This window comes from Photinus pyralis, unplaced genomic scaffold (genome assembly GCF_008802855.1).
Source record: "Photinus pyralis isolate 1611_PpyrPB1 unplaced genomic scaffold, Ppyr1.3 Ppyr1.4_LG3a, whole genome shotgun sequence".
Classification (NCBI taxonomy): Eukaryota; Metazoa; Arthropoda; class Insecta; order Coleoptera; family Lampyridae; genus Photinus; species Photinus pyralis.
Window position 1 is genome coordinate 8826017 of NW_022170509.1, and position 69560 is coordinate 8895576.

The following is a 69560-nucleotide window of genomic DNA, read 5'->3' on the forward strand; positions in this document are numbered from 1 at the left end:
TACCGGCGGCGGTGATTAAGTTAGTTAATAACGCTTGGTTGAACTCCTGATGGTATATGAAAATGCGCTCGTGTATATACCGCATGTCTCTACAACCATTATTACATAAACCTTATTGCAAACTGAAATTGTATTAAAATTACTTCCAGGTAAATCTTTGCTGCTTTTCAATAACGAGTTCAGTGGATCGTAAGTTGATGTTAAATCACATTATGCACGTGCACGCAAACAAAATAGATTAGAGCATATATTGAAATCGGTATACGTATAGTCATGTTTGCGGTAAACCGCATTTAGATCTAAGTGCCCTTTTTTTAGGTATATGCCAGGAGAAGTGCTTTACAATTGACTTTTCAATAATAATTTTAAGACTTGCAAGCGCTGTGTTCGTCAGAGCTAGCGCCAGCTAGCGCCACAAATTTTAGAGCTAGCGCCACCCCCCAATAGTGCGGGGGGCATTTTTTCCTAGCACCACCATTTTGTTTTTTCGGGTAAAATTTTGACGTTTTGTGTTCTGCTGACCTAGCGCCAGCTAGCGCCACAAATTGTAGAGCTGCCATCACCCTCCAATAGTGTGAGGGGAGGGGGCACCACCATTTTGTCTTTTCGGGTAAAAATTTGATGTTTTCTGTTCTGTAGACCTAGCGTTCAAGTTAACTTAGCGCAATTATAAATCCTAGCGAGTTTATAATTTTGTGGTGTCTGTCCGTCTGTCCGTTAGCACGATATCTTGATAACGATAACGAATTGACCGTTTACGATGAAATTCTGTAGATGGATTCTTTATCAAATTTGTAGATCGGAGTTCGTGAATTGTAGTGTGTCGTGAATGTAGACCAAAATATAAAGTAGGCACTTTTGACATCTCTGTGAGTTATGAACCGAATTGTATGAAATTCAATATGTGTATAGCTTTAGCCATATAAAACGCAATTCCAAAAGTTGAGCCTAATCGATCAACATTCACAGTGCTCTTTTCGCATCTCGACCATTTACAAACCGGATTGAAAACTTTCTTATTTATGGAAGCATTTAAAAGAAATTTGATACATAGCCACTTGGAATAAAAGCAAATTTAACGCCAGTTTCAAAATTTGGTTTTGTGCATGATGTGTGGTGCCAATTTTCTTATTTATGGAAGCAATTAAATGAAATTTCATATATATACACTTTAAATAAAAGCAAAATTAACACCAAGTTCAAAATTTGGTTTTGCACATGCTGTAGCCATACCCAGGAGCTCGTTTTCTATATTTATTTACACGTCGATGCGAAAAGGGCAATGTGAATGTTGATAGATTAGGCTCAATTTTTGGAATTGCGTGTTATATAGCTTAAGCTATACGAATATTGAATTTTATGCAATTCGGTTCAAAACTCACGCAGATGTCAAAAGGGCCTTACTTATTTTTTGGGATACATTACCAATTCACGAACTTCGATCTACAAATTTGATAAAGAATCCAACTACAACATTTCATCGTAATCGGTCCATTCGTTATCGAACTATTGTGCTAACGGACAGACACCGCATCTGGGATGGTCAAACTCTTTACCTTTTTTAAACCCGAATGTGCAAATCTGTCAATCTCAGGGTCGGAAATATTAATCAAATTATTTCAATTTGAAATCCTTTACTTTTTGGATTGATCGTTCTGTTTAAAGTAAAAAGTTCCAATAAAAATACTAAAATTTGTATATAAAGTAGCAAGATTGTAACCCTTCATTTCGAAGTAAACTGACGGTGAGGTATGCAGGTACAAACTTACTTAAATCCTTTATGAATGCGCAAAAGTTGTAAATTATTTGTCACATCAAGGGTTTACAGGCGCGTCAATTGTGTGAATGTTGGTAAATCTGTATTGTTAAAAAAACACCTTTAGATAGTAGTCAACGTGACGTATGTACATAGGTATATAATTTATCGAGAGTAAATACACAAGAGCTTGATTTTTAATCGCATAATTTTATTTTTACACGAAAGTTTTGTTGCAACGGAAAAAACTCGAAACCAAAAGTGTGATAAAATCGCGACAGTTTTAGCTGGAGCGATTTTATTAATATTATGCTTTTGATCGAGAGTTTTTTCCAGGAGGCAACAAAATTTGAGTGAATTAAAAATAAAATTATCCTGACCAAGGTCGAGTGTATTTTAGGGAGATTAATAAAAGACAGTAAATTTTACAGCCACTACATATTTTACGTATTCCTACACGCATTTTTATCGCTGTAAAGAGCTACCTAGCATTTAATCAGATAAAAAATCATCTGATTGGTTAGAATTTGAAACAATCACCTAGCTGATTGGTCGTATATTAATGGAGTGTATTAATCATATAAAATACATATGCCTTATTTGCACCATAAAAATTAGTTAGCTACGGAAATTACACATAAGTATATAAGAACTGCTTCTTTGTTTTTTAGCAGAATTAACAAATATGCTGATCGATTTAACGACTTTAGGTTATGAGTAGGTAGGTACGTTCGTTGAAATTTTCAAATTTTGCACTGCGCTGTGTTCTAAACGATTTAGCTCGCAATACTGTGGTAGTGAAATTAATACTGTGACTTACAAAAAGAATTGTTTAGTGAGTAGAGCACAAAACAAAAAAATTTCACAAGAAACAGTACCTAATATGGAAATTTTCAAATTAAAAATTCATAATATAGTACGGTGCAATTAGTCGACAAAACGGCTTAACCTAAACATCAAAGTAAAAGTTTCCCATTAACTGCAAATTGTTCTATACAGTCCACATATTGTTTGGTAAAAAGTTACACCAGTTGGTAAATTAGTAGTTTTTGGTATTTTTCTTAAATATTTAGAAAACTATGGGGTTTGGCGAGAAAAGTACCATATCCAAAATAATCTACATTAAATTGTGAATAAAAATGGTCTTGTGTATAATCTTGCTCAAGTCAACGATTCCAGAGTTACGGAGGGTGTAAAAGTAGGCATTTTTTGTATTTTTTCGATTTTCTGGAAAAATGAAATCATGTTTGAAGTAAAGAACACTGAAGATCTGGCTTGTTTTCGTTACCAGTGTTACTTGCAAGCTATTTCAAAGCATCCTATACATTCACTGTTCAAGTTGGCTGCGCTTCTCCCCACTTCAGCAGCTACCAGGTAGAACATTCATTTAGAACTTACCATCAGGTGCAGCAGAGGCTGCATGAGAAGAAGAACCCGATGAAGTGGGAATGCAAGATTGTCGAACACCTGAGAGCAATAACGACACATCCTGCAACTCCCCAGGAATTACTGTCCCTCATAGTGGAAGTCTCTTGAAAAAATGGCCCCCCTTGAGAAGGTGGTAAGGTTATCGTTCCTTCAAGGACTTATCAGTAACATACCACCGGTCACTAAAGCGCAATTTGTTTTAACCGGTTTTAACAAAAAAAATAGTTTCCTTAGTGATAATCTCATATTTTTTCCAAAAGAATCTAAAAAAATAAAGATGAAAAATTTCTACTGTTACACCCTCCGTAACTCTGGAATGGTTCAATTTAGCAAGATTATATATGAGGCCATTTTTGTTCGCAATTTACTGTAGATTATTTATTTTATTTCGCGCTAAATAGTATAGTTTTTTAAATATTTAAGAAAAACTTATCACAACTACTAATTTTCCAACATTTACTTTTATTCAAAGTGGCTATGTGTCAAATTTCATTTAAATCCCTCCATAAATAAGAAAGTTGGCACTGCGCATGCGCAAAATCAAATTTTGAAACTAGCGTTATATTTGCTTTTATTCCAAGTGGTTATGTATCAAATTTCATTTAAATCCTTCATAAATAAAAAAGTTTGCAATTCGGTTTATAAATGGTCGAAATGCGAAAAGAGCATTGTGAATGTTGATCGATTAGGCTCAATTTTTGGAATTGCGTTTTATATGGCTAAAGCTATACGCATATTGAATTTCATGCAATTCGGTTCATAACTCACGGAGATGTCAAAAGGGCCTTCCTTATTTTTTGGGTTACATTGCCAGTTCACGAACTCCGATCTACAAATTTGATAAAGAATCTCGTAAAGAATCCACCTACAAAATTTTATCGTAATCGCTCCATTCGTTATCGAGATATCGTGCTAACAGACAGACGGACAAACACCGCAAAATTATAAACTCGCTAGGAGCTCGTTAATAAATGATAATTTTCTTCCATGGGGATCGTGGTCCCCATTACACTGACTGGCCGCGTTACCTGCACGTTGTATGGCAATAATTAAATTTGTCGTAAGTAAGTGGTAGCTCGAGGTTCCCCAGTAATATTGGTAATGCGTTTTCCCAGGTATTCCACAAAATTTTCGAGCTTCTCTACACCAAGGTCCCAATGTCTCTACTGCGAAAGGTATAAAAATATGGTTCTGTTCTATAATAATTGAACTGTATTTCCTTATTTTAATACTTGCCGCAGATTCAGCTACCACACCACTCGTTTTACTAGAAAATTAATCCAAAATATTTCAGTGGTGCCAAGTCATAAAGCTAGGAAAAACTGTCCCAGACTACTTGGGTGTGGCGCCTACTCTTAAGATTTTGACTCTATCTGAGAGATGTCAGCAAAACACAAAATAGCAAAATTGTACACGAAAAAACAAACCGGTGGTATTATAAAAAAAGGACCCCCACAATGTTGGGGATTGGGCGCCAGCTCTGCGCTACGTTTAAAGAACACAGCGCAGCGCTTGCTTTTGGTAGTCATCGAACACAATGGTGGTGTTAGAGGCTAATAAACCACCCCCAAAAGTTAAAGGCTTTTTGCAAAATTTATAATTGCGCTAGGTTAACTTGAGCGCTAGGTCTACAGAACAGAAAACATCAAATTTTTACCCAAAAAGACAAAATGGTTGTGCCCCCTCCCCCCACACTATTGGAGGGTGATGACAGCTCTAAAATTTGTGGCGCTAGCTGGCGCTAGGTCAGCAAAACACAAAACGTCAAAATTTTACTCGAAAAAACAAAATGGTGGTGCTAGGAAAAATTGCCCCCTGCACTATTGGGGGGTGGCGCTAGCTCTAAAATTTGTGGCGCTAGCTGGCGCTAGGTCTGACGAACGCAGCGCTTGCTTTTGGAAGAGATCGGACGCAATGGTGGTGCTAGCGTTAACATAGCACCCCCCGAAAGTCAAGGGCTTTTTTGCAAAATCTATAATGACGCTAGCTGAACTCAAAGTGGCGCTAGGTCAGCAGAACACAAAGCGTCAAAATTTTACATGAAAAGACAAAATGGTGGTGCTAGGAAAAATTGCTCCCCTCACTATTGGGGGGTGGCGCTAGCTCTAAAATTTGTGGCGCTAGCTGGCGCTAGCTCTGACAAACACAGCGCTTGCTTTTGGAAATGATCGGACGCAATGGTGGTGCTGGCGTTAACATAGCACCCCCCGAAAGTCAAGGGCTTTTCTGCAAAATCTATAATGGGGCTAGCTGAACTCAAAGTGGCGCTAGCTGGCGCTAGCCATAGAGATTCTAGCGCAATCTGTCTTTAGTCAAAAATTTGAAATGGTGGTGCTAAGTTAACGGAGCCTTCTTGAAAACGGTTTTATGGCGTAATCTTTCGTTTCCACAGAATAACTCTGATGATCTAAGACCTCAAAAACGACAAACTTTTGACCCGCATTACGGCCCCAAAAAATAACTTGAACGAAATGGCAAACCGGCATTATATAGAATACCGACACTATCTCCCACCACTTTTTGAGACATCACAAGGTCATGATCGGTGAGGGGATTCCCCAGGTTTTGGTCGTGGCCTTGGTTAAGGGGATTTCTCAGTTACGTAACTAAGAAGTGACCTTGTTTTATGGTGCAAGCTCGTGCGCTGGAATTTCCCTGGCGAAAAAAGTCGTAGCCTTGGTTAAGGCATTTCCCGTCAGGTTAAATACTATAGAATATTGAATTTTCGAGTTTAATTTTATTCTAGTACTGCCTGTCCCTAAAATACAGATGGCCACAACAAAAGAATTCAAGATTGCGCTTTGGCATAGAGTTACACAGAAAAGTTAATAAAACAATCCACATCTAAGAAATTTTTACTATCAAAATAACAAATTCAAAACAGAAGGAGCACATGCACATCACATTTGCTTGTAGTAAAACGTAAAACGACGCAATTCAAGTTTTACAACTATTACGACCGTGGACGCTACAACTATGTCCACCATATCTCCGTTCTTTCTAAAAACGATAGAAATTAATCTAAAATCTCATAAAAATATGATTGAGCATGTTACCATCGGCCATCCATATTGGGATTGCAATAATTCCATCCACGTTTGTTGTGTAAATGTGGAAAGTAGACTGCAGCTACTGAAATAGGGGGCTAGTAGGAATTTTAAAAAGTGGGGGGTGGGGTACTTGGTATTTTTCAAGTACCTCATCACCGACGGCGCTAACTCCTCGTGCAGCTCGGGGCAAACTACTTCCAGGTATCCTTTAATAATACCCTCCACCTGCTCAAATACTACCAAATCCGAATCCACCTGGAACAAATATTTGCCTATACAAAGAGTCGAACACCAGACGTCAATGGGAATCGTATCGGAATTAAATAGAGTAATACTTACACGGTGGAGGGTACAGGTGCAGCACTCTAACGTGGACAGAGGACTCAAAACGTCTTTCTCAAAGTTCTGTAACAATACAATTTTATAAATTAATCTAAAAAAATCCACTGAGTATAAGCAAAGAGGATACAATGTATACCCTTTGGTATAAGTGACAAATATAATTACACTGTAAATTAATGCAAAGAAAGAAGAAAACGATACTACTCATTAATGTTTTACGTTTTGGATCACGAGATTTCAAAAATTGCAAAACTTTGCCATGTGTATTGGTGAAATTGTACAGACACGTCAGCAAAAATGCTATTATTTTATTATCGTGAAAAAATTTTTCCTTAACTTCCTGGAACATCTTCCGATAGAATAAAATCCAATCGATAATCTAACATAAAGTCCCCTTCGTTATTACGGTGTCGAAGTAGGAAATAAATATAAAGTGTGCTAAATTGTGTCTTATTGTAAGCCCAAACAAAAACCAGGTTATCGTTAAATACTTGGTCTCGAAAAATTTGTTGGGAAAGAAAATGAACGAATGTCCCTCTAAGTACCAAAATTTGTTTCTATTATACCTTCGTGGTTTTCAGGGAATCGGGTCCCCGAGAAAAAGGCCAACTTCACAAAATCACTACAGTACTTCTTTCAGAAGTTCATGCTGCAAGACCAGTCTCTTTCAAAAATCTGGTTCGGAAAGTGCTTCACGAGATCACGGCAAGGATTTCCAATAAATTTTGCAATGTACCTTCTGCAGAGTTCAATGTATCAAAATCAGTTTCTATTGTACCCTAACCGTTTCTAGAAAAACCGATTCTGCAAGACCGCGGCAACGTCACAAGAGAAATTTCATAAAATCTTATACGATTTGTGTTTCTTCGCCATTAAATGTACCTCAATTTAATTTAAATCGCGACGTAATTAACTAGAACTGTTTGTTTTCTGCTAAGTTTATGTGAAATCAGGCAATTTTGGGTTTGGGGATTAGCCGGAGAAATGAATTCTATTGGTGGAACAGATTCGAATGGTTTCAAACAATTAAGGTGGCAAGAATTGGAACGTGGGGCATTAGGCGCGAAGTCACGACAGCGTCTCGTTGAGCGGTCAAAAAAGTCGACCGGCTGCAAATTACAGCAGAGTGGTACAATTTTCTGCCAGAAATAGGTACGTTAAGCAGTCGACCACGACAGTACTCGCGTCTAACGGTTAAAAAAGTTTAAGTCAATCAACCGTAAGTTTGTGCGAAGTGGTTAAATAGTTACAAAAAAGGAATTCACTGGGAGTGTATTTCGCGTCAGAGCGGTTGCGCCGTACCGTGAAAACTAAATCGGCCTATATATTACGGGGGGTATTTTCTTCTTCTGTGAATATTCGTACCAGGGAATCTCCAAGTTAAGAAGCGCGCGATCAATGTTTTCTTTGGTAAATTCCACGCCAGGCAGAAATTAAGTGAACTAAGAATTCCGAACCGCACAAGTGAATTTAAAACCAATGATTCTCAAATTCAGAAAATGAATTACAAAAGTGTAAATAGGAACAACGACGTTGAACACTTTGACCCTGAAAAACTAGGAGAGTAGACTAAAAATAAACTGCCTAACATAACCATTTACATACCTGTCACTATTTGTGTGTGGATAACACTTCTAAATGAAATTCTTGTTTCCCCACAGATTGCGTAATTTGGTGTAATCGTGTGAAATTTCCAAAATGAGACCTGCAAATTGTCGTCGACTTTTCCTGTCAACAACCTGGAAACAACAAAAGAAGACCCACCCTTGAGTTGCACGCTTCAGGGATTTCGCTGCCGTTAATAATAAGGTAATCATTTTTTTGTATTTTCTTTTCAAATCAGTACCGTTTAAACACTTTGAAGTCATTGAATTTAATTTAGTAATTGTTGTTTTGTTTGGATTGTTTGAACTGGATTTGTGTGTGAAAATGGTGAGAAATTGTATTTAATATTTATTTATTGTCCAAACAAGTAGATTCTCTATAACAGGACAATATCTAAAAAAGAAATGTTACAGTAATTGCGAGCCGCTAACTATTCAAGAAAGAGAAAAAAAAATAAACAAAAAAAAGAAAAAAAAATCTAAAAATTCAACTCATATACAACTAAACTCATTCAACGAATTTTAACAGTTCGTTTAAAGTAATATTAAATATATCCGTGGTGGAAGGTAATTCGTTCACTAGAGAGCACATTAAATGAGCTGGTGATCTCTGTAACGCAGCAGTTCTGCATCTGAACGGAGTTGAATGTTGCTGTGCATCTTGATGACAATCTTGGAACGCGGAACCTGATTTTGTTTAGTAAAGAAGGGCAATCGATAGTATTGGACAAAAGTTTGTAGAGAAAGGTAACACATAGCCGCTTTCTTCTGGTACTAAGAGGTAAAAGTTCAAACCGCGCACACATAGTCGACTGAGAGAAACCTCTTGGGGGATAACATCCATCTTCTCGGTAGCATAGGTATTTTAAAAGCCTACGTTGGACGCGCTCAATTTCGTGGACGTAGTTTTGGTATAGTGGGAACCAAATTAATGCACCGTACTCCAGCTTACTTCTCACCAGCGAAGTATACAGAGCTCTTATAGTAAAAGTATTCCTAAAGGCGATACTTGTTCGTATAATAAATCCCAGAGTCTGGAGTGCACGTTTTATCATGTTCCTTATGTGGTAGGAGAAATTTAAAGCGGGATCAAAGTGAATGCCCAGATCCTTAATTACACTGACTCTTTCCAGAACGGTCTTGTCTATGGTATAATTATATAGAAGTGGATTATGTGAACGAGTAAAAGACATAACTTTGCATTTTGAAACATTTAAGTGCAGGTTGTTGCGTCGGCACCATTCGTGTAGGGAATCTAGATCGTCTTGCAGTCTACGACACTCCGCAGGGCATGTAATTTTTCTAAAAATTTTGAGATCGTCGGCAAACATCAGCTTGTTGGATGAGATGTATCGGGGAAGGTCGTTGATAAATACTAAAAAAAGTAGGGGGCCCAAATTAGACCCTTGAGGTACGCCTGAGGTTATTTCAATTTGATACTATAGTCCCTATTCAGATTGTATTATATCTACATAAATAGGAAAAATCACACTCTATAAAATAGCAAATCAGAAAACTTAATTCCGGTGAATTGTTTCAATATGATAAACATGAATTTGCTTCATATGTTTACCGCGTCTTAAATGTTTTCCATCCCTCCGATCGCAGATTTCAAATTGCCGGTACGACCGAAGCCGAGATTCCCCATCGCCGGGTTTAGAGCGCCGGTATAACCGAAGCCGGGAAGTAAATGGTCGCCGGGAAATCGGTGTCGGGATGGTCATCGCCGGGATGACCGTGACCGAGATATCCGCGTTTGAAATTTGGGGTGCTCTGCCGCTTTTTTAAATCCGCGTTAGGGGTGCGCCGTCGTGTTCTGTTGACTGCTTTTTCAGAAGTTCACCAGGGTGCTTTTGATTATAAAATAGTCTATGCTCAAAGCATTAAACTCGCAATACGCACTATTTGCTGGCCGACATGTAAAATTTCCCAAAAACGATGATTCGAATCATAGTGGGGCCAGGATGGAAGGATCGGAAGGTCGGAAAATTAAAATTTTAATGTCACAAATTTAGTAATGAAGTCTGAATATAAGGTTTTATTGAGACGTAATTTTAGTTGAACGCAAAGTCGCACAGAAAAGTTTTTATTGGTATTCGCATGGTTAACGACTCTTAGCGAGACCCAATGGTGTACCCAGCCCAGATGTTACATTCCTGCATTTTATTTACATTGACTCGATAAAATGTTTTATTTCCAGACCTAACCTAAGATAATCTCATTGCGACCTGCTCCCCTATATTCTTAACACATAACATTTCTCGTTTTCTAAAGTAGCATTTTACTTTCTCAGCGTCGTGTTCCCAATTTCATATTTTAGAGCAAATGTGAACAATAAAATGGGCAATTCCCTTGATTTCTTTTAAATATACTGCTTAAATGGGGAACACTTATTATAGGCTTTTCTGATATAAAACTCTTTGAGGTCGTTTCCGTACATAAAACTTTAATGACGTTGCGCATCGTTGCACCGTATTCCCTTCGCGCTCCTGGAGGCTTGTTGTTGTTCTTAGAGTGCAACTTTGAAATTACATTTAAAGCACTCGGGAAAAATTAATCATATTGATAGAGATACATTATGTTTTTCATTTCTGTCGATGGTAGCCCTAAAATTTCAATCCAATCTCTTCGGTAATGCACAGAATAAGATAGAAAGTGAGCTGAAATGTTTTGAAAAACTTCATGTCGAATTCCTCCTGGAAAAATAAAAAAAAAAGCTATTTCTAGCCCTTGAGGGGAAACTGTCGGGCGTACAAGCGAAATTCGGCTCAGTTGAATAGAAGTTTATTTGCTCATATTGAAGCAGAAAACGAGCAGATCGAAACAAGGATTCTACCATTGATACTTAATGATAAATATGAACGTAAGCGGCACAAAACCAGCTTAGTTCATGTTTAACTTTGGTTGAGACTAGAACGTTTCGCTCTATTTTGATCCTAAACTAAAAAACCCTTAATACTGGCGAACAATATGTTGACAAGTCGAAAAACAGGCATGGACTGAAAGTCTCAACAGGATCCCCAGAAAACACACTTTACGTTTAAAAACGGTTTTAAAGCGTTTTGAAAGGATTGAATTTTTGAAGTTAAAGTGCCCCTCTTCCAACCAAAATCGACGTGTTTTTGCGTTTGTTTCCAACACTGTTTCTTACGAGTTATTCAGTCTGTTTCGTTTTCGATGGGCCACCCTGTATTCATGATGTTAACATATAGTTGTGTACCGGCTATCGTCCTGCACGGCTTAATAAATCCCAAAGAAGTAATGAACCACATAAAAAAAACTCGCCAAGGCCGAATTTTCAACATCCCTGAACATGTGCCCCTGGAACCCCCGTTAGGGGGGAGGTGGGGTACCTACACAAATGTTGATTGCTAATGACTGGACCATTTTTGTCGACTCTCCTAAGCTCCATGGTCGCGAAAACACGTTCAGAATGTTTGGGGTCGACCACTGCGGTGGAACAGGTAAGCCCATGTGAGTAAGGGTTGCCATTCAGGCGCTAACTAGCCGATTGCTATATTTGAATAATTAGCCACAAAGGTAGTCAAATAGTTTTTATGGCACTCGGGGGTATAATTTGAGCCTTTTCTGTGCGGGTTGCCTACCCCTTCGGGTGTTCCTAAGCAGCTACGCCATTTACTGTTTATATGACTAGTCTCTCGACATGTGCAACACGAGTAAATTATGGTTAACTGCTAATTATGGATAAATTTAAAATGGAGGGTGATTAACACCTGACAATCGATCAAGCTGGGAACCAGTGTCCCGACGAAATATATTCATCCCTCACTAACATAAGCGGCGACTTTTGAAAATGCCGGGGGGGGGGGGCACTGCCGGATCTACTAAAAACTTGACACTGAACATGGACAAAGATAATGTTTTGCATTGCAATTGTATTTTGGCGTACAGGGTGGTTCAAATTCGAGGCTCACCATTAGGATTTCCGTAATAGTGAGAAATACAGTGTAGGTTAAATGGGGACAAAGTTGCCCATTTTTGTGACAAAAAAATTACATTCAAAATTTTTGAAATTTTTTTGAAATAACAGATATCACCGAAAAACTGAAAATGTGAAACGGTTAAACGGTCGGAAATGGATGGTTTTCGTTGGTACCTTCTATGGGCACTTTTTTTCGGAGAATCTTTTTGTTATCAGATGTTCCATGACACGCTAGATGTACAGGGTGTACCATTAATAATGATCACAGGCCATATCTATGGAACCGTTAATTGCACAGCTTCGGGAAAAAAAATTGTTAACAAAAGGGGCCAAGAGAAATCGCTGGAAATTATTTTCAAGTTTCTAGCTTCGCCGCTAGAGGCCATACGATCCATGGTTAAGTAGAAAAATGAATTTTTTTTCTAAAATATACCCAACAAACATGCATAAAAAATACATGCATAGCAATCTTGTATCTATTTTGCATGATGTAGCACATATTGCTCTAGAGTCTAGCTCACATAAAATATAAGACGTTGGGGAAGGGGAACATCTACTTAAGGAATTGAATGTAACTTCGGTTTATGTTAACAAAGATTCACATAATAGGTCTTGTTGGAAAGAGCTCTCTTCGTGGAATCAGGTTTTACATGAATAGTATAGTATAATAGTAATAATATAAATGTACGTCTTTTTTATTATATGGTTAATATCCGAAAAGCTAGTAATTTTAAAGATAATTCAATTTTTAAGAAAAATTGGGCATTTGCAAGCGTCAGTATACACAGGGTGGCCATTTGAAAACGAAACAGAGCCTATTTTGGAGACCCTAAAACATTTACGAAAAAATCCTAGGACCCGTAAATTTTTTATTCAAGGGGGAACCATTTTTTTGCTAGCTTCACTCCCCTGATGGCAAAGCCTTAGCGGAGGTGACAAGCGACCCCAAAATTTTAAATCGAATGGTGGGTCGAGGGATGCCTTATTTTGAAGGTATTTTTATGTGGCTTATAACCCTTAAATTTTAAATCGCTACTAATTTGCTACAGGGGCTAATAAAAGTTACAAAAACGTGTCAACATTTTGTTATGAAAAAAAATGCTTGCAATAACAAAATAAATACATCAATAAATACAAAAAATGTCGTTCTCCTACATTCTGACCCGTACTCTTTGTTGTTGTTTTTTTCTTTTTAATACTACTCTAATACTTTATTTTGAAGTTTAATAGTGATTATCAATGACTGTTTCCAGATCATAGTAGTGACAAATAGCGCTTTTAAGTTATTTAATTGCAAAATTGGTACATTAAACAGTGATAATGGTTTATACACTTGCTGAAAGAGTTGAAATAATTTCTCTTTTTTTTGCGAACAATGAAACTGCTAGAACTGCCAAGCTCTTTAATTAATTTTAAATAAACACCAGAATCGACACGTCCATCGTAAGTACATTTCGGAATTTGTTCAAAAATTTAGGGAAACTGGGTCTGTGGCTAATAAAAAACGTGGAAATGGATAATTCAGTAGTAAATGAAGTTTCAGAAGTGGCTACTGTAGGCCATATTGTGCAAGATCCCACACTGAGCACAAGTAAATTGTCAACCTAGTCTGGTATTAATAGAAGCAGCATTCAGAAGATATTAAAAAACACAAATTTCATCCGTACAAAATACATCTCGTACAAGGACTAAACGAAGACGATTTTAATAACTTAAGGGTTATTATCCACATAAAAATACCTGCAAAATAAGGTATCACTCGGCCCCCCATTCGATTTAAAATTTCTGGGGTGCTTGTCATCCCCGCTATGGCTTTGCCCTCAGTGGGGCGAAACTAGCAAAAAAATGGTTCCACCATGAATCAAATATTGACGGGTCCGAGGATTTTTTCGTAATGTTATGAGGTCCTCAAAATAGGCTCTGTTTCGTTTTCAAATGGCCACCCTGTATTGTCAAAATTATCACTTCAATTTTGATTCCAGGTTTTATATCTTTTATCCTGGGTTAAGTTAAAGTCAAATAAATACATCTACTATAAACATTAAACAAATAGCTTACAGGGTTTTTTTTTCTAGATCCAAAGTTACAAAACTTCATATTAAAAAATCTCACTTTTTTTAAGTGGAACACCCTGTATATTTTTCTGTCACCTTTTAGCTCCTACAAAAACCTTCAACTTTTGATAATAATGTCCTATACCTATCTCTGATAGTTTTTGAAACATCTTGGTTTTCCTGGTTTTTATATTCTAATCTTAAATAAGTTATATGTAATTTACATAATAGTGAGGTGGCCATGCAAAAAAAAGGCAATTTTTATCTGCCTGGTTCAAAGCTAAAATCATATTTATTAATTCATTTTTCTAATAATTCATTTAAGTCTATAAAAACTGGAGAATAAATTTGATAGTAAAAACATAAACAAATATCTTGGTTTTTCTACTTTTTATATTTTAATCTGAAATAAGTTCTAATTTACATAATAACGAGGTGAATATGAAAAAAAATTAAACTAATATCACTGACTGGATGACATTAGGAGTTAAATTAAATTTGCTTTGTAGTCAAATGTTTTTACTTATTCTCCAGTTTTTGGACTTAAAATAAAATGTTTGAAAAATAAATTAATCGATATGATTTTCGTTTTGGACGAGATAGATAAAAATTGCCTTTTTTGCATGTCCACCTCACTATTATGTAAATTACATATAACTTATTTAAGATTAGAATATAAAACCCAGGAAAACCAAGATATTTCGAAAACTATTAGACATAGGTATAGGACATTATTATCAAAAGTTGAAGGTTTTTGGAGGAACTAAATGATGACAGAAAAATATACAGGGTGTTCCATTTACATTTTTTAATATGAAGTTTTGCAACTTTGGCCTACCAAAAAAAAACACCCTGTAAGCTATATTTTTAATGTTTCATAGTAGATGTATTTATTTGACTCTTACTTAACCCAGGATAAGATATAAAACCTGGAATCAAAATTTAAGTAACAATTTTGACAATATATACTGACGCTTGCCACTATACCACGCGTTAAATTTAATCTCTACGAGCCGCATCTGATTGCGTCTAAAATAGTACCAAAGAATGCGCAATGTTTACTGTAATCTCTTTAGTCATCCTTAGCGGGCTTACGAAGACAACCAAACGTTTCAAAATTCTCATTTAGCCACGAAAATGTTATTACCTTTTCCCTTTCGTTGGAGTCATCTGAAATCGTGATTGGCTTTTCCGGTTTGTCGGTCATCATGTCACTCTTGTCTGCCTGTAACATTTCAATTAGTTTTATTAATCTGATAGATGAAAATTAACAACAAAAAGCAAAACAGAAATTGTTTAGAGAAATGAACTTTGTTGAAATCGCTTTGTCATCCTGAGTGTCCATCCTCAGAGCAAGCCCGATTATGAATGTTGACAGCAAACTTCTCAGCGGCCCGTCAACCGTCATTACTGCACTTAGCTGGAATGTAATTTATTGCATGGAAAATACACCGCAAAGGACGCACAACACACTAGATCAAAATTTCAGGTAACTTTCCGTCACGGGGGACCGCTAGTACGGAACGACTAGCGAAAGTGGGTGGACTTTAGCAGAATCTGGTGTTCTAGTCTTTTGGGGGCTACGTGGGGAATGGGAAGTTTGTAACTCCTTCCCCTGTTCGGTAAGATAGGAAAGTTACCCAAATGTAGAAATAAATCAAACAACTCCTTAGAAACTACCCATCATTATTGTAAACTGTTTAAATCTAATACAATAAACAAATCTTGCAGGTTTAATTTACCAACAATACTGACTATTTGTTATGGCACTCATAGTGAGGTCGCTTTCTGAAAAGACATTTACCAGCCGGATACAAGCACCAACTTTTGCATGAAGCTTCCCGAGACCCTAAAAAAACAATTTCTGGAGGGTTACCATTTCGAGGGGTGTCAGTGGGAACCCTTTCTATACGGTTTCGAATCCCTGAAAATTTTAGATTAAGCGACCTCATTATCACAATTTATTACAAAGTTTAATAATATATTTCTGGTTTCTTGAGAAAGCCTTTAGACACTGCATATCCAATACAGTGATCGGTTTTTCTTAGGCGACGCTCTGGATTGGCTGCTAGTCGATTTAATCAAAATCTTCGTTTAGCCGGCACCTGTAACAGCGTCGACTATTAGAACATTTAAAAACATAAGTTTGCAGGAAAGGGACATTGGTGTCATATGAATATGTGTTAATTGATTATTAACAGTGTTGTAGTGCTAAGGTTCTTAACGGTGGTCTAGTGGAAGGGTAGCGGGAGGAAGTAAGTGCCTCCACACAACTTTCGGAGGAGAAGGTGCCACTGGTCTTATCAGATAATTGGTAATAGTAGTTGAAAAATATCCCTAGGTAATCGAAAGAGAAATTTTACGCTTTGCATATGCTAAAACCCCTAACCCTTGTTTTTCCTGGCATCTTTTTTACCTTTGGGCACAGACGGCCATTTTTATTTGCCTGAATATTAGAAACTTGCATAAAAGGATTAAGTCTGGACATAGGGGGATCAAGCGGGAGACATTTATGAGTGATTGTTATGGCTGATAGTTAAGAAAAATCTCTGGACGCGATTCCACAAATGTACATTGTAGGTAATATAAAGGAAAGATTAAAATCTTGAATAAGTCTTCACTCGAAAGGTATTCAAATATGTGGAATGTGGAATTGGTGGAACAGAACTAAAAAATAAGGGAGCACGACCAGGCAGCATTTAGGCACACCGAAGGCCTATTGTACCTATCCCCTTTCTTTCGCAACTACGTTCAGAGCCCGCTCCTCTTAGTAAAAAACAGGACCGTGTTATAGATTGTCGCCAAGGAGCTGATGTCTGTCTGATAAAAGCGTCACATCGGCAGACCACATGCTCGGTAGTTTCATCTGTCTCGCTACGTGGACTCTTCTACAAGCCCAAAGTTATACAGGTGATAGTGGCCCGTGAGGACACCTGTTCCTAATCTGGGTTCTATTCAGTTTTCGAAGCTTAGAAGGTCCAGATTTGCCCAGGGGCTCTGGACCGTCTGATTAGTCACCTAGTCTTGAATCCTGGACGTGGCAACGGAGGTAGCAATTCCTAGAGTAGGTTCGGGTTCGGAAGTGACTAGTATAATGCTAGTCGAAATGATCGGTGATCAGTGAGGTGGACAAGTGAGTAATTTGTGGTTTGTGTATTTTGTCTTTAGGATGACGCATGCTGTGAGTTCTACAATTTCTACTTCTAAAAAACTACAAAATAAAAATAAGTAAAAACTTATCTTTGCCGTTCGGATTTAGGATTAATACCATGGTAGGATGGAAGGATTTCTAACCACGAAGAAGATTTTGAACTATTGTCAAAAACGCTCTTCATTCTCACACGCACTTTATGAAGCGCGCTACAACAGTAGGTACCTAGTCAAAAATTTTTTCCACGCACTTACGGTCCTTCAGGAACGCATTACAACAAATCAAATGTATATCAAAGCAAGAATTTTTTTACCAAAAATGATCAAATTTCGAGGTTTCTAAAATAGAATTTTACTACTATTTTACAGAGAAGGAGCATACAATCAGTTTTCGATGAGTTTAAACTTTTTGTTGGCGCATTAATGGGAATTTGTCTCAATTTTTGGAAAAAATGTATAGGAGGGAAAATTATACTTTGACCTCGCAAAGCGCTCCTAAACGTTTTACCCTTTGACTCCACCTCGCCCTATAAAACCTTTTAGGTTATAACTTATGGTGTTGAATTTTCATCCGTATGTCCGTCTGTCGATACGCGCTGTAGTTTTTGAAAACTAACCATTTTTGTTTATTTTCAAAAATCTATCATTTTTAGCTGTATTTGTACTTTGTAAGTGTTATTTCTCACTCAACTAGGGAATGCAATACCGGGATTGCGGGCTCCCGAAATACCGGGATCCCGCAGCATTTTTGCGAGATTAATCCCGCACATAAATGGAGCGGGATCCCGCGGGATTTGCGGGACTGAGGAATTTGTCGACCAAGGGGACGACTCTGTTTACTTTGTTAATGAAACTGATAACAGCGAATTATTTTTTAAATAATTGTTAAGCTCTAAATTAGGCCGAAGGTACTTTTTTGTTAAATATTGTGATAATTAGCGATTTATTTTAATACAGAAGTTAACCGCACAGAATTGCTTATTTGCCAATTTATTTAAAGTTTTGCGAGATCCCGCAAATACCGGGATCCCGCGGGATTAACATCTAACAATCCCGCAAATACCGGGATTGAGATTTTGCTGCGGGATTGCATTCCCTACTAGAAACCAATTTTGAAAGAAAATGCAAAGGGCTGTAACTTTTGAACTAGTAGCCCAATCTTGGAACTGTTTGAAATTATGGATTCTACAGGCCACATTCTATAAGAAACATTTTTTTTTGGGTCGATCTGAGACAATTTTTTTGAGAGCCTCAAAAAAAGGCAGTGTACAACCTTCCTTTTTTACCAAAAATCGACTGCACCAAAATTTCTCGGGAAAACACTTTTTCTTATTAATTTTGGAACGTAGAATCCAAAACAATTCGTACTTTTTCGATCAGACTTCTCAATCAAAAGTTATAGACTAGAAACCAATTTCGAAAGAAAATTCAAAGGGCTGTATCTTTTGAACTACTTGCCCAATCTTGGAACTGTTTGTTATCATGGATTCTACAGGCCACATTCTATAAGAAAAATTTTTTCCCGTGTGGATTTGAGACAATTTTTTTGAGGGACTCAAAAAAAGGCAGTGTATAACCTTCCTTTTTTACCAAAAATCGACTGCACCCAAATTTCTCAGGAAAACACTTTTTCTTATTAATTTTGTTGCGCAGAATCCAAAACAATTCGTACTTTTTCGATCAGACTTCTCAATCAAAAGTTATAGACTAGAAACCAATTTCGTAAAGAAAATTCAAAAGGGCTATAACTTTTGAACTAGTAGCCCAATCTTGGAACTGTTTGAAATTATGGATTCTACAGGCCACATTCTATAAGAAAATTTTTTTCCTGGTCGATCTGAGACAATTTTTTTTTGGGGCTCAAAAAAAGGCAGTGTATAACCTTCCTTTTTTACCAAAAATCGACTGCACCAAAATTTCTCGGGAAAACACTTTTTCTTATTAATTTTGGTGCATAGAATCCAAAACAATTCGTATTTTTTCGATCAGACTTCTCAATCAAAAGTTATAGACTAGAAACCAATTTCGAAAGAAAATTCAAAGGGCTGTAACTTTTGAACTAGTAGCCCAATCTTGAAACTGTTTGAAATTATGGATTCTACAGGCCACATTCTATAAGAAATTTTTTTTCCGGGTCGATCTGAGACAATTTTCTTTTCGGGGCTCAAAAAAAGGCAGTGTTAACCTTCCTTTTTTACCAAAAATCGACTGCACCAAAATTTCTCGGGAAAACACTTTTTCTTATTAATTTTGTTGCGTAGAATCCAAAACAATTCGTACTTTTTCGATCAGACTTCTCAATCAAAAGTTATAGACTAGAAACCAATTTCGAAAGAAAATTCAAAGGGCTGTCACTTTTGAACTACTTGCCCAATCTTAGAACTGTTTGTTATCATGGATTCTACAAGCCACATTCTATAAGAAAAATTTTTTTCCTGGTCGATCTGAGACCATTTTTTTTTAGGGCCTCAAATAAAGGCAGTGTATAACCTTCCTTTTTTACCAAAAATCGACTGCACCAAAATTTCTCGGGAAAACACTTTTTTCTTATTAATTTTGGTGCGTAGAATCCAAAACAATTCGTACTTTTTCGATCAGACTTCTCAATCAAAAGTTATAGACTAGAAACCAATTTCGAAAGAAAATTCAAAGGGCTGTAACTTTTGAACTAGTAGCCCAATCTTGGAACTGTTTGAAATTATGGATTCTACAGGTCACATTCTATAAGAAAAATGTTTTCCGGGTCGATCTGAGACAATTTTTTTTTCGAGCTTCAAAAAAAAGGCAGATACATATAACCTTCCTTTTTTACCAAAAATCGACTGCACCAAAATTTCTCGGGAAAACACTTTTTCTTATTAATTTTGGTGCGTAGAATCCAAAACAATCCGTACTTTTTCGATCGGACTTCTCAATCAAAAGTTATCGACTAGAAACCAATTTCGAAAGAAAATTCAAAGGGCTGTAACTTTTGAACATGGATTCTACAGGCCACATTCTATAAGAAAAATTTTTTTCCGGGTCGATCTGAGACAATTTTTTCTTCGGGCCTCAAAAAAAAGCAGTGTATAACCTTCCTTTTTTACCAAAAATCGACTGCACCAAAATTTCTCGGGAAAACACTTTTTCTTATTAATTTTGGTGCGTAGAATCCAAAACAATTCGAACTTTTTCGATCAGACTTCTCAATCAAAAGTTATAGACTAGAAACCAATTTCGAAAGAAAATTCAAAGGGCTGTAACTTTTGAACTAGTAGCCCAATCTTGGAACTGTTTGTAATCATGGATTCTACAGGCCACATTCTATAAGACAATTTTTTTTCCTGGTCGATCTGAGACAATTTTTTTAGGGCCTCAAAAAAAGGCAGTGTTCCTTTTTTACCAAAAATCGACTGCACCAAAATATCTCCGGAAAAACACTTTTTCTTATTAATTTTGGTGCATAGAATCCAAAACAATTCGTACTTTTTCGATCAGACTTCTCAATAAAAAGTTATAGACTAGAAACTAGGGAATGCAATACCGGGATTGCGGGATCCCGAAATACCAGCATTTTTGCGATATTAATCCCGCACATAAATGGAGCGGGATCCCGCGGGATTTGCGGGACTGAGGAATTTGTCGACCAAGGGGACGACTCTGTTTACTTTGTTAATGAAACTGATAACGGCGAATTATTTTTTAAATAATTGTTAAACTTTTTTCGTTAAAAATGTACTATGATTTTTGAGGCACTTTAGAAGACTTTTTGTGCTTTACAGGTAAGGTTTTTTTGAGTTCTAAGTTAGGCCGAAGGTACTTTTTTGTTAAATATTGTGATAATTAGCGATTTATTTTAATACAGAAGTTAACCGCACAGAATTGCTTATTTGCCAATTTATTTAAAGTTTTGCGAGATCCCGCAAATTCCGGGATCCCGCGGGATTAACGTCTAACAATCCCGCAAATACCGGGATTGAGATTTTGCTGCGGGATTGCATTCCCTACACTCAACCAACTCTACTGGTTAATAAATTGGTTGAGCATTGAGTATTTACGTATAAACTAAAAGTTGCTTTTTAGGCTTTTTCAACTTGCGGAGAAAAGACCCAAATCTGGATACACGTGATTTACTCAGCTGAAGACATTTTTATTTTGGGATTGCGTGGTGTTCGTCTATAAGTAGAGAAAAAGCCTACGCAAAATTATAAGAAACCAAAAACGCACCAAAAATAATTCAAATGCCGTAAGTACCTAACTTATTTGTAATAATTGTACAGTTTATTATTTCATATATTTACAGTTGTTCCAGTAGTAGACACATGAAGATCAAATTCTAATGATCCGATTTAATACGAAAATTGTGACAGGTAACATGGAAATGTGGAAAATGGATATAATCATCAAACTCAAAATGTAATGAGAGGAAGGGGTATATTAAATGGGGATAAAAAAACGTAAAGACGAAAGGAGATACAGTTATGAAGAAGAGACACGGTGGAACTGTATAGAGGGGTACTAGAGGAACAAGGAGAATAAATTGGAGGGAATACAGAAAAGCAATAATATAAAGAAGAGTATTACAGCAGCCATAACGTGAAACAAATAACTGATGGAGAGGGGAGAGAAAACGAAAGGAGTGGGGGGACAAAGAGTCTCCAAAGACGATGGAGAAAAAAGGAATAGGCAAATAGAGAAGAAAGAGATAAGAAAAGAGAAAAAAAGCACAAGGGAAAAGTGAAGAAATAAAGTTTGAGAAACCAAAAGAATACGAAGAGCAAATCGGGAAAGTAAAAATAGAAAAGAATTTTTGGAAGGTGATAAACAGAGGAAAAATGAAAAACAGAACAAATGGGAGGCAAATACAACTAGAGGAATGGAAGCAACATTTTGTGAAGTTACTACAAGAAAAGCAGGAGGAAGAGATAGAAAGATAGGAGGTTGAAGGAGAGAAGATAACAATTAGCAGAAATTAAAAAGACTGAAGAAATGGAAAGCGGCAGAGAGAAAGGAGATAGGTAATGAGGCATGGATTTTCGCCACAGGTGGGGTCAAGGAAAGGATGAGAAATGTAGTACACAAGTATGGAAAGGAGGGGGTTTACACGAAAAATGGAAGGAAGGGATAATTGTGCCGATCTTCAAAAGAGAGAACAAATATTGAGCAGAAAATTATAGAGGAATCTATGTAATTATAATGAACGAAAGACTAGAAAAAGAAATGGAGTAGAAGGGAATGTTGGAGGAAACACAAATCCGCTTTTTTTTCATTTTTTTTAGAGCATTAGGCATTTTAAAGTGCATAGAAATTCGGTCTCTTTTCTTGACTCGTGGCATAACCCTTTCTTGTCAGACAAGAAAGGGGTTGCAAATGGAGTGCATGAATAAATTCAAATAACGTGATAATGTAGGCCAAAAATAAGGCCCTTTTGACATCTCATACTCAGGAGCTCGTATGTTATATTTGTGTAATTTATTACTGTTAAGTTTCTAATCTAGTCCTAAGGAAATATTTCTTTTTCGAGCATGGGCATCTTATTGTGCAATAAGTAATATCTCTGATCCAAAATTCTTTAGTCTCTCAAATTTTGTTCAAGCACAAAGTGCCTAGGTACTCGATAACCTATTTACCAACGAATGTCACCACAAAGTGATAAGTGACCTAGTACCTACTTTTGCATTTGTAAAAATTTTCATTTGTATAGGAAAACTTTAAATCTAAATTTGCGCTTGATAACACAGATAGTTGTGTAGTAACCACGGTTCTCGCTCAGTTTGACTTTGAGATCTGCGCCTCCTGCTACCTGTTTCTGATAAACAGAATCAAATGACCTTGAACCGCATTAGCAGATCTCAAGGTCAAAGTGAGCCAGAACCGGTGTTACCAAGATGGCAGAAGGATGACTTCACCCTCCATTTTCATTTTCAATTCCGCAAAAAATATGTGTTCCACGTCTATTTCCGATTAGTACAACGATAAAGCTGTCACTTCAAAGAAAATTAATGCCCATGGCTATCCGCCACCATGTTGATTAAAATTACACTAATGGCGGCGTACCTACTGATAGGTTTACGTGTGCAAAATTCGCGCTTTCCAGCTACCTCTAAACCGCTGTAAAAATTCAACTATAATACCCGCGTAGCACTGGTTGTGCACGATCTTTTTAAATATCGTAAGCGAAGTACACTTTTTGAAAAATACTAAATAATTGGGAAAGCTTACCTAAAAATGCAAAAGTTGTTAACGGTAATTGGCGTTCGAACCAAATGAGAATGCTAAGAAAGCTGCGTCTCATTTGAAGCTATTTCATTGGCTGTTGAATAACTACGTGATCCAAATGAATTTTTACCAAAACGAGAAAGGAATTTGTTTTTAGTAATTAATAAAAAAAGCCAGTTACTAATTAATTTCAAATTTATTATCGACTGCATTACATTACAAATTAATAATTTGGAACGTTCAAGTATAATGTCAGGAAAGGTGACGATGACTATAGTAGTAGAATTAGTAAACTTTCCCCCTTCTCCTTTTTTTTAATTATCCGATTAATTTGTTTTTCGGAGTTAATTGCGGTGCATTTTCATTGAAGGACTTAATAATTTATTTTAATTCATACTGTGACCAGTTTACTATTTATTCGATATCAAAAAACGGTGATGCATTGTGTGACGTCACAAATCACGCCATCTTTGTGTTACTCATAACGAGTGTTGTAGCTATCTCTCTTCCAATTGTCAATTTTATTACTTTTCGGGACTTAAAACAATGCGATAATATTAGTGGTTCTCTACTCACTTTTGGATCGGTATGTATCTATCTATAAGATTGGCAACAGAAATTGAAGCTTACGTTAAATTAAATCAATATACCTACCTAAAAAATGGAAAACAATCTCTCAACGCTGATCTAATGTAATATAGAGCTTTCTGAAAAGTAATTAAACTTTAGATTACAAACGCTTATAAAAGTTACATTGGTTACTGCCAATCCGAAATATTTTTGGAACTCTATTAATTCCAAATGAGGTTTTTCAATGATACCGAGTAAAATCTAGTATTTTAAATAAAGTACGTTTGTATGTCAAGTACTTCTTTGAATGTAATATTATTCAACGTTTTTCCCCCGAAGGGTAAAAAACGAATTATTTTAGGTCTTGCCTTAGATTACCCCAATCATCCCCGCCCTTTCATAAGTGTCTTTTACGTAACTAAGCTCCCTTTTTTACTCCCCCCGTCGTCAGGCAGCCGCGCCGCTGCAACGACCTCGCCACCCGAAGCGGCTGTATTCCGACTCAGTACTTTCTCAGAAATTAAGTCGTCAAGAACTTAATGGGGGTCAAGCCTACGCAAGACCTAAAATAATTCGTTTTTTACCCTTCGGGGGAAAAACGTTGAATATTTTAGGGTCTGTGCCGTCGGCTTGACCCTTGTGAGAAGTGTTTGGTTTCTGACGACTAGATAGCGTACTGTGAAATCACTTCGTAGATAATAAGAACCATGAGTTCCAGCAAAAATATAGTATTTATTAACGGAAACGTAAAAAGAAAGAACATTCTCCTAAAAGTAGGTAACAAAAGCGGTCGCTCTAATCAAAACATAATGCTAGCAAAGAGCAAAGGATTTAAAATCCATTTAACGAAAACAAAATCTTAATAAAACTAATCTCTATGAGTCTTCTAAATCAGACTAACATCACATAGGAACAAAAGTATTAGATATGAGATCAGTATTACAGGTCAGGTCATTTCTTTGAACTTCTTTGAAATAAAACTTGAAAAAGTTATCTTTTGTCTTCCAATTGCCACAACCAAGAATGGTGTCCAGCGGCATATTTTTTTCCCATCTTGCAGATGCTACTGCTGATCGTATACTTCCGGGTGAGTGCTGGATTCCAGCTGCCTCAAAAGCTGTTCTGACCCAACCAGCTATTATAGCCCTGGAAGCAGGTCTAACTTGTCCTCTCGTTGTAATAAAGAGGTTGTGAAGATCATCTCGTGCATTTCGACGATCTCTACTCAATTCTATCAGCTTCAAAGTCCAAAAAATTGGGTCCAAAGTTTTTTCATCATTCCTTAGCAGTTTCCAACCAGACTGTCTAGAGGAAACCTTATCGGTTTTCGAACCCCACTGTGGCCAAAAGCAGATAGAACCATCCTCTTTAGAAAAGTGTTTCTCATCTATCCTCAACAAAGTAAGATCATGGATACGACGACCTGATGCAAGAAGCAAGAGAGCTAGACTTCTGGAGACTTGGAACAAACTCGATTGTTCGACCTTCTCCTTCCTTAGCCAGGAAATTATGGTGCTAACATTCCAAATAACTGGCCTGCCCTGGTCTACCCTTTCCATTGATTGCTCTAATCATATGTTTTACCACCGGACTACTTGACAAGTGGTAGACGTCCAAGGGATCACTCAGGGTAGACACTACTGACTTATGGAGTTTAATCGTGGCCGAGGATAACTTTTTCACCCGTGAAAGAAATGATATGTACTGTGCCAAAATAGCAGGTGAAGGTTTATTTGGTATCAAATTTCCTCTCTTGCACCAAGCAAGCCACTGGTTCCATGGAGCAGAATAAGTTTTTAAAGTAGACTTCCTCCAAGAATTCTCTAGAAGGGCTATGTCTGCAAGCTCCCAACCTTTAACGACGCTGGACCACCCTGTACCTTCCAGGCCTCCAAACTTATCTTCTGAGCATTTGGTAACGGTTTCCCCGTGAGTGCATCCAACAGGTGGTGTTGCAGGTTCCGAATCCGAAAAGGAGGGGCCATTGATCTCGCCTTTATGTCCGGCCTCCAGAAGACCTTCTCCCATCTTGGTACTATTAGGATATAAGTTCCCTTGGCTGTGTTGAGATGGTTGAGTACTCTTGGGACTAACGCCGGTGGAGGAAAAACCCATGCTAACCGAAAGTTCCAGGTTCTGCTGAACGCGTCTATGAACTCCGCCTGCTGGTCTTTCATGTCCCTCGAGACGTACCTGCTCGTCACCTTTGATATGTTTGAGGCAAATAGGTCTATTTGGGGTTCTCCCCACTTCGAGAATATTAACTGAACGATATTCTCTGAAAGCGTCCAATCCGCCAATCTTTTCCTTCTGGACAAACTGTCCGCCATGTCGTTCAGCACTCCTGGGATGAAGTGCGCTACTAAGGTCATTCTGTTTCTCCTCGCAAAACGTAACAGGCGACCCACGATCTTCGTCATCAGAAGAGACTTCGTTCCCCCCTGATTCCTTATGTAAGACACCACTGACCGATTGTCTGATTGGATAAGTATTGATCGACCCGTCAAGACTCTGGCACAACGGAGGATTGCAGAGTAAACGGCAAAGAGCTCTTTTACATTTATATGCCAGCTTAATTGGGACTGGCTCCAGCAACCCTTTATCATCTGGTCTCCCACCTGGGCACCCCAACCCAGATCTGACGCGTCCGTAGTTATGAAAATGCTTGGGCCTTTCTGAAACAAAGGAGAAGCCCTTCGCAGATTCGTCAACCACCATTTCATTTCTTTTACTGCAGAAGGATGAATGCAGAGGAACTTCGTAGGTCTTCTTTCTGGATGGCGATGACTGTATCTCTGCATGTACCTCATGTGTAATCTTCCGAGCGGAATCGCAAATGATGCGAAATTCAGCTTTCCTAGAATTCGTTTGGCAGCTTCCCAGCTCCAAACATTCCTTCTTATTAGATCCGAGAGATCTTTCTTTATCGACGACCTCTTGCGTCTCGGTAATGATACCTGATCCATTTTCGTGTCCCAGATTAAACCTAGGTACTCGCACCTCTTTCTTGGACGCAGGGAGGATTTCTCCCAGTTGATTAACCAGCCCAAACTTTCTAAAAAGGAAATCGCTATTCTGGTGTGATGTTCCAACTCTTCGGAGTTCTGATGGGCTAGCAGGAAGTCGTCCAGGTAAACAATCAATCTTATGCCTCTCTCCCGAAGACGACCCGCTATCCAATTCGATAGGCGAGCAAACGCGAGAGGAGCTGTTGCTAATCCAAATGGGAGGCATGTCATCTGTAGAACTTCCTGGTCGTGAACTATTGACAGAAACCTTCGATGCGATTGTTTTATTGGGATGTGAAAGTATGCCTGCGTTAGGTCCACCTTTACCAAAAAGTCGTCTCCTTGTAAAAAGGTTGGGACCTTCAGATGGTTTAAGAGGCGAAATTTTCTTGGTAGCAGGTGTGCGTTGAGACGTTTCAGGTTCAGAACTGGTCTCAGAGTTCCGTCGCTTTTTGGAACGGCAAACATCCGTGATAGGAAGCCCGTTGTATGTGCTGATGGCTGTAGTATTCCCTGCTGCCTCATGATTTCTATCTCTTGGGACAAGCCGTGGGAAGCAAAATGATGTAAATGCTTGCCTGAGAATCTTATTAGGGGAGGTCGCTTCACGAAAGGAATTGAATATCCCAATACTGTTTTTAAAATAGCGTCGGGTGCTCTTGCCGAAATCCAGGAATTTACGAACTTTTGCAAGCGACCTCCTTTGAACCCCGAACTGATGGCGTCATTTCTTCCTTTGTCTTTTTTGTCAACACCGCCCTCTCTGGGTTTATAAGAGCCAGATGAAGGTTGATTTCTTGATGAACGGGACTCTGACGGACGCTTCCAGGTATTCCTCGAAGGCCATGGTTTACTCGGTGCCCTGCCTCCTGTATTTGAATTGCTGCTGAAATGAGGCTTTGCACCTTTGTAGGCATGCGGTGCCGCATACCCGGACCGAGCTGGCGCCCGAAAAAAATGACCATGCTGCTTTGCCAGCTCCGTAAAAGCGACTTCCTCGAATAAATGCGTAGACGACGGAGGAATCGCGTTAAACATAGGAGTTATAGATTCGGCTTTTGGCCTGAAAGCTTTTTTTCTCAAATCAATAATCTCCGCTCTCCTGCCACAAGTGTACTGGAGAAGGTCATCATTAATGGATCTAAATTCTGAATGACCGTCTACAAATATACTTCGAGCTTCTGATGCAATGGAAGGATATTTGGATATTAAGTTCTTCAGCGCCTCTGCAAAGGCCTTCCTTTGTAGTAGCAGGCCATGCATAATCGAACCTAAAGTGGAGTCCGACCTTGCCAAGTGATTATCGTTTGTAGATGAAATCCCTAGAAGCTGAGGATTAACTTTCAAGGCGCTAAACACTGGGTAGGCCTGAAACTTCTTTTGCACCTCTGCGTATCTTATCTTGTTGAAGGAGGTACTCTCTAACCGCTGGCACTGAATACCCTGTTTTTCAATAGTCGGCTTTGGTGCCGGAACTAAAGGCTCCTGCTCCTTAGTTTGTGGCGTAAAATCCCATTCCATAGGAGGCGCATCCGCGATGGATGGAGCCTTCCACGAAACCTCATCCTCCTCCTCCTCTGAGAAGGGTTGTAGATTCTCCTTCCCATCATCAGAGAGACTATAGGAGCTAGAGGGTCTGGTATCATTGAGCCTGTCAAGAACCGATGCCAGCATATTTTTCAGATCTTCATTACTCTTTTCTAAGGCATCTAGCCTGGATTTCTTACTCGCCTTCGAACTTACTGAAGGGCGGGTATTGATACTTTCTGCGTCAGAGTCTGCTTCAAGCTGACGAGAAGCCTCCAGCCTGGAAATCAATAACGGCTTAAGATCGGTTAAAGCAGCTAATACTAGTTCGTTCTGAGCTAATGAACCACGAATTTTAGCAGCCAAAGAAGAAGGGCCTATAATGAGGCCGATGCAGAAGGGCCAGTCCAACATCTTCACCTTAATTTCCCTGTATTTCTTTTCAGAGATAGATATAGCCTCAGGGTTGAACGCCTGGATAAGACCCACGATGGGTAGGGCGTACCGGATTTTATTTAGAATCTGAGAATCCATTTCACCATTAAGGAGCTCTTTCTTTAGAAGATTATTAACTTTCCATTTCTTCCAGCCCTCTGTTAGATGAGCTACTGCTAGCTCTTTAATTCTGGAGAGAATGATATTCTCGTCCTCATCATCTAACTCCAGCCGAGCTAAATCTTCTAAAGTGTGCAAATTAGACTGTGTAACCATCTGAAACGAAAAGAACCTGCGTTAGCAAATTCAAAAGGTTCGTCCTTGGTATTGAGCCGCCAACTGCAAAATCTCAGTCGACGGTTCATCCCTCGAGCCAGAGGCTCCTGGGCTGAGGAAAAAACGCCTCCTCAGCCCGAGACAAAGGCTCACCAATCTGAGCCGACGGTCCGAAAGCCGGAGCCGGCGGCTCGTCAGCCCGCCGTCTCGCCAGCCTGAGCCGACGTCTGACCAATTTGGGCCGACGACGGCTGACCAGTTTGAGCCGACGGCTCCCAGGAAAGAGCCGCTCGCAGCTTTCCTACTGGTCTTTATTACTTATATTATTCCAAAATAGGTTGAAAACGCTAGTTTTGAAATATTTTTCTCACCTTAGAAAAACACTAACACAACGATTCACTAAGTTTTAACTCGAACGGCAACGCCGTTAAAACGTACTTCACAAAGACACCTACTCGAGCGAAGTTGATAGCGTACTGACTCGGAATACAGCCGCTTCGGGTGGCGAGGTCGTTGCGGCGGCGCGGCTGCCTGACGTCGGGGGGAGTAAAAAAGGGAGCTTAGTTACGTAAAAGACACTTATGAAAGGGCGGGGATGATTGGGGTAATCTCACAAGGGTCAAGCCGACGGCACAGACCCTAAAATATATTTTTTCGGTTACGATCAAATCGCTAGCTTTTTATCAAGGATCTGAAACGATTGAAAATATCTAACGGTGCCGGTTCTAACACCGAAATATTTATACCTAACGGTTTCGGCCCGGGTTCCGGTTTCGAGTTTTTCCGGTTCTTAACAGTTTTTTTTCGGTTACGATCAAATACCTAGTTTTTTTATAAGGGATCTGAAGCGATTGGAAATAGCTAACCGTTTCAGTTCTGACACATGAATATGTATAACGATTTCGGCCCGGGTTTCGGTTTCGATTTTTTCCGGTTCTTAACAGTTTTTTTTTCGGTTATGATGAAATCCCTACTTTTTTATAAAGGATCTGAAGCGATTGGCAATATCTAACGGTGTCAGTTCTAAAACCGAAATATTTAAAACGGTTTCGGCCCGGGTTTCGGTTTCGATTTTTTCCGTTTCTTAACAGTTTTTTTTCGGTTATGATGTAATCCCTAGTTCTTTTTAATGGATCTGAAGCGATTGGAAATATCTAACGTTCGCGAGTTATCATGCACACACACGGACGGACGGTCAGAAAGTCGAAAATCATGAAAGGTCATGTAACGGACTATTTATGTGTACAAAGGAAAATAAGTTATGGAATAAACATTCTTATAAATAAGAATCTTAGCAATGCGCAGTTTACGCATGCGCACATCTGATTTTTACGATATGCGATACGCTTGTCTTTACTAGAAACATCTGTGGTTGAAATTTCAAAGAATGTCTCTATAAATAATAAAGTTGACATTTCGCAGTCTGCGCATGCGTACACTAATCGCCAAGATTTTCTTGGTTGAGATCTCAGAGCTATAAGTGGGTACCGAATGCAAAAACGAACTTAATACATTGAAAACTGTAGGAGTAGTTAAGGCCTCGGACGGACGCACGGAGAAAGTGGCCATAATAGCACCGTTCAATATGAATGGAAAAATGTGCTAAAAATGTATCGGAGTTCATTCTACTTTTTTATTATCAGCGAAAAGCAATTTCCAGAGAGCTATCGCGAGTGGGGTATTTTAGTTTAAGATTATTACGTCAGTATGGGTTGTGCTTAAGGGAGTGGTGGGGATAGTTTAAAAAATAACTCATTTGGATTCCTCCTGTTTGTTTAATAAACAGTACTTATTTTTTTGGTATCTCTTAACAAAAAAAAATACAACCATTGTAAGATTTCAAAGGTTCACACTGAACATAGGTATATTAAAAAATGAGAAAAAGGTTTTCGCTTACTAGAAGCATCGGCGGTGGTTGAAATGGCAAAAAATATCTCTATAAATGAGAAAATAGAAAGTAGACATTTGGTTAAGTTGGTAGAACGAAATCTTTATTTATTCACCAATTTTATCGGTGAAACTGCAAAACTTTGCTTTGATGCAGTGCTCTTATTTTAGTACTTCGTACGCGCATAAACATTACCCTTTGCATTAATTTTTCCCCGTTCTCATAGGAATTTCGAGAAGTTTTTCCCCATAGCTTTTGATATAGCTATTGGATCGTGAGTTTTATTGAGCCTACATTCTAAAGTGCATTAATAAAGCTCGTTCCCCGGTCCATTTTCGATCTATTTTAGAGGCAATACGCTTTGCTCTATTTAAAAAGTGTTTTGGTTTTAATGGATCGTGGCAAATAAATTTTGGGGATTCTCTAATCTTTCTAATCCAGTTTTTTTGTTCCATTTGGATACAATTTACAAAACTTTTTTGTGCTATAACTCTTGGACTTGCATAGTTAACCATTTTGGATATCACCTTTTCCACTATTCGGAGGCATTCATTACCTGTATGCCGGATATAAATATTTTACCTACACTGCGTACTCATAGACTCTACAAGGAAAGATCGCAAGGAAATATAAAAAGAATAGAGACATACTTGTTTGTTTTCCAAGACTAATGTGTGATCTGAAACTTTGTTTATCGAAGTTTTGTTGTCTTCTCTATACATTTATAAGGTATTCCTATCTATTGTTAAGTATTTTTAGCGAGTTTGTAACATTGTTAGATACAGAAGAAGTCAACACATCTCGGTTTATAGAGCATTGAATTGTAAATCGAACGGCTAACTTAAATAAATGATACCATCACGAATTCGAAACAATTGCTGGGGCTCCATGTCTCCATTTCCAAAGGGACTATAAATGAAATTCCCAAAGGTTGTAAAGTAAAACTCAGAAAAATTAATTATTTATGTTCGAAGTACGAAAGGTTTTTTTTTCTAATAGCAGAAGTATAAAATCGATTTTACTTAGTAATAATTCGTGGTGATTCAATCGCCCTTATGTAAGAAAGTATGCTTTCCTTTTAAGTTACAAAGTTAGCAACAAGTTCGATTCTGTCAGTGGAATTGGATTATTCTACACCTATATCATATCATATAACAAAAAGATGTGTACTGGCAGATATTAAATTGGCATTTTAATAGGTTTAAATGTTTATAGCTCTTTAACAGTAAGGGTATAGTAATTTCACCCTTCGGCATCGCAACTTTAATTGGTTGATATAGCTAAACGATTAAAGATATATATATATGCCGTCGCGGACTTTTTTGTAGTATCGTGGTAGGTACCGGCAGCGTTTTCATTTAAAGTGCGCGCGACTATTATAAGTACCAACAAAAGAGTACAGTATTGAAATCTTCAGTGCAAACGCAATTCGTAGCATAATATTCGCTATTTCGCGATTATATTATTATAAAAGTGGGAGAGGTACACCTTACCTCTCCACCGATTGTCACGGAACCACAAGTTCCCATTTAATATAAACTTCTTCCTAATTTTATATTCAAAGGTCATAATAAGCGACTAAAATGGACCCGAATGACTCTGGGGATAAGGAATCAACTCCCATCAAGTGCCACCAGCTTCATGGCGGAATAGCGCACCCTCTTGTCCTTGTAGAGAGAAATCTCTTCAAAAGGCGGATGACCAACCACTGCATTAAAGATCTCAAGTTGACGGTGGCAGAAATGAGAAATGAAAAAAATGGATCCAACGTTAAATATCACCTCAATCGGATTTCCGGGAGGAGAAACATACGAAGAAAGCCTAAAAAGAGAAATGCTATAAGAACTCATTTGGACTTGATGGGAGTGAGATGGATGAGTGGATGTGGAGTAGCAAAAGGAAACAATTCTCACTTTTATTGTAGTGGAAATAAAAAAGGAAGAAATGGAGTGGGATAAAAAGGTTCAGGTTGGAGGCTTTGGAATTGTGAATATGGAGAAGAATGATGAACAAAGTAATGTATAGAAGTATTGCTTAAGTAGGATTGTAGAGAGAAGAGATCATTAAGCGAAGGAAAATGAACTAGATTGGACATGTACTAAGAAACAATTGTTTGTTGAAGGACGTAATCGAGAGAACTCCTCAGGGAGAAAGGAGAAGATTCACTTTAGATATATTGATAAACATTTGCACCAGTTTTCATTGTTATAGCGTAATGAGCGTTGAATTATAAGTTCAAAGTAAGTTAAGGGGTAACCTTTCAGTTACCTACTTCGATGTTTATGAATGGGAACTTTACCCAGAGCTGAAAAATTCAGAATTGCGTTGTCACCTGGTATCTTCAGTTGCCTATATATCCGCGAATCATTTCTTGTGATTACAACATTCACGGTAGACAAACCTGTTCATTCTTATAACTCCGCTTCGGATTTGTGTAATTTCAAACAAAACTATGCACTGGCGCTTTCATTTTTTTGTTAACCAAAACAAAAAACCAAGAAATAAATCAACAATTATAATTCATTGAATTGAAATTTGCGCCAGTCTCCAACTACAATTTGTAGAGATGCCTCCGCCCTCTCTCGTCCAATAGCTGCACTCTCAGATATGGGTTTAAATAATAGCATTGAATAATACAGATTTATTATTCAATGGTTTCACGCACAACATTTCGCTAAAGCTCTGCGACATGCGAGAAATCTAATTAAGCTTCTTACTTTAATTATGTATACAAATGTGAGGTTTTTGTTGGTTGTTTTGGCGTGCCTATTGAGAGAAATGGAATGCGTGAAATGAAACTGTATTTCAAGTAATTCCGAAATGAGAATCGGTAGTGGTGCAATTGCTTGCGTTGGGGGTCACTTACATTTCCACTTCTTACAAATTTATACAGTTTTAACGAAAAAAAAATGATCAAAGTCCTCGTGTGAGATCGAAGGGACTTTAGCGCATTTTTGTGTGGCAGATCAGTGTTTTATTAGCCAATATTGACTCCACCATCAATAAGATCTTGCCGAAAGCTACCACGTTCACTTTGTCGGTACCATTTTGTCACTTACCGTGCACTCGCAATTCGCGTTTGAAGTTTTGACTCCACCATCAGTAAAATCCTTTGGGGGTTACCATATTCCCTTTGTCGACACCCACTTCTGATCACCCGCAACAATTAGGATTTGAAGTTTCGACTCCACCATCAGTAAGATCTCGTCGGGGGTTACCACATTCCCTTTGTCGATACACAGTTCCGACGTCCCGTTCATTCGTAATTTACATTTTGGTAGATTTCGCTAAAATCCCGGCATAAAATCGTATTCAACTTTTGGGTACTTCACATAGCTCGACCTTCTATTAGTGACACGAGAAAGAGAGACCGCGATTCGCGCTGTAAGAAACTTTTGGGCGCCCAAAGTCGACTACCCCTCGAAGCGCGCCGCGCAAAAGGTGGTTTATTTCGCCCCTAGGAAAAAAAAACAAAATTCCGCCACGCAGGAGTTGTGCGCGTTGACAAGATCTTCCCGACGACACCAATTTGAAAACAATCGGAGAAAAACTGTAGAAGAAGATAGATAAAAACTGAAAAATCTCCAGGTTAGTATAATACGCTCGGGGATGACGTCCAGATATCGTCGTCTCCAAATCTTGTAGCCCCATCCCTAACGTTCTTAATTACACAGCCCCGATAGTTACATGTACACTCCTTGTCTTTTTACAAGCATTTTTCTACGGGCGCGCATTTACTGCCAGCCAGCCAGCCAGCCAGCCAGCCAAAGTGAGATTAAAAGCTACTTTTTACAAAAAAAAATTTTTGCAAAAATGCGCTAAAAATTCTATTTACTGGTTCGTGTAGATCTGACGAATTTCCACATACATTACTTTATTTCTTGATGTAAAAGCGTATTACTCTTACTGGCCCGGTTTCAATTTAAATTGATTTACATAAATTGGAACGACTTGGGAAAAACTTTTAGATTCGTTTAAACCGTTTAAGTCCGCGAATTTACGCTAATATGAATACTTTTAAACTTTGTTAAATGAAACGTATAAAAAATATTTTATGTGAAATTACTATTTCAGAACTTCGCTAAAATCGGAGCATGGCGGGATATATTCGATGACGGTAGTCGCTTAGTGAAGCAATCTGCAACATATAAAGAAAGCCACGGAAAACTGTTTCGACGGTAAAGCCTTGGGCATCAGCAGACAACAATGGTTTGGATTGTTCGTGTGTTTTCTATAAAAACATTAAATCATGACCTTAAATTACACCTTCAGTGATCTATTTAGAGACAAAACGCAAATTTCGTGAATTATAAAAACTACGTGCAAATTATTCCATTCAATTAATCAGTGTGAAATGAAATAAATGTCCTTGATTTATTGATCAACATCTCGCCTATTGCAGTTTCTTTTCACAAACGAAATCACACCAATGATGGAATACTGAAACCAATTATTATCCTTTTGCTACGTTTTTACCAGTACTGCCCGTTCGCTCTTTATGACGAATTTGTAAAACGAATCGGTTACAAAGGTCAAGAATGAATTATTGATTTACTGAATTAAACTGGATACGTTTTAAGTACTTAGCTGACCCGCGTCAGTACCTTCTTCTACTACATTAGTCTAGGCGAGAAATTCAGTAAAGCGTCCTAACGGCAAATCTTGAGACAAAGCATTTTAATGTGTTTTTAGGACTGAATCCGATTTTGCATGTCATCTGGAATTCCGGCTGCTAAGGCCTCAAATCAAGATGGCGGCCAAAATGGCGACTACAACTCAGTTTAACATTTTTTACTTGTTGAAAACAAAAATATTGTTTATCATGAATTTTATGTAGCACATACGTTTTTCCACTTACTTATTACTATTTTATGACAAATTTTGAAGCCAAAAAAATTTAAGATGGGACCGCCTTTTGTAGTATTTTCGACTTATTTTACCAGTGAGCAAAAGAATTGTAATTTATAAGGATTTTAAAATATAATTATCAATACTTCTCTAACGAACTCAAACAAATTTCGATAAATGCTATTAAAATATCATTAAAAGTCATAAAAATACCGGTATTTTGGGAACCATTTTTTTTGCAAATTGTTATTATTAACAATGATGGGTAGACAAGCTCATTTGAACCTATTTGTACCACTCCCAAATAAAAACAAGTTAAAAAGTAATCGTAAACGATTTACATAAAGCGCATTTCCACTTGCATTCATTTCCTATTTGTAAGATGCTTTTCTAAATAAGAAAATTGGAACTGCGCATGCGCAAACCTAAATTTTGAAGCTAACGTTAGATTTTCCTTTGTTCCAAGTGGCTATGTATCCAATTTCATTTAAATCCCTCCATAAATAAGAAAGTTGGCACTGCGCATGCGCAAAACCAAATTTTGAAACTGGCGTTAAATTTGCTTTTATTCCAAGTGGCTATGTATCAAATTTCATTTAAATTCCTCCATAAATAAGAAAGTTGGGACTGCGCATGCGCCAAACCAAATTTTGAAATTGCAATTCGGTTTATAAATGGTCGAGATGCGAAAAGGGCACTGTGAATTTTGAATCGATTCGACTCAACTTTTGGCATTGCGTATTATATGGCTAAGGCTATGCCCATATTGAATTTCATGCAATTCAGTTCATAACTAACGGAGATGTAAAAGCGATCGGACATTTCTCAACAAAGTTATCGTTCACACGGACAGATAGAGGGACAGACAGACAAAGGAACAGACGGACAGACCAACAGGCAGACGACATACAGCAATGCAAAATTATAAACGATCTCTAGGATCGTTAATAAACGGCAAAAGTGTCAAATTATGAAACATGTAAAAAACGGTGTTTTGTTTTTTTTACATTAACTTTTTTGTAAGCGGTACAGAAAAAATTCCTTCCTTGGTGCAAGACTCGACACCATAACGAACCAAATAGAGAAAAAAAGTAGAACAATAGCTCTTAAGATAAAAAAACTAGTAGCGTCTCAAAACGAGCGGACGAACGGACGGACGGACGGACGGACAAAGTGGCCACAATAGCACATTTTTTTTATATTTTTGTAGAAATGCATGTTCGCGAAAATTTTCTAGTAATTTTCCAGGCTGATAAGATGGATGGTTTGGATGTTACTACCGAGGTTACAACCATGTTCTAAGAAAGTTCTAATGGCCAAAAGGGGTGCAGAAGAAACACCATATTAATTGGGTTAATATCAACAGGAACTGGTCTAACGGGGGCAAGAGGAAGGTGTTCTTTTAACAAGCCATGGCTACAACTTTTAATCAATAAACATATAATTGAAAATGGATGCGCTATTTTTGTAGCACTTGATACCACGTTGAACGAACGGTAAGAAAAGATCTTCCAGACAGGAAACGTGCTTACGTAGCACATCTTATTAGAATTTCAAATAACTAGAAGGCATAAGCTTAGTACAGATTCTATTTGGGATAACACCGTACTTTTCAATATTATTTTATATTCAGAGTTAGTAAAGAGTAAATGAATAAAGAAATACGAGCGTCTTTTTCTTATAGCACATAATAATGAATTGAGCCATCACGAAACAAAATTTGATAATACTGCTCGAATAAGAGTTTAGTAAGGTGATTTCCTTTTCAGAAACTGGATGCGTCTTACCATAATTGAAACTTGATAATGTCACCATACCTCCAACTCTAATTATGCCGTCCCTATTTAAAGGTGGTCTTACATTCAAGAGATTACTTCGTTTCGTTTATTTACAGGCTTCCCTGGCTTTAATCTCTTCAAATTTAGTTTAAAAGAATCTTACTGAATAAAATTCATTATTCTATTAATGGTCCTATTACTAATATACTATCCTTTCATATACATATATTTACAATGAATCAGAAGGTGATTTTATATTAATCGACTCTGCTCTGCGCATAATTTAAGAAAAGATCATTGATCATGTCCCTAATTATCAACCCTGTTTGACGCTACAACAACGAGTTGCAAAAGGGGTTGCATAAATTAATTAGGTTTATGATAGGAGTCAATATACCTAACACCAGTAAATGCATCGACTTCAATTTAGAATAGTAAAATATAAATCGACCTGCGTTTTTTTCTCATATTCCGTTATATCATTGAATAATAAATCTGAATATTATTCAATGATAATAGTCTTTATTTTCCTGTTTTACTCTATACAACTTTTCCTCCCTCTCTCATGAAATGCTTGAACTTTTAGAAATTATAGTTAGAATAATGTATGGCCTACTTAGGTAATTGAAATAATTTTATAGCTTTCGGTGGGATGACACCACCATTATAATTCTTTTCAATTTTTTAAATTGCTTTTCCAAAGGAGATTTGGGAATAGGTGTAACGACTAGTACGCGGCACAAGCAGAGTGGCATAATTATTTTCACTTAAGATAGTATCTTTTTTGCGTTATTTTTCGGGAAAAACGATCAAATTCAAGTTTAATGGGGATAAAAGAAGCTGTTGCTTTACTTGCGCTTTCTAGATGATACTTATTCTTTACACTAAGATGATACCCAAACATTTTCAAACCTGTAGATCGTGTCGGGTAATTGTTGGGCATTTTTTAAAGAGATTAATGACAGTAGGGGAAGAGATTTTTTTGTCTGCTCGTCCACATCGACCTCAGCCAGTTCTGTGTAGTAGTTCACCATCACTTAGAGATTTTGTCCATATTAGTGTGCTCGGTCCTCATTCACAGTGCGGCGAGGAGTCCTTCTAGTATACCAGGCAACACAGCAGTGGAGACAACACTGACACTCCATTCTGCGGACACCCTCTAGCCTTCAGCGCCCTCTCTAATTGAATCGAACGATAGTGTTATTAACTCTCGGTATCTTGAAACGCGCTCCCAGGGCTACAGGAGCCCCTTTTGGCGGGTCCGAAGTTATGCGTAGTCCTTGCGGAAAGTGTGTTTGCAGGAGGCATATGCGAGAGGTTCACCCGATGGTAGACTTATATTTGCCGCATGGAAACCTCAGTGTCCCCACTTTTTGTCCCGGGTCTTTTAAAAGGTTCTTACGAAATTTTTGAATTTCAGGAAGACCCTCCATGTTACCACAAAAGATTATACATGATCCTCGTTTAGACATTCTAATATGGTCCTGCGCTGAAAGATCGTAAGATCTTCCCAGTCCGCATGGCCCTATTAAAAATCTTACGAACCCTTTCAAGGACTGAGTTCCTCGAAAGGTACGCAGTTTACAACTGTCCTCATATGACTGTCAGTGTTGTCTTGTTGGAGAGGGTAAGGTGTAGGTGGTACATATGCTTCCCAGGTCTCGGAGTAGATAATGTTGTGGTGGGTGCGTCCCGGTATACCATCGTACCCCCTTGGGTAATTAGTTTTTGGAATGTTGATGGAGCCTTCTTGAGGGCGAATGGCATTAACCTGAAATGGTAGCAGGCGGTGAATGGACATGAATCCCGCGAGAGCGGTACCTGATGCAGCCAGCATCCTAACTTGTGTGAGATCTAATTGCTCAAAGTTCCCATGATCGGCCCTCATGGCGCTTTTTTCGGAAAGGGCAACCGTATTTTTTTCCTATTCCATACCTGCGCCGATCCTAAATTTTCCCCCCCGCATGTTCAAATAAGGGCTACAAAATCTAAGTGTTCCATTCTTGGAGTATTCCATACCTCACAGCCACCCCCTAGGTCACCCCAGTGCTCCATATTTTCCCCTAAAAAATGTTCTGAGAACACTTATAATGGTTCTTTGGAGAAGTGCTACCGAATCTCTCTTTCCTGGCAGTTATTCTCCCATACCGCCCAGACCCCCTGCCAGTGCTATACATTTTCCCCAAACATATTCAAATCCTTCAGGGTCCTGTATGATGGTATTTTGGAGAAGGGATACACAAAGAATTTAGTAGGTATATTCTGCCGAGATGGGAGCTAAAATTCCAGGCGAAAAATATTTTACGAACGAATTTTTCGGTGGAAAATTGCCTGTGGGCGAAAATTCTTGATCATGAATTTTCGGGGTGTCCTTCGGGATCGAACTTCCCTTGAGGAGCCAAATTTTGCCTTGGGTCGGTAGAGCTTTCCTGAATGCGAATTTTCGTTGGTGACAGAGTATTCCCGTCCGGGGGAGAATTTTCCTTGGGGAATAAAATTCCATATTCTGGGAGCGAATTTTGAGGGAACATGTTTTCTACGGTGGGGAGGCAACCCCCTGCAATTGAGCTTGCTTGAACATGAATGTTCCTTGTGGGCGAGCATTTCAGTGTGGGAGGATTTTTGTTTTGGGTGAAAACTCCATGGGCGAATATGTATTCTCACAGAACATAAGTTATTCCAACGGCAAGTTCTTCTAGGGGAAATTAAGCCGATCAAGTAAGTTCCTGTTGGGGACTGATGAAGAAACCTCAATGGGCAAACTTTTCAAGGGAGATTCTTTCATGTACAAATTGGAAGGGGGGCAATATGCCAGGGTGTATGAATTTACTTGTCTATTCTTTGAAGTCGAATCTCCCTCCACTACCTAAAGCTACTAATATTGTACTTCTTCGGAAGTTTGAAACAAACCCACAGTTGCGCAATCGGAGTGCAAGACTATGGTGATTGTTAGTGAAACATAGACCAAAGCAGCTATAAAAAATTTAATTGTATTTACATTAAAAATCATGGAAGTATAATATTAAAAATGGTAGGTACATACAAAACATGAAAATAAAACCAAATGATAATTAGAAAGATGTTCATTTGGAAGACAAGATTTGTTGAACTGCATCTTCTTCTCCCGAATTCCATAAAGCAGATACCAACTTGCCCAAGGTGGCCTCATCAGGTTTATTCCGCTTCCAATCGAGCAACAGTTGGTAGACTATCTGTACAATGTAAATGTTAACATTATAACAAATTCAAACTAATACGACCTCTGCAATTCCACTCAGGTGATGTAAGTATTCCTGTTGATCTATTTCCTGATCAGAATAATTTAGTGCACGAAAGACGTCTCTCCAATTTTCACCAACGTGTGACTTTATTAAATTTATAGTTTCTGTTTGTAATTCTTCTTCATTTTGTGTTAATTTTAAAACAGATTCCGGCATTCCTACAGGTTTCTTTCTCGTTTTTCTATCCCCTTTTGTTTCGATAATGACTGTTCTTTTTTCACCAAAATGAACACCATTACAATTGTTTACATAGAAAACATTTTTGGTCACTATATAAATGCAAAGGTGAGCACAAAATTGGTAATACAGAAAATTCTTACAGTTAGTTGGTTTCCCTTTGGATTTCTTTTTGCCAGATGTATTTCTGTATGTCGTTTGCTCCTCATTATTAGGGTCATCATGTGTAACTTTTTCGTTACTTCCTGGTGCACTTGGAGTTGCATCTGTTTCTATCATGTCCATCACAGTTTTTTTTTGATAAGGGCAACCTTATAACTGGCTTTATTTTTCAAGTTGACTAATTAAGAGAAATTTTTGCAGGAGTATTAATTTAGTGGTAACATGCACTTAAAACATCTGACTATATAACAAGAGATAAACTATAAAAAATAACGAAACAAAGAAAAAAACTTACAACAAATGACAACCACATAAACTTTGTGCCATATCGAATATGAATATTATCATATTAAGAAGGGTTTACACCAACGAGGTAAGTCGTCAGTAACTTATGCAACCAGTGGCGGATTATTCAAATTTAGAAAAGGGTGCAATATGTGTACGTACATACATAAATTCTCGTGTACTGTCTCTATAGACGAGATGGAGCGATTGCGATATCTCTACATAAGGATATCGCCAAATACGAAATGAAAACTTACACCACAGAACCGGAACTATTAAAGAATTCTACCTGAGTATATTTCATATGGGTTCCAATCCAAGATAAAGGGGGGAGTGGTATAGTCTAGTTAATGTTTCGAAAAATCGAAATTTGAGGAGCATTACATTTTTTGGAAACCAGTCTTTCCCCCTATTTCGACCTCGCTGAGATAGAAAAAAAAGGCGTGTTGCCAATGTGAAATCTCAACTGAAAGTGACATATTGAAGATGGCGGCCAGGTTGGCGTTTCTTTCCGAATTAAACGATACAGTGGTTTGCATGCAGTGGAATAGAAACACTACCACTATCACTACAGATGTTTTCAGGCATGAAGATTTAAAAATACACTTTAAAATTACGTAGATCGTGATTTCCAAGATGGCGGCTAAGATGGTGGGCAAAAATAGATTTAATTGCTTTTTTCATTTAAAAACTCGTGTGACATGTCTAGATATATGTTTTTTAAATAAGGAATACGTTTAAAAATCACTTTTGTTTTGGGCTAAACTTTATTGCAGTAAATTGAGTTATACAATTTAAAAAACCGTTGACACCGAATTTAAGCAGATTGTTTTACACTTTCTGCATGGCACATTTTTCTTCCGACCAGTGCAGTCCCTGGTATTGCAAGAAATCGAAAATGCACGTTGCCAAAGTGAAATCTCAACCGGAAGTGAGATATTTAAAGCGGTGGCCAGTTTGGCGTTTTTTAAATTGGGCATTATTATGGTCCCCAGTGACATGGAAATGTGTCGAATATGTCTAAGTTTTAAAACATTAGAAAATCTAAAAATACACTCTTCTCTTCAAATACCCAAGTGATTTCATGAGTTATCTCTTATGTTCCTTATTTGCCAAAGCAGAAACCTCACTTATCTCGAGAGCACCTCATCGCTATGACCTGCCCGGAATTTGTCATTTGCTCCAGTTGTAGAAAGGAAAATGTGCTATGGATAAAGTTGTGTAATCCATGTAAAATTATCTGCTTAAATTCGATGTGAAAAGTTTTTTTCACCTAATTTAGCAATAAAGTTTAGCCCAAAAGTTATTTTCTATTCCTTATGCTAAAAATCATAAATATGTATTTTATAGACATGTCACACTAGTTAAGTGAAAAGCGCATTTAAAACTATTTTTGGTCGACATCTTAGCCGCCATCTTGGGAAATACACGATCTCCATAATTTTTTTATTTGTATTTTTTGATTTAGCATGCCTGAAAACGTATATTTAGTCATACTGGTAGAGTGTCTTCGTCACTGAGACTCACTACAGCGTTCAATTCGAAGAAAACTCGAAATTGGCCGCCATCCTCAATTTATCATTTCCGGTTGTAATTTCGCTTTGGCAACAGGCATTTTCGGGCTCAGCGGGGTCGAAATATGGGGAAAAGTAATATCAAATGCTCAAATTTTAAGGGGCGAATATTTAACTGGACTAGTAGGGCCTGTCCCCCAGTGTGCTACGCCTCTGCTACGCTTGGTATGACAACTGACAAGTGTCATCAAGACAACATAATTTGGCAACGATGTTTACACAATAACTCAAAATTTTCAAGAAACATAATCATAATTTGTAAATTTACATTTAATTGAAAGGAAAGCTTTAATTACATTAGTATCAGATCAAGATTTTAATAAAGTTAACACTTAGGTATGTCCTAGAAATAATTTTGCATCTAATTGAGGTAACCTCAATGTTTTCAGGGAAGATCTCCAAACACTTTAAAGTGATTGAAACTTAATCGTAAACATGGGCAGATTTAAATAGCAGATTAAGATAAAGTTGTGTAGTACTAGTCCGTGCACGAATCGTACAATGTCCCACTCAAAGTTGTCATCTCAAGATTTTATTAAGAACACATTCACTCCACAAATTGCCGTTTTGTGCAGCCCCGCAGTGGATAGCATATGTCAGAAGAACAACCTATCGTTTACAGAACTGGTGCAACCTTTCTGCAAGCTTAATTCGGATGGTACGGATGTTCTACTTAACATAGCCGACTTTCAGCTTCAATTTTAGTTTATCTACAAGACACAAATGGAGGAGTATTGACAATTCATAACTTAAAAATATCATTGTTAGACGTGAACTTTAGACCACCTCAGCCGACGCTAGCGAGAAAGTTCCTGAATGCCTGCGTTAGCCAGTCCGTGGAGCCGAGGACACAAAAATACCAAATAGGGAAATATAATTTAGACGTGCCTACTTCGACTTCATGGTTCGAATCTTGGCGCGATACCTTCTTGCAAGTGCAGTTCCCATCTGACCATGAGTTCACCAAACACTTCCTAGCGTGCATATTAGTCGCCGCCTCGAACGAAGTTAATCCTGTTGACACCATGACGAGGCACAATCAGACTCTTAGTCAAATTCAAAACATCATTCCTAACAAACTACCGAAATGGTTTCATTCCAATGTACTGCGGTATTATCTTATTGTACACGATAATACGACTGGTGATAGCGATAAGTAAGTATTGTTCGATTATTTTTAAGAAGTGTACAGGGTGTATAAAATCATCGACTCACAAAGGTAAAAGTGCTCAGAACCAAATGCAAAATGGGAATTATTATGTGGAAGTGACGTTCACAAAGTGTTATTTGTATAATGTACAGTACACGGAACAAACTTCAATGGGTCATATGTTTTACTATTACAGAGATTATCCAAAACCGTTTCTTGGACACCCAATCTAAAGATAACAGCCTGTCATCTCCATCTCCAATTTTGAATTACAACCGATCACCAAGGGGGAAACCACCCCATTAAACATTAAATGGTATATCATCCTATATGAGATTGCAATTCTGTACACTTATAGCACTTGATATTTTGCAACTGGTACAGTGAATAAGTTGTATCAAAGAGTTTTAGGAATATACAGTGTGTCTCCTGATTGTAAAATTGAATTTTGAACTTCTGGGGTTCAGCCCTGCTTAGTGGCATAATTTTAATTTCGAAAAATCAATGGGGCCTTTGAAATTTTCAAAAAACGTTTTTTGCATACCCGTGAAAAGTTGTTCAGAATGAAAAACTGAATCGACTTGCAAAATTTTATAGTCCTAGGCCCACTTTGTTTTTTTAATGGTTTTATTTATTATATTAAGATGACGGAAGCGCAAGCACTCGAAGCTCAATTCTCAATAGATAGTGTTGAATATGCTGTATAAATTAAATGTCGCAGCGCGGCCCTGTGGCAGAAAGCACTACTACCACGCGTATACGCGCACCGTCTACTTTACAGAGTTTGTGCTTTCCTAATGTTTATCTGGAATCATTATTTTTGCGACGGCGGCGGACACCTGATCTTCTGACCTTGAAAGTTCCAGAATATTATGGCGCAATTTGCATTAATACAGTCGAACATAGTATCGCACGGGTGAACTCGAGCGCCACCAAGGCGTGCGGTCTTGTTCACCAAAACAGAAATTTTTGTATTCAGAACACAAGCAACAAAGCATAGGTAATTAAGGGTAGTTACAGCAAATCAAAAGCGGGACAAGCAAAGCAAGTAGCCCCCTCCCCCCGTGATAACCTTTAAAATTTAAACGGTACGCGAGTACAGTGAAAAATTTACAACACGAAAGTATTGAATAAATAATTGTAGGAAGAAGCAAAACGCGGATGGGTTTTTGAGCATTACTGTAATATTGGTTGCATACCGTTAATACAAAAATTCGCATTTCTTGCTTTTCAAGTATAGTGCTTTCAATATTAGACTATGCTCTTTCCTTCTCTAAGCTATCAATAATGCAGACAGGTCAGCCTTGTTGCCAATTTGCTGCGTATTTGGTACGGGCGGCGTTTATTCAATGTCTTCTCGGTTCTCGATTCTAGTTTCCCTTCCCCTAAGGTTTAAACGGAAATGCACCCCAACTTTATCACATTAATCGGATAATCGCCGCATTAATGGCCCGTATGAATAAAAGTAAGCAAATGCTTATACTTGCAAAATTCAAAGTAAATACTCGAAACTGTCCCTTCATACTGGTCTGTTTAGCATGATTTAGCAGCGCTGCACTGTGTCTGCCCTTCTGCTTAGAAGCGCTGCTAAGTTGCCCAGTGCGAAGGAGCACTTACGAGTATTTACTTTGAATTTTTCAAGTATAAGCATTTGCTTACTTTTATTCATACGGGCCATTATCTATATGAAAAAGATTGTTTTAACACTAAAGAACACTACTGTAGATAACCATTTTGTAGCAAATGCGAATTTAAGAAAGGTAATATTGTTTTGACTTCGAATGGGGCACATTCATAACTTAATATTGCTACAGTTGATTGAGTTGACGGTTTCAGATGCAATTATTTTCTGATCTGATCGTTGGGCTGTAACTTTCTGGCCCCATGGCCTACAGCACTTAGTAAATACCATTTTTGCACACGTCAATAAGAGGAAGTTCTGATGAAGCTTGTAACAAGACTTAACAGTAAATAAACAATTTTCAATCACGACTATACCTAATAACCCTTAATTTACAAATGTATACCGACTTAATGATCCAATAAACCCAGGCAACTTACCTGTCTACTTGATTGTAATGATTTTTACGTAAATATTCTTGTGGTGTATGTGTACTTTTTTGATTGTTTACATATATTCACTGTTTTAAATTATTTTAATAACAAAGAAATATGTTACAATATTAAACAGTACCATGGAATAAGTAATTAGTATTCCAGGACGGTACCCATATTGTTCCACCAATTTTTATTACAGGATAATGCTTCTTCCTATAATTACTTATTCAATGACCAAAGGCAAAAAGATCCCCACTAAACAACGGCTTTACCGTTTATAAAATTTCGGTCCCTTCATGGAGAGATCGACGGTTTTTCCAGCCGACACAGTGTTTTTCATTGTTTACATCCAAAAATTAATACTTAAGGAATTCATTCTGCGACCTGCGATAAACATAAAAATCTGTAATTGGTCTTAAAATTACAGTTAATTAAGAGCGCTTCTTTTGAGACCACTCACGACTTAATCAGATGCTGTTTACTGCAACTTATTTAATTGGAACTACGGTTGTGATAATGATAGCTGCCAAATTTCTAGTGGATCATCGATCATGTATATTTTAGAGTTGAACATATGAGTTTTACATGCAGGAGATTTGCATGATCAGAGTTAACATTTACGCACTGTATACACGTGCAGTGAGAGCCATCCGACAGGTTCCGATCGGCTACGACGCTTGAATTCAGGCGATTCTAGGTGGATCAGGTGAGACTAATAGTGTAAGCTTGATCTGGGTGCCAGCCACTGACCTGAATAAAAATAGGGACACGGTCAACTCGCCAAGGGCGACTCGCCACCGGACCACTCGCCACCGACCGACTAGCCAACGCGACAACTCGCCAACGAAATATTTTTCCCTGTTTAACGTGTCATACAAATGCATCCCACAAATGCAATAGTCAATTTCCCTAATTTTGTAAAAAAAGTTAATCGAAAAATTGTAGTCAATATTTGAATGAAGACCCAACCGCCTATACCTGTTTCTATTACTGCATTTTGATATAACGACATCTTCTGCAAATTATTATTTGAATAGAAAATTTGACAATCACATCGTTATTTGAACGACACATTAAACAGGGAAAAATATTTCGTTGGCGAGTTGTCGCAGTGGCGAGTCGTCCGTTGGCGAGTTGTCGCATTGGCGAGTTGTCGCAGTGGCGAGTTGTCCCGTTGGCGAGTCAGTCGGTGGCGAGTGGTCCAGTGGCGAGTTGACGCGTACCGATAAAAATAGAGGTCAAGTGGTGCTAGCGCACTGCGGCTTAATCGGATGCTGTTTCTGCAACTCATTTAATTGGAACTACGGTTGTGATAATGATAGCTGCCAAATTTCTAGTGGATCCGCCAATTCTTATGGACGTAATCATGCCAAAAAATGTTGAAATGGGTTCTAATAGTGTCAAACTCCCATTCGGCTCGACCGATCAGGTGTAGGTAGATTTCTTTAACCGCCCTACACACTAAAGCCTCCTCCATTTCGGTAACCGCCTTTACGCATTCCTTCCTAACCTAACCTAACTTTGTACGCATCTTCCAAGGTATCGATGCTGTCATTCAATAGCACTCTGTGCGCATGTCTCGGATTTCTGGAACTCCAAGACTCCCGCGCATCCTTAACTATCCTAACGCTATATCGTTTAGTCATAATTGGTTAAAATTAGGAAAAGTTACAGCCTTTTAACACATAAAGGTGGCCGCCATTTTGTTTTAAAATGGTGTAAATTCACAAACGACTGAGATATTTATGAGTCACATCAACCCATTAAGTTTGGTCAAAATCGGCTCATAATTACAAAAGTTAGTGTTAGTTGGAAGTGATAAATGGAAAGAAATTGAAATTAATTCACGTCACTTCAGAATAATTCACGTTGATTCAAATTAATTCACGTGAATTCAAATTATTTCACGTTAATTCAAACTAATTCATACTAATCAATTCCACATTAATTCTCGTTAATTCTAATTAATGCACGCTAATTCAAATTAATTCACGTTAATTTAAATTAATTCAGAGAGGTGTACACCAAAAATTCAAAGTTGTTTCCGCCAAGGCATAGATGTTATCATATCTTACTACCCATGTAAGATAGAAAATAGTAAAAACTGTCTATTTTAGATATTTTTACGTAGAATCCAGTGGCGTAGTAAAAAAAATGTTTGGGTCACCGTTTCTGAGATTTGTGTGTACTAAAAAACTAAAACCCAACTAAAATGTTGACACTGATAAATTAACTTTGCCAAAATAGCGCATATTTTTAGATAGTCATGCTTTTGAAACTGTCAGTCACTTTGGTTTATGTGAAAAACTTTGATCAGTGTTAGTTATCTGACATATGGTGCGTAAATTTAAAATGTAAAGCTCAAAAATATAAGTTCAATGCAGGGAAATCGCGGCACGGATAATCCGATGCCCGGATAATCGAGGTTCTACTGTCTTAGATTATATCATTTTTCAAATTTCTTAAATGACACGTTTCTACCGTCAGCTTTACCTGCTCGACGGTGTATCCTTGCGGCGACAATTAAAAGTTCTTTATTTTATTTCTAAGCTTCTGGTCATCATAAAAATTGGGAACCACTTACAAACACCTGGAAAAATTAGAGCACATCCAAAGACACCTCACCCGACTGCTTTCGATAACAGCTTTAATTAGCTACTGTTATTTACACTTACTTCATTGGCTGGATTGAAATGTCTAAAATCGGTAACACCTATTTATTGTTAATTGGAATGTTGTGATCAATCAGCAGGGTGATATCGGCGTAAACCTGCCATTAGAAAACTAATATCGATTAATGGGTAATTCATGGACCTAAAACTTAACAAGATTGATTCTCTCTCTTCTTCCCGTCAAGAGAGGTTTCGGCGGCTGTAAAAGCAATTTAAATATCCCCGTTGTCAACGGCAAATGAAATACGGTTTTTTATTCTTCGTAACGGGCGGCTCTAGAAATTAACCCACTAATTTCTACCCTATACTTCCAACTTTCAAACAGAAATAACTATTTTCGGAGGCCTAATGTAAATACAGGGTGCTCAGCAGAGCTGGTCGGCTGACAAGTGTATGGTATGGTTCTAACTTCTAGCAGAAAATAGGTGCTCCGTTACAATACATCAATGTAACCGGGAAAAAGAATGCAAAAAATTAACGTTAATATATACATGATGTTGCATTTAAAAATACCAACATTGGGTCAAATTTTAGAAACGGTGGTCCAAACATTTTGAAATAGGACATACGGTACTTCTGAATGCTCATTAAATAAAGCTAGGGTTTCCTCAAAAGCGATACCGTGTTTTAGCGTCCGTCAAGGTACGGTGGGTGACATCACAAAAAACGGTGCCGCTCTGGAAGTTAACACACTAATTGAAGGAGAGAACCAGTACGGTGGGAATAATTCTGCAATGTTTTATCCCATGAGCATACAGTGACACTTCACTTTCAGACTTTACGTTTATTTTCTACCGCATCGACGGCCGCACTTTACTCGCCGCTTTTGTGACGTCACTCACCGTATATGTTAGGTAACAGTGCTAATGAGCTTTAGGTGGAAAGACAGTATATGTGGCGCCATCTTGGAATTGCATTGTTAGCAAATCTTTTTTTTAATTTCTGAATTGTACTTAAGTGAACAAATCGGCAGTGATGTGATAATATATATTTTTAGAGCGACTCAAACTTTAGAAGCATTGAAAGTATCCTACGGGCTTAGCAATTGCTTTTTACTACGAATGAATTCGAGACCGCCCGAACATACTAACGAACAATTGCCCGATCCTTGGAGTCAGTACGTTTCAAGTACTTTTGAGGTTGATAGCGTTCAATCAAGCGGCGAAAACTCACCTTATGGTTCTAGAACACAGTTAGCTTTTTCGGAAAATGGTTTCGGTACCTCTTGCGGTAGTAGTACCTTGCCTTACCACCCACTGAGTCCGGATACTGAATGTCAAAATTTGGTAAGTTTCCGTTAACGACGTAATTCATTTCAAAGGTTTGTTTGTAGAGCGAATCGCTTGAGAGAGCTCCTATCGTACCTTCTTATAGAACACATGGTATGTGTTTGACAACGGAGGATGTTGAGCAAATAAAGTTGTTCATCCACGAGTTTTGTACGCGCGCACTCTTACCTGACACCGAAAGACAGATACAGTTTTTGACGGACAGTGTTCTGAACAAAAAAGGTGTCAGCAAGTCGTTGTTTAGTGCAACTAAAAGATGGTTCACTCCCAATAAAGGTGCTACTAATACTAACGGGAGTATACAAATGTAAATAGGTAACTCGAAGCTTTTTTTGTGTTTCTAACGGATACGTTGAAGGTACGCTCCTGACTCGCCAGAATTGATTATGCGCAAATTGGGAGATCTTTACTTTATGTTTGGTCACTACAACATGGCGTTCCAAGTGTACCACACGGCGAAAAGAGATTTTAATTCTGATCAGGCGTGGTTTTATTACGCCGGCGCCTTAGAGATGGCCAGCTTAGCGGCGTATATGGCGAACGAGTCGACTAGGAAAACATTGGATTATATGGAAGAAAGCATTGTCACATACCTAAACGTTTGCAAGTAAGTAATTTCGACACACTAAATCCTCTTTTTATTCATAGCCCATTTTTCACTTTCACTTTAGTATTATTCGCGATTTTAAAGCGTCACAAAGATTAAATAATAACCAAAATCCTTAGTTTGGATTCGATTCTTGTTAATAAAAATGCAAAATCTGTTTCATGCAAATAATTGTCACGGGTTGATTCCTTTAGGAATATCAAAATTACTTCAAACAATCATAATATTTTATTTCCTAGAAATAACCGATCACTACTGTATACAAATCAAAAAATTTGAAATAACTTACAGTAATTGCCGTGCGAGTAATATTTCCTTCTTGTAACATTTGATCTTTCCACTCATTGGGAAATGCCGCTTCCTTTAGAAATATGGAAACAGATGTGTAGTTAACTTCTTTCCACATCAAATTCCAATTCAAATTTAGGTATCTAGTTAAAAGGATTGTGCTTAATATGAGAAAATCTTTACCAATTTAGGTAAGCAATTTTCCGGAAGAACTTTGGTCGAAAATTTTGTTATTTGTTTTTTCACTTTAAATCTCGGTTTAAATAATGAAAATAGAGAAAAGTGTTAAAGATAGCTATAGGAACATGTAATATCAAAATATGCCAATTTCGATTTTCTATCTCATGCAATAGTAAGAACATGGTCATTCCATTTAAAAAAACTGAGTTTTTAGACTTTAAAGTTTCTTAAATTTGGATCTCCATAGGTGCGGTTGTACGCAACTTAACTTTTTTTTAAGTACACTAAAAGAAAGCCCTATTCATTCTCTATGCACTGATAAAAATGGGTTGCCATGACTGCAACCGTTTTCAAGTAATCAATTATCAAGGTACCGTCTGCATCCGCCATTTTTTTTTCTTAAAGTCAAAATAACTTAAAAACCATAAATAGCAGATATCGACATATGGGTATCAAACGGATTGAAATTTCACGTAGAATCCAAAAATGCAATAAAAAATAGGGGTTGCCATTTAAAATAACGAAGTTACGATCTACTTCCGGTGTTTCCGGAAGTGCGGCCATTTTGAAAATATTTTACATCGATTCGGCCTTCAGAGTAACTCCTAAGTTCAAATTTTCAAAAACCTACCTATTTTACTTTCCCAGAAACGTTTAACTAAAGCTCCCAAAAAAACACCCTGTATGTGTACTTTGACCACGCTATGAGTTTATATTTGAAAAGCGGTTCTTTCACTCGAAATGTTCCTCTATCAACCGTAAATCTTCAAACATACGCGAGGATATTTTTCGCAACGCAGCTAAAAAATGTCGATCGGTAATCAATTTTTTTACACCAGTGTTTGTACGTGATAGCTCGCCAAAAATCTCGGTCTCCCACTTCTATCACTATTTGAATCTCGCCCGTTAGAAGTTCTGAAACGGGACGTATTTTCTGAACGCAACGATTAGCGTACCTTTTTAAACGAATAGTAAACCTACATTTTTGTCACGCGCTCGGATTTAAACAGAACGGAACGCAACTCTTAGGTTCGAGGAGATCGTGGCAACCGCGCTTGCTTTCCCCAATACGTTTCTTGTTGTTATCCCCAGACATTAATTTTGTTCACGTTTGCTATGAAGCGGCATATATGTAAATTTACAATACAAATTCAAAACCAAACGACTAAGCGACCAGCTCCGAAACTACTGAACTTTTTGTTCTCCATTATTGTAGAATGGGCCAGTTTGCGACTCGCGCCACTCTTCTAAGTTCGGAATGCCTGAAAGGTAAAAACTTACACGGCGAAGCGGCTCATCAGCTAATCCGTATGACGAGCGAGGAGTCGGATTTACGTTCGGCGCTGCTATTGGAACAGGCCGCGTATAACTTTTTAAGTTGTACGCGACCGCAAATGGTTCGTAAATACGCATTCCACATGGTGTTGGCGGGCCATCGGTTTTCCAAAGCGTCGCAGAAGAAACACGCGTTGCGATGCTATAAGCAGGCGTTGCAGGTTTACGAAAATAAAAGCTGGAGCTTTGCGGAAGACCACGTCCATTATACTATCGGAAAATTGTCGAGCGCATTAAATGTGCTAGACGAAGCAGCTCATTCATTTTCGATGTTAATGACGATCCAAAGCAAGCAGTCAAAGGAGCAGCAACTGTTATTCTTGAAAGAGTACCTTTCCAGTCAAAGGGTAATATGACAGCTCTCTGTTTTACATTCTACAATTTTGTTTCAGTCGCTGGCAATGAGTCAATCGGAAAATAATAAGGTGACCTTAGTTCTCCCAATCTTGCAATCGGAGTCTACAAAAATTTTAGTCGGACCAAGTCCTCCGTTATCAATTCCAGCACGGGTTGCTGCGGTTGATATATCATTGCAGACACCTAACCATAGTGTAACCGTACAGAAGTGGAATAAATTAGAGGAAATGCTAGTGCAAGAGGCGCAGGGATCGTTACCGATGATTTTTAGGCCGGTCGTAGTTCTTTATTCGATAAACAATATTAATAACGCAAATATAATCGCGATAGTAAACGAACCAGTGCAAGTGTTTTTAAAGTTATATAATCCACTCTCCGTAACGTTACACTTAACTGACTTGTGCTTGTATTGGAACTTGAAAACATCGAACGGCAACGTTTTATCGAACGAATCAAGTCACACAGTAGCCAGCAGCTATTTGAAAACCAACGTGATTAAATCGCTTTCATTCGAAAGTACGAACTCACGCGAGTTGATATTGTCTGTTGTGCCATTAGTAACCGGAGATTTGTTTATAAAAGGTTTGTTTTATACCATAGTGAATGTCGAACCATCCGGCGAAGAGATTTCGGTTAGCGGTAAACAATTGCTGGATTTAAATAAGCTAGGGTATATAAGTAAGGAAACGCAAAAGCGCGAAGTCGAAGATCTAGGTTTACCCATCTCAGTTATGCCACCGGCTCCATGTCTTCAGGTAGGTTACATATTCTGTATAGATCTTAAAATGTGTACAGGTATGCAAGGCATTGAGACACCTTAAGGTAATACCATTGTTTAAATACTTTATAGTTGATCCACGTTGTGGAAATATTACTTGAATGAAAAAGTAGTTCTGGTTTAGAACATCCAGGTGGCGCAAGTGGTGCAATAGCATCGCATGTTTTTTTTATTATATTCGGACTCATACTGTATATATCCATTGACTTTTTGTTTTTTATGTTGTTCTTCGCAATTGATTTCATTAGAGAAACAGTGAGTTGACTGCCAGTGTGTTCTTTCCTGAGGTCTATCTTGTGTCACTTGCTAAGTTTGGTTTATTTATGTCCTTGAGTAATGTGCTTGCCTGTTCTAGTAAAGGCAAACATATCGCATATTGTAAAAATCAGATGTTCGCATAATGCTAATTTTATAGACATTACCGTATATACGCGTTGTATTGCACTGGTACGTTTAGGCTACTGGAATATAATTACCAGGGATTGGAAAGACTAGAACAATTATGGCGTGGCTCTTGTTCATTGTGACATATTTTGAGGAAAAACATTTTGGTCGCTTCCTTTAGAAATGTGGCAACAGATCGCTTTCATGGTAGAGTTGACTTCTAATGTCAGTTTATTTAATCGCGGTTTTTATTCTCCGACTCGAAAATGTTCCTTCTCGTATATTTTACCACTCATAAATAAACAGCCACACAATTCCGAATTTGCTTAAAGGTCTCCACAACACACACGAAATTTAGAAGTTCTCGCTACTTAGAATATTTTTACCCCAAGTTAAAGTGCTAAATCAATCATTTCACACAATCCACAAATGAAATCCGTTCGTTTTTACTTGAAATAAGCTAAGAATAAATAATAATAATAATAATAATATATTTATTGAGCTCTCCCACTTCTTTTGGTATTTGAATCTCGCCCGTTAGAAGAACCCAAACGGACTCTCTATTCTGAACACAATGACCTCGACTGGCGTGCTTTAACAACCAATAGAAAACCCGGGTTTTTCAGCTGGCTCAAATGGAATTAACGCAACGTTTAGATCGTTGTGGCAACCGCGCTTCCTTTCCCCAATACGTTTCTTGTTATTGCCAGACTTACTTTAGTTTAAGTGTACTATGGAGCGGTACATGCGGTAATTTCCCTAGGTTTAACAAAATACGACTTCAAATCCCAATGGTAACTCGACCGCCCATTACATGTAGAATTTGGTAAACAATGCTTTTACCGTTAATTAGCCAGTATGATTGACGAAGAGATGCTAATGTGGTTTGTTACTTGGCATGAAAGAGCATTTCATCTTCATCTTTGGTCAGTAGCTTTGTTGATTGAGTGCTTGGACCTCTTAGAAATATCTTGGGGGGAAAAATTTCTAGAGTGATATGGATGTGTGACAATTGAAATACGCACGTTGTTAAAAGATGATGATACATATTTTATTCGCAATTAAAATAAAAAATCTTAAAATTACTTAGTTTTTTAACTTCCTAACGTGAACAAGGTAACTATAGCCGCTTTTTGGACATGTCAAAATTTCATCAAATGTCGACGTTTTAGGTCATTTTAAACAACTTTTAAAGAATAACATTTTTTCCCATCTGTATGTACGTACTTATGGAGCAATTTAAACGAAATTTTGATGGTAGGTCCCTCTAACAATAGTAAATAAAATGCATACGCAAAAAAACGCATTGCGCATGCGCAAAACTCAATTTTCTTATTTATAGATCAATTTGAACGAAATTTTTATGGTAGACTCCTCTAATAAAAGCAAATGATATACATGCGCAAAACGCAACTTTCTTATTTATGAAGCAATTTGAACGAAATTTTGATGGTAGGTCCCTCTAATGAAAGCAAATAAAATTAGTGTGCAAAAAATCGTGTTGCGCATGCGCAAAACTCAACTTTCTTACTTATGGAGCAATTTAAACGAAAAAACATAGTAAATAAAATGCATGAGCAAAAAAACGCGTTGCGCATGCGCAAAACTCAATTTTCTTATTTATAGAGCAATTTGAACGAAATTTCGATGGTAGATTCCTCTAATAAAATCAAATAAAATGCATGCGCAACAAATCGCGTTGCGCATGCGCAAAACGCAACTTTCTTATTTATGAAGCAATTTGAACGAAATTTTGATGGTAGGTCCCTCTAATGAAAGCAAATAAAATTAATGTGCAAAAAATCGTGTTGCGCATGCGCAAAACTCAACTTTCTTACTTATGGAGCAATTTAAACGAAAAAAACATAGTAAATAAAATGCATGCGCAAAAAAAAAAACGTTGCGCATGCGCAAAACTCAATTTTCTTATTTATAGAGCAATTTGAACGAAATTTTGATGGTAGATTCCTCTAATAAAAGCAAATGATCTCCATGCGCAACAAATCGCGTTGCGCATGCGCAAAACTCAACTTTCTTATTTATAGAACAATTTGAATGAAATTTTGATGGTAGGTCCTTCTAATGAAAGCAAATAAAATTAATGTAAAAAAAATCGTGTTGCGCATGCGCAAAACTCAACTTTCTTACTTATGGAGAAATTTAAACGAAAAAAACATAGTAAATAAAATGCATGCGCAAAAAACGCGTTGCGCATGCGCAAAACTCAATTTTCTTATTTATAGAGCAATTTGAACGAAATTTTGATGGTAGATTCCTCTAATTTGTTAAGCTAAGGCAAAATAATACTATTTTTGTAGTTAACAACACAACTTCCCCACTTATTAAGATCTTGATCACTTTAAATAAGTTGTCCTCAGTTAATGATATCGACTTTTTTCACGATCCCCTAAATTCAATAATAAATAAAATTAGATCTTAAGTCCTAATATTTGTTCAGAGCCCCCGTGCCATGTAATTGGAATTTTTATTCTGTATGGTTTCTGGTTAAATAAATAAATAAATAAATAATAAAAGCAAATGATATGCATGCGCAACAAATCGCGTTGCGCATGCGCAAAACTCAACTTCCTTATTTATAGAACAATTTGAATGAAATTTTGATGGTAGGTTCCTCTAATGAAAGCAAATAAAATGCATGAGCCAAAAATCGTGTTGCCCATTCAAATACTAACCGGGAGCAACGTTGCTTGACTTTAGACGGTGACAGTTTCTGAACTTGTTCTTGTTAACACTGAACTTGACAAACAAAACTGGCTTGATGAATAAGATGACAAATTTTCGGCAGCTGTTCAGACGATAGAAACTTTTAGCTTTTAATAAGAAAAGAACGTTAACAAAATACCTTACTGTGCACTGTAACTGCGTGCTTTTTCAACTCGACAAAACTTTTTTCGAAATCGAACAATACGCGTTATACTTCTTATACCACTTTGCTTCACTTGCTTCTGCAGCCTTTATTTTTATACCGACGAATTACGTTTTTACATAAAGAGGCTGACTGCCCGTAAGAAAAATCGCGTAAACAAGTGGAAACGCTATTCAACCGTCGCGAAACTAGCAGCAGCCTCGTTTTTTCGTTGTTTCCAGTATTTAAGGAAACGCCATTCTTGTAATTAAAAGCTCCTTCTACTACTAACTTATAGTCACTATTGATAAGAATTTTAATATAGAACTATTTCCACTATTTACTATGTGTACCGACACATTCTCTCCAAATAAATTTTGTTCTTTATTTATGGTGGTAATACTGGTGATAGTTGTTGCTTACATGCTTGCATATTTGTGGAATTTGAACCTTTAACAATGAAGAAATTGCAAAAAAAATTAATTAATCCTTTTTATACTATTCCAGGTTACGTTTAGCGAAATTAATACACAAATGTTATGTGATCAAATCCATCGAGTGTCGATTGAAATCAGAAACATTGGTAGTGAACCGATTCACAAGCTTCTCATGGGTACATCGACGCCGACTCTTCTATCAATGTGCGAGTTTGAAAATATCAAAACTAACGATTACAGAGAGCTTGAGGATTCGGAAACGCCGGCAGTAAGAGAACGAGAGGCTAGAAAAAATCACGTGACTCAGATATCCTTGCCCAACGGTCAATTGGAGGCGGGCCGTTCGTTATCGATTAATATATGGCTAAAAGCGCCGAGCGCGAAGGGCTCCGTTCCCGTAGATTTATTACTATATTATGAAAACTGTGATCGTATGTGTAATCCGAAGTATAGGTTAATTAGGCACGAATGGAATTTAGTGGTACACGAATGTCTTGCGATAGATCTCATGTTAACCGAAGGTTGCAAGTCTGAGAAGTTTAAAGAGCTACTTTTCGCTGCGAAGTTGATCAATATGAATAAATTTCATTATAATGTATGCGTGGATATTATGATCACTAAGGCCGCATTTTTAAGCTCACTTTGGGGATTAGAGTTCGTAGGGAATAGCAATTATTTTATAAATATTCAATCACAACAAGCAGCGTACGCTATATTAAGAGCTCGTCGTCACATGACACCAGTGAGAACTTATCACGAAGTAGTGTTGAGTAATACGGAAGGGAAATCGAATATGGCTTACTTAGATTTTGCGGAACGTACCGATCAGGTTAGAATAAATGCCTTTGAGGATGAAGAGCAAATTACTAAACCCAAGGAGAAGGAGGGTATACTGTTCTTCGAATGGACTGCAAATTTTACGGATCATACAGGAAGCCGGCAAAAAGTAAACGGGCAGAGTTCTATAGAGATTGAAAAACTACAGGTGGAAGAGGAAAGTGATCAAGGTGATAGTGGAGTGGTTATTCTTTATGATCCGATAAAGTCTTCGGGGGATTCTCAGCTGTTGGGGGGCGAGAGTGAACCGTCTGAGGAGTTGAAAGCTCAGGTGTCGATGTGCATTTTTAATACCACGCACGTTTCTCATAATTTCGATAGTAGTCAAATATGTATTGTTCCAGTTCAAATTTCCTTACACAATGACTCACATTTGACGTCTTTAGTTACTATCAACACATCAGGTGTAACCAGGTGAGTTGTAGCAAAACTTATATTGAGTACTACAGTGTTTGTGGTTCCAGTGAGTCACCGCCCCAGTCAGTTAGACCTAATGTATTCCATCAATTCCCTTCTAAAGAATTCCGATGGGTCGGTTTTAGTGGAACCGTTAAAACTATTGCTCCGAAGAGTTCCGAAGTTGTTATACTACACGTTGCCGTGTCGTTTCCTGGCGTTTACGATTTGGGACGGCGATTAGAACATTGGTGTCAAAATGAATTATATCACGAACCCGTATTACAAATTTTAAAGGCATTGTGTTTTCTTACTGTGTCAAATACTAACGATTGACATTAAATATAGTTATGTACATTAATTGATAAATTAACCTGTTATACATATTCTGTTTTGTTGTCCTTGTAATGTTAATACATTTTACACATATTATGTTATTTATTTCAGTTCGTTTAAATATATTTTGGTGATCACCAAATTTTTCTCACCCTGTATATGCTTAACACTATATTTTTACAAGTTGAATAGTAGTGTGTTTATTCATGTATTATTAATGAAATAGTGTTACAATTAGTTATGCATTGTAATATTACTGTCATGACGGAAGGTTTTGAGGAATATAGTCCCATGGTCCTGGCATTTCAATGTTCCCTATGTGTATCGCACTGTTTCAAATTGTCCTCCTCGAACTTAGATATGAGGAAAATATCAGTACCACAGTTCAGCTATATAATGAGGTACTATAGCAAGTCAGCATGTCAGCAAACATTTCTCCAAGGATACAACATGCATTTGCTAATGTCCCTCTCCCTAGAGTTCTGTAACCGATGGACCTGACCTAGCCTTAGAACATTTTCTTTCTTGTTTTTATTATTTATATCCTGAATTACAAACAAATAATGCCCAAAAACGTAGACAAAGCCCTTATTGCCATCAGCTCCTATTTTCATATTCGATGAATTGATGCGTACTACCTACGTAATATGCCTCAGCATGGTCTATAAACAAATAATTACTTCCCAAACGAAACATTTTGATCTTTCAGTTTCTTTGGAAATCATCCCTGATTTGGTCCAATGAACCATCCAATTTTTAGCTGCTTAGGTCGAACTCAGTGGCTGTTGCGATCACGGCTTTCTGGACATGGTTATGTATGCAGGGATGGATGCACGGGAGGGGTTTCCAAAGGCCAAGATTGTTGTGCTCGAGTTTAAAAAAAATTGTCATGTGTGTAAGCGCTGCGCGATTTAGGGAGAGCAGGGGAATCTCGACGGGCACTCGGACGGTGCGGTGATCGGCAGTATCCGACTTGCGGTGGCACTCCTCGCATCTCTGTTCTGTTAATTTTTACTTTCAGAGTATTATGCGTATTAATTATTGTGAATAATAAACGGTTATTGGGAACTCGTGTGTTTTACATGTGATTGTTTTCAAGATATGCAATTAGCTGTGTGCCACAGTGTTGTCAAGTCATGGAGGGAACGCCATTGACAAAGTGTTATGGGATAACTAGGTGTGTGTGATAAATGCATATAATAACGTTTTTAGTGGTTATATTTTTCGTGGGGGAGATCGCCCGAACTCCCGTTTAATAAAAGGTAAATTTCATGGTTACCAAAATTGTTGTTACTCTACTGTTGCGTATAGTTTCACACAACCACTTCGCTACCGCCACAGCAGCCCCCCAACGGAAACCGGAGCCCAGGGCTGACGGAAGCGGAAAGAAAGGCTGGAACGAGTCACATAAGAAAGTCGTTTGTCCTCGTTAGTTGGGGAAACCGGCTGTAACGAGGGCAGACGGAGGAAGCTGAGGACTGGGCGGGATTAGGAGAGTCGACATTGAGGAGGTATGCAGCTTTATTCGATCGATGCATTCACACGGATGTCTTTGTCGTGATAAGAGGCCGCCTAAACAGTGTCGTCACGTAAAAATACGTGTGAACCCGTCGCCTGGTCTTGAAAAATTATGAAGCAGACGTTTACTAATCATCAAACAAACTCTGTCGTTATCTCTCGGTCTATAACAATTAATGCACTTGTAACGGCACATTAAACAGGAAAAAAAGATTTCGTTATCTATTGGCGAGTCGGTCAGTGGTGAGTTGACCGAGTCACGTTTTTGGGTTGGTATGACGAGATGCAGGAACACGAAGTAGATGACTCATACGTTGCCGCAGGCGAACGACGTAGCTTTCGGCATCCTCTTGGCGCTGTGGACCAGTTGGACAAAGCAGAAATTCGCCGGGTAATCGTGGCGTAGGGTCTGATGGTCGACTCGGCTGGGGAAGCGCGAAGGTCCTTTCCTAAAGATTAAATATCTGAGAGACAGTGGCGGCCCGTGTGGTGCAGTTCAGCTAAATCTGAACTGTGATGCTAGGAGTCCCTGGTTCGAATCCGGGTTCGGGCATGGATATTTGTAAATGTATAGTGGGTTGGGTTGGTAGAGCAGCCTTGGCTGAAACCCCGCCCACTCAAAAATAAAGGCAAAAAAAGAAAGAAAAAGACTTAACTAAACCATCAGGGATGATTTTACGAATATGATAAATCCCGTTTGCGGTGGAAAAACACAAATCTCTTTCATTTGATAGCAATTTTCTTATATTGATACTCGAACTGCAGCAGTCATGACGAAGGGTGGTACAGTTTCCTATGTAACAATATGGACAGTATTCGAATCGTTTTGGTTTCTTCGGAGGCGCGAATGTGATCTTTTCCATAGGTACTCAAAATTTAATTTTATTGAATTAAACAGACTACGAGGAAGTTATGGACATTCTAATATGGAATGCGACCTTGCAATCAAAATTAAACTGGTGCCATTGTAAGATAATGACGCGTGAAATAGCGAGTAAGTGTCGTTAACTTATGTAACTTGCTCTTTGTTGCGTTTGGTAATCATTTGTTACTAATTATCTTATAAACATTGTCATTCTTGTTTTCCTGCTAACTTCGTTCATTCCTTAGGTATGAATGTATTGCTGATGCTGTTGCTGTTTTGAGGCTTTCTTTCCCATACGGTTTTTTTTGTACGACCATATCAAATGTCCTTACTAGGGGATGCCATAGGTATATAATTTTGTTCCCTTGGTAGGTGCTTTATGGTAAATATGTAACCCTGCGTACTTCATAATATCATAGTAGTGTTATATTATGATAATATCTACCACATTCCTCAACCTGCCCTCTATAATATTTTTTCATATATAGGTATGTACTTTTAAAACAATACTCAATAACAAAATACGAAGAATCGCATACGATTGTCATCAGTAGGTGGATTTTTTCGCACTCGGCTCGCATTTCGGAAACAAGACTTTTAATCCGGCTCATATTCAATAGCATTGATCCTTAAACTCGTTGAAATCGAATGACGAAGATTTGACATCCCTGATGCCTCTTTTCGATCTCGAGTTAGACGAGGAACAGACGGACGGGCGGACAAAACCGTCACATAAGGGAAATTCTTTCAAAAATTATCGCTAAAAAGTAATCCCCCTGTAATTATCACATATTTTGGGATCCTTTTTTTAAGAACTGGAATGATTATTCCTAGTTCAAGTCATCTCTGGAATTTTCCCGCTGTTCCAGACTTTATTAAACAATTTTTTTAACACCATCTTCCCTGCTTCTCCTAGGTGATTTAGCATCCACGATATACTATTCCGTCATGTACTTCAGCCTTTCCTTTTTTCAAGTTTGTTACTGCCTCATCTATTTGGATGTTATCATTTTCCTATACTGTAATGCTTCGTTCTTCATTTAAACTTTGTTATCCGTTCCCGTTGAGAAGGTGCTCAAAGTATTGTTTCCATCACGTTGCCATGATCAGGTTTCCTTCTGAAAAAAAAACGATTCCTATACCTGCAATTGCAGCTTTTAAATCAGAACAAACAAAATAAGCATTGAGAAACCAAGAACTCATGGGCTCACAAAATTTTCATGACTACGTACGCTACTTTTCCGCGAAGCCTCCTTGTGAAAATCCCCTCTGGCCCGACAGCTGAGCACATCGGTTGTACCATTGAATAATATCAGATGTATTATTCAATGGTTATGTACCTATCGTATTTATCCATGGTATGTATTTATCCCATCTGCCGTTGATTCTGATGTATGATGTGTTGCCTAACCGTAAAGGTAATGTCATCATATAGTTATTTGTTTCATTAGTACAAAAAATGTCAGTTTTCGGGACGAGGAAGATAGTTGCTGGACGACGCGTTAGCGGAGTCCAGCAACCTTCCGAGTCCCGAAAACGCATTTTTTGTACGAATAAAACATAAAATTTTTTCTCCAACCCCCTTTACTTCAAATTATATTCGAATTTAGATTCAGTCACAGTTTCACTACTAGTATAAAAACTTCTGCTTTCTTGTCCTCACGTGTCATGCCACTCTAGTTTTTAGGTTAACTTATAACCTATTCGTTCTTACTGCTTACTTCTCACCTCTCGCGACTTTGTAGGGAGCAAATCTTGAGGTAGCATGTTCTGCCGTTTCTAAAATCTCTGGCGGAGTGCAACCCATGTCGCTATCAGTTTCAGTCATTTCTATTGTAAACACAATTAATATTGTTATATTTTGTATTGAAATAAAAAACTTACCATACAGTTTTTTAATTAAAATTAATTGCAATTAACTTTTTCAAATTTTGAATTCAAAATGACAGATAATAGTGCAATGGGTTTGAAGTAGATGGCGTTACGCGCGACGGCGGGTTGTATACGTATTAAAATTACGTTCATCAAATATGTAAATTACGTTACACATTGTTTAAATAAAAATAGGGAGCGTAAATCATTTTCAATACATGTACATACGACGTATAGGGTAACATCATTATTTGCATTGAATATGCAAAAATATTTGATTTGTATGTATAGAAATATCTTACAACTTGCAATGTAAAACGATGTCAATGTGACATATCTCCGTGATTGTAATTTTTTAATTGGCCAATTTTCAAGGTCAATTTCTTTTTGGTACTAGGACCAAAAGTATCCACTTTTTGTACAGTTGCCATGGTGAAAGCGATTAATCCGCAAAACGTCAATTTTACGTACCGAACACTGTCACAAAATAGCGTCTTATTCAGGTGGTTGGAGAAAAAATTAGTTTATCTTCATTCCATGTTTGGTCCTTCTCTTTTTCTTCTGTTACAGTTGCGCTTCTCTGTAAACTTCTTTACACACTAAACTTATTGGACTTCCTGTGTCAACTAAAAATGGTTCCTGGGCGTCTGTGTCTCTGTCCGGCCCCCTCTCCTTATCGGTTTTTGTTACATTCTTGTCGACTCAAAATTCGACTACGCAATGCGCTCCTGCTCCAATCAAAATATGTTCTCGTGGAAAAAGTCGGATGATGGCGTGCACGAATAGCTTGCTCATCGTGGATGGCGGGCTACAGGTAGTTCGTCTCGCTGACCCAATATACCAAGTATGGTCCACATATAAGTCCTCGTCTGAGATCGAAGGGACTTCAGCCCATTTTTGTGTGGCAGATCAGTATTCTATTAGCTATATCTTGTCGGGGCCTACCACATTCCCTTTGTCGATACCCACTTCCGACGTCTCCCTCGCTCGCAATTCGAGTTTGAAGTTTTGACTTCCTGCCCAAAGTCAACTACCCCTCAAAGACGCGCGCCGTGCAAAAGGCGGTTCATTTCGCCCCTAGGAAAAAAACAAAATTTCGTCACCCAGGAGGTGTGCGCGTTTACAACAGCTTTCCGACGACACCAATTTGAAGAAACAACCGAAAAATCTCCAGGTTAGTATAACTCGCTTGGGGATGGCGTCCAGATGTCGCCGACCTCACATCATGTAGTCCCGTCTCTAAAGTTCTCAATTACACGGCCACGGTAGGTACTAGTACACTCCACGTATTTCGACAAGCGTTCTGCATTTGCTGCCAGCCAGCCAGCCAATCGGTCGGCCAAAGTGAGATTAAAAGCTACCTTTTTCCAAATAAATTTGCAAAAATTCGCTAAAAAGTGGAAGGGATAAACCAACAACAGCCGTATAGTTGAAGCAACGTGGAACGTACGAAATATATAAACGGGGTGGCCGGAATAGATGAGTTTGAGCAAAGAATAAAAAACTGCTGCTGGGAACTAACTTCAGAAACGAAATAACAATGAAAAGAGGGTGAAATGACACAATTGTAGTCACATTTAATGGTGAACAAATCGTCTCGGGATTGAATTCAAATCTTTTCAGTTCCCGAAGCAGCAAAGGGTTCAATAGAAAGAAAATTTTAGTATATTGAAGAACAGAAGAAGGAACATGAGATTTATTTGAAATAATTCCCGTGATCTCGTGAAACATGGACTTTCCAAAGGGTATTTTTCAAAACGGACCCAGAGGTACAATGAAAACGAGTTTTTGGTAGATATCGAGTTGAACTTTGAAGTTAGTCGCGATTCTTCGTCCCTCGGGATTGGATTTACCTAAAAGGGCATACCTATAGGTATGTACAATGGAACCAAATTTTGGTACCTACATTCAATTCAAAACTAGTAGGTATTGTATGTACATGTGTTCCTTTTCGAGCCTTAAATTTTTCACCAATGAGCTTGAAACAGAAATACATATATCAAAAAAAGGAAGGGGGGGGGGGATGTTAATAATGATTTTAATTCAAATATATATGTTACTGGCAATCTGTATACGAATTCAGGTATCTATACAATAAGTGCTGAATATAGTAGGTACGGTCCTAAGCAATGTGTGTGTAATACCGAGTCTGTTGAGGGAATATTCATAATGGCTAAGCATTGTGATCAATTTGGGGTGTATTTTCTTTTAAAACTTAGGGGAAGGGAAACTACTTCTGCCATCGCGAAGGACTGTATAAAAATTTTTATTGGGGTGATTATTCCGAAGAGGATTTTGTTTGGAGGGAATATGTCAGCCGTCCGGTCGGCTGTTCGCACCCTAACACAAAAACGCATTGGCATATATATAATGCTGATTTTGGTACACATAAAGAAGAAGTGATCAGGATTTGGGCTTCGGGGGTTTCATCCCTAGGGCTGGGCGGCATAAAAACGCATGCTCGCGCTACAATTATTCTCGTACACCTTTGCGTGGGTTTATTATTTGCTATTTGCGCTACATATACGCTTTGGGAACACCTGCGGGTGCAATTAAATTTGAACATTGTTTCCAAATTTGGTACCTACGTCCCAATTCTAACCAAATAAGCGCGAAAATACCGGGATTCGGAAAGTCCGTTTTCTAGAGCAAGTTTCGGTCATGACCGTAAATAAAACCGCAATTAAGGTACTTTGAAAGTGACGCATGGAGGATTATTTTGTCCACTCATTGTACTAATGCAAAATTAATTATTAATTTAATGACAAATCGAAATCTCCGTATTCCGTTTTTATATGTGGGCTAAACCTTTCCGGTATATAATTCCTATACGTAATCTGTTCCTTCCATCTGTAATACATTAAAAGTGGCAATTAAGCATGGAAAGGGATATGGCACGCATGACATTATTATTAATAATAAAAAAATCTCGCGAGAATTTGCCTCTCTAGAGCACGAATTCAGTCAAGGACAAGTTTTTCTAAGTTTAAACGTATCCTACTACATCAATTACAAGTCATAATTTCGCTGAGACCGGGTTATAAAAAGAAAAGCGTGCTAGGAGAGTAACATCATTAAATTTATGGTAACACAAAACCTAAATCTAACGGTAAAAGGTCGAAGAGTAACATGACAGAGATTGGTTCCATTGTAGTTAGCAACAAAAGTATTCAAGAAAAGGCGGCTGACAGAGCATCCTTTGAAAAATCTATACCGCAAGCATCTTTCTTTACGTCGCGTATAAACCATTACCATAGGCGTAGCATTTACGCGTCAGGCAGGTTATTTTCATTTACTCGACAAATTAATGTGCGGAAGGCCTACTTCCATTTCCATTCATCTTGACTGGTAGATCGGTGCTGCACTGCCAGAACCCGTAATCGCCATACGCGGTTTCGGAGCTGTGAGAGCACTTACGGTTTGTGGACCAAAATTTTCGGGCCTATTAAATCTTGCTGGATGGTTTTTCTTTGTTTAAATAAGAGACTGGGTAGGCGAAAGCCTAGTACGGAAAAAAACAAGGGCACATAAACGCATACCTAGGTAATCTCTTCGCTTGGAAAGTAATTTGTTTCTTCATCAACGCTAGTAAAAAAAAATAAAAAAGCTGCACTTGGTACAAAAAAATATGACATTACTTAGCACAACATGTTAGCCTTGTGTGCCAGAAAGTGTTGGTATAGGCGGTAGGTGTGCTAAAAAAAAGTGAAGGTAAAATCATTAATCTAATTAATTTGTAGTTGAATCTTAGTTTTGTTTGATTGTAATAATGACATGTTTGTTCGAGAACATTCTAGAATACTCGGAAGCGTTCGAGAACTTTTGAGATGGAGGGTCGTTTGCTATATGAGCACATCGAATTGCGTGTCAGTCAGTTCCAATTTCAACGCCGAAGTAATAAATAGTTAGCGCTGTTATAAATTGTGTACATGTAAGTGATAAATAATATTTTTACTGTTATAAATCCATTCATTGCAAGACTGTTATAAATTTATTGTGAATTAATTGTAAATAAATAATTTACGTAATCAAATGTACGTTACACTATATTATTATTGGTTTAGTTAACGATACAGGTTTTAGCGTAACTTTCAGTGCTAATTCGGTCCGTCCGTCTGAAGATTTTAGATCTCAGCACTGAGAGCACGTAACAAGTGGTTTTTTATTTAACAATTGCCTTTAAGGCGGAGAGTGACAAAATGAATAAAATTTCGAAAAATGTCTACGTAATTAAGAATTAGTTTCTCACATGTCACCTGTAGAAAATAGGCAGTAGGCACCCCTTGTTACTGGCATAGAACCATCAGTTGTTCAATAAATATTTTTTTATTATTCCATAATGATTGTTGGCGTGAGGCAAAAATTTTTTTCGTAGTGCATGCTAAAGCTCATGAAATTTTTCTCCCAAAACTTTATCCTACGGGCCGCTGAATCCGTATCAAGGGATATGAGTGTGTGTGTCGATTTTATCAAGAGAGATTCAGTGGACGAATATCGATCATAATCAATTATAGTCCCTTGATCATTGTCTACCTATTGGTTACTAAAAACAGAATTTGAAAATTCGAAACCATTCGAAAGTTATCGTGTACACAAACGAACGGACGGACGGACAGATAGTTCAAAATCATGAACTCGCTTTTTATCGCTCGTTAATAAATTAAACCGTTATATAGACAAAGAGCTTCATGGCCACTTCCGGTTTTTTTAATCAGTTACCTACTACTGAAAACAGAATTGGAAAATTCGAAACCGTTCGCGAGTTACGACGTAGACAGACGGACGGACGAAAGTCCAAAATCATGCTCAGTTAACAATTGGGAGTGACAACGTCGGCTAGTGACGCAAAACCTAGTGAAGCACACTATATAACCAGGAGCCTAATATAAAACTCGCAAGGGGGGAGGGGGGGGGGGGGGTTTATCAAGAAAAATTGAGAATTAGGGTCATACAAGTTGCTCTAACCGTTGAGTGAAAAATTCGTTATTCAATCTCTAACTGAACTGTAAATTGGAACGTTTACATGGGAATTCATGAGAGCTACTAGATCGTTTTGGGAATTTACAGATTTTCCAGAAACATTAAGCGACCCTATTTACTTTCTGACTTCGACCATGCGGGTAATTTAAATCCTGGTCTCTGTGATTGACAGTGGTGTGTCTTCGAATATGTGTACCAAATATGCTTCCAATCGGTTCAGGCCTTTTAGCCGGGAACGAGAGCAGGGGGCGTACCATGGGTAAATGGCGCCTCTCTCCGACCGTCCATCGATAGGGGGTCCGGACTATGTTTTAATTTAACATAAAAGTGTTACTCATAAATAATAATGCCCCACTCTCAAAGGCTTTTAATATACCTACCTACATATTTATATCTATAAAAACGCCTTTTTCGCGACCCCCTTGATTTGCGCCCATGCCACGTGCCATTTCTGCCATACCCTAGTTACGCCTCTGAATGAGAGTACAGGCAGACCGACAGACAGTCCGACATACAGACCTCATCGAGATTGCCTGATTCGGGTTCCTCGTGCTTCGAAACGTGTATCTCCGTCAAAAAAGTGAAGGGGGGGGCATTTTCTAACGACGTGCGAGTGGTAAAAATAGCTAAAAAAAGTACATTATTTTTAATCAGTAATTTTGCAAACGTACATTTTTTAAAACTAATTGGGTAGACAAAGAAGGTGGATTGGCATAATTTTAGCCCTTATGTAAGTGATAAAGACAACCTAAAATTGACTTCTAGAGTAAAATGTTCAAGAGGACTCTGGGAAGCACCAGTAAGAATTTTATTTATTTTATTTTGCCTTTGTTTTTGAGTGGGCGGGGTGTCAGCCAAGACTGCTCTACCAACCCAACCCACTATACATTTACAAATATCCATGCCCGAACCCGGATTCGAACCAGGGACCCTTAGCACCGCAGTCCAGAACATATAATATAGCCGTTCCATCGATATTATTTGTTTCATACTATCCCAAGGTTTTCTAGGGCTTTTCAGA

The 69560-nt window shown here is 38.0% G+C and overlaps 2 protein-coding genes across 3 annotated transcripts; one reads left to right on the forward strand and one right to left on the reverse strand.

The window, feature by feature from the left end:
* Positions 1 to 40829: 40829 nt before the first annotated feature.
* On the reverse strand, positions 40830 to 41861 carry LOC116165421 (protein immune deficiency). 2 transcript variants are annotated; one of them, XM_031479857.1, is made up of 4 exons: positions 41771 to 41861; positions 41457 to 41716; positions 41116 to 41405; positions 40830 to 41067 (listed from the first exon to the last, which is right to left on the reverse strand). In XM_031479857.1, exons 2-4 carry the CDS (start codon positions 41596 to 41598, stop codon positions 40939 to 40941), a joined length of 561 nt encoding a protein of 186 aa, XP_031335717.1. In that variant the 5' UTR covers positions 41599 to 41716; positions 41771 to 41861; the 3' UTR covers positions 40830 to 40938. The 2 variants fall into 2 exon arrangements, with proteins under 2 accessions (XP_031335717.1, XP_031335716.1); XM_031479856.1 differs by having other exon boundaries at positions 41457 to 41818.
* A 1653-nt stretch (positions 41862 to 43514) lies between these two features.
* On the forward strand, positions 43515 to 59400 carry LOC116165420 (trafficking protein particle complex subunit 8). Its single transcript, XM_031479855.1, has 10 exons — positions 43515 to 43670; positions 43724 to 43992; positions 44040 to 44490; positions 50212 to 50500; positions 50548 to 50810; positions 50862 to 51110; positions 52795 to 53260; positions 53306 to 54025; positions 57806 to 58986; positions 59037 to 59400. Exons 2-10 carry the CDS (start codon positions 43836 to 43838, stop codon positions 59302 to 59304), a joined length of 4044 nt encoding a protein of 1347 aa, XP_031335715.1. The 5' UTR covers positions 43515 to 43670; positions 43724 to 43835; the 3' UTR covers positions 59305 to 59400.
* The last annotated feature ends 10160 nt before the right edge of the window (positions 59401 to 69560 follow it).

Coding starts and splice junctions, on each gene's coding strand:
- LOC116165421 (XM_031479857.1), bottom strand. CDS start 41,598: ATGGACATGATAGAAACAGATGCAACTCCAAGTGCACCAGGAAGTAAC. Junction 41,406..41,456: donor CAAAGGGAAACCAACTAACT/GTAAGAATTTTC, acceptor GCATTTATATAG/TGACCAAAAATGTTTTCTAT. Junction 41,068..41,115: donor ACCTGAGTGGAATTGCAGAG/GTCGTATTAGTT, acceptor TACATTGTACAG/ATAGTCTACCAACTGTTGCT.
- LOC116165420 (XM_031479855.1), top strand. CDS start 43,836: ATGTCCCACTCAAAGTTGTCATCTCAAGATTTTATTAAGAACACATTC. Junction 43,993..44,039: donor CTGCAAGCTTAATTCGGATG/GTACGGATGTTC, acceptor CTTCAATTTTAG/TTTATCTACAAGACACAAAT. Junction 50,501..50,547: donor ATACTGAATGTCAAAATTTG/GTAAGTTTCCGT, acceptor GTTTGTTTGTAG/AGCGAATCGCTTGAGAGAGC.